The sequence below is a fragment of the Lissotriton vulgaris genome, chromosome 6, assembly GCF_964263255.1.
Source record: "Lissotriton vulgaris chromosome 6, aLisVul1.2, whole genome shotgun sequence".
NCBI classification, from domain to species: domain Eukaryota; kingdom Metazoa; phylum Chordata; class Amphibia; order Caudata; family Salamandridae; genus Lissotriton; species Lissotriton vulgaris.
The window spans coordinates 1,312,275,200-1,312,347,288 of record NC_141694.1 but is presented as its reverse complement, the minus strand read 5'-3'; the positions used below and the strand labels follow the sequence as shown (position 1 = coordinate 1,312,347,288).

The 72,089-nt window shown below is 42.9% G+C and overlaps 1 protein-coding gene across 1 annotated transcript; it reads right to left on the bottom strand.

The window, feature by feature from the left end:
* Nucleotides 1–45,090: 45,090 nt before the first annotated feature.
* On the bottom strand, nucleotides 45,091–47,382 carry LOC147708831 (E3 SUMO-protein ligase KIAA1586-like). Its single transcript, XM_086925782.1, has one exon. The coding sequence runs from the start codon at nucleotides 47,380–47,382 to the stop codon at nucleotides 45,091–45,093; it is 2,292 nt and encodes a 763-aa protein (XP_086781908.1).
* Nucleotides 47,383–72,089: the final 24,707 nt, after the last annotated feature.

Here is a 72,089-nt window from a genome sequence, read left to right as displayed (position 1 = left end):
GCTACATGAATTTACCATAAATATTTAAACTTTTTAAATATGGGGGTGGGAAAACTATTCAGCATGTTCCATAGATTGTGAAAAGAGAGGACATACATAATTGTCTACTGGTCCCAGTCTGTGACCTCTGGCCTTGTTCTGTGCCCACTACCACAGCCCAAAATACCTGCTGGGAATAGCCTGAAGTCACTTGCCCATCTGTGGTGGCTGCTCAGAAAGGCCTTTGGCCGTGCTTAGTGGGATCTGGGTGGAGAGAGTAGCCTTTGGCCACACCCCTTATAACACTTCCATGTAGGGTGACCAGGCATACCAGATTTGCCCGGACAGCCCAGAGTTTTCATCAGCTGTCCCAGCAGATTTCAGCAATGTTGGCTCATGACCCTGTTTTTTGAGTGGGTCGACTGAAACTAGTGAGAGGCACCTAATGGGTGTTCTAAAAGTTGTGCTAGTTAGCAGCTGTTATAAGTCAGCAATTCAATTAGCAGGTTTGATGCTGGTTTTAGAAATTACATTTTGATTTTCTTAGTGCTTCTTCTGTGTTCCTATGCTGATAAGAGTTGTCATTCTGTGCAGCACCGATGATGTCAAATTGTAGTCTTTCTTCTATTTTTGCAAAATGTCCTGGTTTTTGGTTCTCAAGATCTGGACACCCTACTTCCATGACAAGTACTACACATGACAAGGTCTTTCGTCATGCCCAGCGGCTAACAGGGTTTGGTTTTAGGGAGTGCTTCACTGGCTAGAGCCTGCTCCGTGCACAGCCTGTTCTAAGCGCAAGCAGTGCGCTGCTGCCAGAGTTCATTGCATATTATCTTCAGCAATGCCCAGTGGGCCCTGTCCTTTGGTTAATGCATGCAGCGCTTGTCATGACCATTAAGCTGTGTCCAACAGGCTCCAAGGACAGAACATGGAAATAGGACTTGTACTGTGAACAGTTGCTTTGTCCCCACAGCGTGCACAACATGGTGTTTGGCCCTTTCCAATGGGCACTAGGAACAAGGGTTGGCTGCTGGCCTGCCATTTGCAAAGTTTCCATGTCATATGTTTTTGGGCATTTGTTTCCCTTACGGGACCTCTTTATGTGTTTTTGGCACTCAAACTTTAAAAGAACTATACATTATTTTCAAATCGGTTCATGACCTTAGAAACCTGGCTCCCACACTGGAAACAGCTTCATTAACTGGTTCATGAATGCGATTTATTACTTTTGATGTTCATCCAAGGAATTCAGCATTTTACATCCCTCTATGTCAGGGTTCTTCAAACTGTGGGGCGCGCCCCCCTGGGGGGGCGCGGCACCATCCCAGGGCGGGTGCGCGCTCCACTCTGGTCTTCCCTTTGTGCCCGTTCCTTTGTCTTGGTGATTCTCCCAGGAGGGGGCCAATTCATGGAGGCTACAGCTTCGGCTGCAGTGCAGGCAAGGAGTCTCCTCTGCTAAAAACGAAAGCAAACAAACAGACACACTTTCAGCTTTAGCAGAGGAGACCCCTTGCCTTCCACTGCAGCTGAAGCTGTCGACTCCGTGACTTGGCCCCCTCCTGAGAGAGTTAGCTCTTCCCAGAAGGGAGAGAAGGTTTCCGGAGAGGGTTTGAGGCACGGGCGGGCTGGGCTCTGGCCCAGGGCCCCAGCCTTTCAAGGGGGGTGGGATTGAGGGGGGGGGGGTCGGGAGTCCTTCAGTTATTTTGGGAAGTGAGGGAGAGGTTGCAATCCGGGGTTGGGCCATGAATCGGGACGGTGGGCTCTGGTCTGCGGTCATCAACTCATGAGGATCTTTGTGTGGGGCACCGAAGTGTCTGTGTTCAGGGATGGTGGTCTGCAGATTCGAATTTGAATCATCAAATGTGTGAGGGATGTCGGTGGAGCCGGCCACCAGACGTCCGTTATGTTGCCATGTGGGTGAATAGATGTATGGGTGGAGTGGTGGAGTGGTGGATGTATGGGTGGAGTGATGGGTGGAATGGTGGATGTGTGGGTGGCATGGTGGATGTATAGGTGGGGGGTGGATGGATGAGTGAGGGGATGGATGGATGAGTGAGGGGGTGGATGGATGGTGGGAGAGATGATGGATGCATGAGTGGAGGGATGGATGGGAGTGGATGGATGTGTGTATGGTTGGAAGGGTAGATGGATGGGTGGAGGGATGGATGGATCAGTGAAATGGTGAATGGATCGATGGGGGGTGGATGGTGGACGAGTCGGTGGGTTGATGGATGAGAGAGGTGATGGATGTATTGATGGGTGAAGGGGTGAATGAATGAATGGATGGATGGATGAGTGAAGGGGTGAATGTGGGGATGGATGGGTGATTGAGGAGGATGGACGGGGGGATGCATGGAGGAGTGAAGGGGTGGGTGAGAGGTCAATGGATGGATTCATGAGTGGATGAGTGGATGGATGAGTAGGTGGATGGGTGAAGGGTGGATGGAGGGATGGGTGGCTGGGTGAGGGGGAATGGAGAGAGAGGGGGAGAATGGATGGATGGATGAGTGAGGACATGGATGAATGATTGGCAGAGTAGATGGGCAGGTGTGTGCATGGATGGGTGAGGAGAGGAGCATGGAGATGGATGGGTCAGAGAGTGCATGCATGAGTGGGGCTAAGGGTGGAGAGCGGGAGGGATGGATGGGTGGGTGGATGGATGAGTGGGGGGTTGAGTGGGTGGACGGATGAGTGACTGGGGGATTGACAAGTGGGTGGAGGGATGGCTGGATGGGTGAGAGGGTGGGTGGTTGGATTGATGAGTGAGTGGATGGATGGGTGGAGGAGTGAATGGGTGGGTGGAAGAGTGGATGGATGAATGGAGGAGTGGATGGATGAGTGGGAGGATAGCTTGGGTGAAGGGGTGAGTGGTTGGATGGATGAGTGGGTGGATGGATGGGTGGAATGGATGGATTGGTGAGGGGATGGATTGGGTGAAGGGATGGATGGATGATGGATGGATGGGTGAGGGGTGGATGGAGGGATGGATGGGTGAGATGATGGATGGAGGGATGGATGGTGGATGGGTTTGCAAGTGGGTGAAGGGGTTTGGATGTGGATGGGGCACAGATGGAGGGACGGAATGAATGGTGGGGGAGTTGGTGGATGACAAGGTGTACATGATGGATGGGGAGGGTTGTGATGACTTCCTTTGCCTTGGAGGATTGTGTTTTGAGCTGTGTGGTACGCCTCTGTCGTTTTGCCACACCCACTCACAGGCCTGCAGTTTGCTAGGCACTCTTGTTGTGTTGAGCATTGTTTGCCGGATATGGCCCGTGGTGTGCGCGTTGCAGTCGATCATGTGGTGTGCCGGATTCCAGAGGTTTCGGTCGGGGGTGGGGGGGGCCAACATCTGGGGGAATTCAGCTGGGGGGCTCAACCTGGAAAAGTTTGAATACCTCTGCTCTATGTTGAGCTTCATGCTCCCTAGAGTTGGGGTATCTTCAATGGTAATGCAAAAAAGGAAAGTTTCAGTTGGGTACTCCTTTTTATCATTAAATAACTCATTAAAAGCCAGTTTTAAACATGCTATCTGGATGTTTAATGTCCTCTGAATTTAAACCAACAATGCTTCTCGCTATTATTGTCTTTCAATTTTTCTCAGTAATCATTTCTTGATAATTCTATCATACTTATCAGATATAACAGTCACCTCAATACATTTCGGCCATGTGTCCTTCATCAGGGGTTAGCTTGGCCTCCCTTTAAATCCATTAGCTATGCTGAGGCTCAGACGTGCATGAAAGCCACTTGTGAATCCGCGGCACGTCAGCCTTAAATGCCGTGGAAAATGATGTAGACATGATTGCTGAGTAAAATGGAAGACGTCAATTAAAGCATGAAGCTTTGTTAACATTTTTAAAATGAAATAGTTTAAATGCAGAGGATATTAAACATCAGCATTGAAGTGATAAATATTATTAAAAAACAATCAAGGATCAATCGAAGTAACAGGATTCTGCCATGGAACTGTGTTATAGACGTGCATTTGTGGGACTATCTTTTTAGATAACGAGTGGCTTGTGTCTTCAGCTGGAATACACTGGACCCCTGTGTTTTATTTGGAATGAGATGTGTCAACGGGGAGAGTTTATCCACAAACCATAAATTGCAGCTTCTAAAAAAAAACTGGCGAGGCCGTTAATCAAACTTGCATTTTAAAATTCATTTTTTGGCAATGAACAAAAAAATCCCAGCATTTGAGATGTACCCGTTAGCCTATATTTAGTTTTTTTATAAAGATGTACATAAACTTGGAGAGCCAGTTTGTAAATTGTCAGATGGAAATATATTTTTCAGCAAAGAAGCTTTGAGCTCTGACCCAAATTATAACTCCTGTCTCTCATGAGGGGACATAGTGAATGTTACAAACATGCTGCATGGTTTAAGGACAAATATGAGGGGAAACACAGGATCACATTTCAGGCTAAGTAGTAAGCACTACCTTCTGATCAAATGTGGTTCATATGTTTGCAGGGCACTTCAGTAAACATTCATATTGGAATTTAAATAAACATCTCACCTGAGCTATGAGCACAAACATCTATCTACAGGGTCAATAGTGTGCTCACGCCTGTGTGTCACCCCAGCTTTAGCAAAGGCGTGTGTTATTTACTAAGTGGGGCCAAATTAATTAGCTATCAAATATGCCTTTTTTCTTAATCTTAACTAGACGCTTTTATTCCTACTCTTGTGTGTATATTTAGTAGGTGGGGCCAAATTAATTGGCTATCAAAAATGCACTTCTTTATAATCTTAACTTGACGCTCTTAATCCGACTCTTCAACAAACCATAATTGTACACTATCAGTTTTCTTTTGCTCTAGCTACTGTGGATCTCTGTTACATTACAGAAGCCAAAGCTGCAGGCACATTTTTGTTTAATGTCATAGATGTCTAGGCCATCCTTGAAGCCTAATATTGAAACCTTTTAGGGTAATTAACTCACAATAAACTCAGAAATCACCATAGTTTTCCTATGAAAGCAAATTTGAGCATGCATTTTTGTTCTGAAAAGTATTTCAACATGAACTGACTTTTCTTATTTTAGGAATGGAATTATTATGTTTGGCTCCCCAATCCAAAACTTTACTTCAAGAATTGGCAGACAATAATAAATGACAGGCCTATTTATATCAAAATGAATGTTGTAGTGAGTCGATCACTACAGCGTCACCAATAGTTTCTTTAGCCACAACTACGAAGAGTGATGGACAGCAGCTGTTTTTATTAGGAATCTGACTTCCATTTTGCTCTCATGATTTATAATTTAGGCTCCTCGTTTTCCGTTTTTACGGATTTATACAGATAAATACAGACAGAAAACAATGTGGAAAATTACAAAAAAGGATGAATTTCTTTAAATAATGGCATAAATCAACATACATTTATGGTATAATGCTAGTATTTACCAGTGGATGTACTGGTATGTAATATTTGACAGCTTAAACAGCTAAAACTCAGCGGACACCAAATTATGAGTGTGCGTCAATCAATTAAATAAATATGACAATATACAGTTTTTCATCTTCATTTATAAGCAGAACAGAAAACATATGGATGAATACATATGAAATTGGCAAAAAATAAATATGGATAAATACAGATGGAACTGTGAAAAAATAAATACCATAAAACCGGAAGTCCCATTTATAATACAGCTTTGCTTTGTGGCACACCTCTGATCATATTTTTAAAACAGAAGTCATTTCCCTTTTTTATTTAAAATAGGGACATGGCATTATACTCTATATGTTTCAGAATGTGTGTGCTCATAAATTCCAATAAAACAATTAAAAGTCCTTACTTTATTATTTTCCTGCTTTTAGTTTTAAAAACTGTGGCTAGAGTTCTTCCTCGACTCCCTACCCATTTACAAAATTTACAAAATGTAAACTTTTTTCTACGCTGAACAATAAGGTGCCATTACCCACAGGTCCCTCCTGCCCTCTTCTCATTAATTACAAATTAGATAACCCAATCTCACCAACAGAAAAAAAGGACGAAGGAATGCTGGACCCCTACCCCAAACTCTCCCACTGGGAGTACATAAGGGTACTTACCCAGCACTCCCCCTGTTCTTTTTTTTGTCTTCCGACAGAATGGGATGAGTCAGGAGCTGGGGCTTCTGGCAGGATGGTGTCTCCGCTGCCGGGCGGTGGGGGGATTGCTGGCTGGTCATATCTCCTTCTCTCCCGGTCTTGGAGGGAATTGTGCACAGTTCCTCTTTGGGCCGCTTGTTCTTTTTTGTTGTTTTCCCTGCTGTGGCGATGCGGGCCACGCTCCTTCGTAGGATGGACACGACGGGAAGCGGGTGGTTTCCATGGGGAATCTGGCTCTGTGCTCCCGGTGAGTGCGGTGCGCTTTCGCGTCTGCTTGCCTAGCTTCAAGCGATGGTTGCAGCCTAGGAAGTCAGGTGGGACGATGCCGGTCAGCTGCTTGGAGGGCAATTGGGGGTCAAAGGTCCCGGTTTCCTTTCATTTATCTGGCAGCCGATTGGTGAGCACCACATAGCGTTTTATGGTATATGCTGGACATTGCCTTTTTTAGCTGGGCTGTTCCTTGGATTATTGAGTGCCCCTGTTGCTGGAGAAAATTTTCTTGGCTGTCTCCTGGGTGTTGGTGTTTGTCAGGATGGGCAAACACTCTTGAAAGCACAAGCATGTGGAGGACTCTTCCTTTACCTTTTCTGGGTCCTCTTCTCCTTCTCCAGTGTGGTTCAAATGCTGTAGGGAGGGAGAGGATGCTCAGATCAATTGCCTAAAAAAGGAGACTTTGATGGAGATGGGCGGGGGTGCCCTGCCCAAGAGCTCTCTCCCGGTTCTGCCCTCTCATTCTTCAAGTTCTGATGAGGAGGGGATGGGGAGAGAGCACAAAGGAAAATATGTTGATAAGGACATATTGCCTGAGTTACTGAGTCATGTTATGTAACATGGGCATTCCTGAGGAGGAGGCTCCAACAGACGTGGCCGGCACAACTCAAGGGTGGGAGGACGGGGGTCAATTTAATAATATTAATTTAAAAGAAAATTAAACTTACCATTGCGCCGGCTGGGTCCTGCGCCTTCTCTGTTCCTGCTCTCCTGCCTCCTGCAGGAACAGGAAGCAGGCAACCAGCGTTGTGAATGGTGGGGACACCACCCAGCCATTGGCCTATGGGGAGGCCATGTTCTTCATGCAGGCTGCATTGCAGCCTGCATGGAGAAGGGCAGAAGGCGCATGACTGGTTTGGGCGGCCCCAGAGGGCCATCCAAACAGTCTTTGCGCACTCAGGAGTGGGCACACAACTCCTCCCTTGCCCTGCCTGCTCGCAGAGCAGCCCGCCCGCATCCAAACCTAAAATGGTAATAGCTGAAAATGATTACCATTTTATGTTTCTGCTTCTCGCACTGCGAGAAAGCATGAGGGCAACGCTCCTCCACCCTAGATTGGTGGTTTATTGCTTTGCCAGTTTCAGAGTGCTACCCCAGTGGATGTGCCTGTCCATCCCTACAACTTTGAGGTGTTGAAGAGAGAGTGAAGGGACCCTGATCGGATCAAGCTTCCCCGTTTCAAGGCCAAACTGTATCCTCTCCAGGACATGTCCAAGGACTTGCCAAACTTGAGTCCTATCAATTTGGGTGTCTATCTGGATCAGACTCGTCCCTTCCTGAAGTAGGACTCCCTGTTTATGGTTTCCTCTTGTGGGAGCAACGCTCTTCTTCATCCATTGGCCATTGGTTGAAGCAGGTCATTGAGTTGGCTTAGTCTCCCCCTTTCAGGTTCCCCTCCTCCGGCTGATGTGCATGGGCTTTCTACTTGTGGGATGGCGGACTCATGGCCTGAGGTGCAGGGGTTTCCCTGTCAGAGATCTGTAGGGCCGCTACTTGGGCATCCTGTAATACGTTTGTGAGACATTATCAGCTCCAGAATGTGCTTGGTAATGACGCTAATTTTGGGTTGGGATAGCTGCAGGCTATGAGCTCCTGACTTCTTGTTTCTGTTTCCCAATAAATTACTGGGTGTTGCTGTCTTCCTTGTGTCCTGGTGGGTTGTTGTTGATGAATGCCAGTGTGTTTCTTGGGTTTTGTCACTTGTAATGAATGGGACGAGGACAGGAGGGACCTGGGGTAATGCCCTATTACTTACCAGTATTTTTTCATGACTCCTGGGCCCGTTATCCTTGCCCTATTCATTACTCCCCTCCCTCCCTCCCAGACGGCCACCCTTCCTCTGGGGCTTGGTATTTCAGAGGGAATGCTGGGTAAGCACTCTTATGTACTCCCGGTGGGAGGGGTGGGTTGGTGGTCCAACAATCCTTCGTTCTTTTTTCTGTTGGTGAGATAGTGTTATCTTACTTGTAATTAATGGGACCAGGATAATGGGACCAGGAGTAATGAAGATTGACGGTAAGTAAGAGGGCACCTGGATGGCATTATGATGTCACAATGATTATTAAAGTGGTGAAGCTTTTATAACATAAATGTGATAAAAGTACCTCTGTGATTATATGCCAGTACTGTTATCATTTTATTACTGCTGAATAAATAACAAGATATTTCAGCATTTCTAATATTATACAAACACTAAAGCCTAGAAATTATACATTTCAATGGGTATCATATATCTGGTAATCTAATATTTTTAAAATATTCTATCCTGAGCAAACCCTTAATGAAGCTCCATAATTTCGGAGTTTAGTTTGTCGCACTATTTTAGGTTCCAACTGGCTTATTTCTTTTTCGGTCTCTGCTGCTGACAGTTTCCACTATTGTTTCCAATATATAACATACAGTTAGAATGACTTAGGGTCAGCCCTTGCTCATGATTGGATGAAATTGTTGTCAGTCTCAGGTGTCTGCTCTAGACTTGGATGACTTTCCTCGCTATTCATTTATTTGTTCCACCCAGGAGTATTTTGCTCTCACTGTACCCTTGCTGGACTCATTATATCCTTCCCCTGAACACTTGAGGTAACGTTTTTTAATTTGCTATTGAGAACTCCATGGTAGTGAATGCATTTCCTTGTTCTCCTCTATCTACTTTCCACAACAGCAAACTAACTTTTAACTTCTGCCTCTCCCAGATATCCCTCACCTCAATTCCCCATGTTACAATATTTGCGTTATTTATTTCTTGATTTATATATTGCAAGCTCGTAACATGCAAAGTACTGCCGGGTCACTCGCTTTCTTTTTTGTATCTGGTTTACACTTGTTTTTCACTTTTCAAACGTTTTAATTTTTTATTTTTATATACAGAATACAATCACAACCACTGTTGCAAGGTTAGCAGTGGGCTCAGGTTGTTCCAGATGGCGTTCTCTACCTGAAGCCATACTGGTATGTAGTCGGTTGCCGGGGGAACCTAGTAAGCTCCCTGTTTTGCTAGAAAGGCTAATTGGAACACCCTAAAGTCTGCTAGGTTTACCCCTCCTTGGTTTTTTTCTAATTTCAGTTTCCTAATGCTTATCCTTGCCTTCTTCCCGTGCCAGAGAATTTGGTGAGCTTCATATCGATTTTCATGTGGAAATCGTCTGTGAGTAGGAGTGGGAGCATGCTTATCAAGTAGTTAATCATAGCGAATACATATCCCCACTCATCACAATCTATCTTTAAAAACAAAAAAATCGCACTTCTAAAAGTAGACAAGAAGATGGAGGTTAGCATCAAAGGGTCTAAGACAGAATCACTGTGGGTGAATAGCAAGCGTTAGTACAAACGTTTTAATTTAGCATTCTAACATGGCCATCTGCACTGTAAAAATGGTAAATAAAAAAATTGGCCTGTAGGAGTCGCAAGGCATGCATGCATGCACACGCCTCATGACGTGCCTGCACGTGCCAAGATGCATGCAAGTGCATCGACAGCCATCTTGGAAATGATATATTTTTAATAGGAAAGCCATTTTAAGATTTCTTGTCATGCATGTACATGCTAATTACATAATATTCAGAGCAAATGGAACAGTAATCGGAAGTAGTATAAGACAATAATAAAAGAGACCATAAACTGGATTAGAGTTCAGGACACTACAGAGAACTTTGTGCTGAATAGCTATAGGCGTTGCTCACATCATTGCTTACAGTCTCTGGAGAAATAATGTTGTAACGATAAAAGAGTAGGCCTGGACATTTTTTTCAATGCAAACTTAATCCTGAATTAATCTAATTTTTGTAGTTCAGTGTATTCGTATAATTTTTTTTAATCTCCTGCTTATGTTTTATGTTTAAACCTTCCCCACATGACTTTAAAACCACATGAAAAAAATACATTAAGCAGGTTTCTCGCATATTTTTGTATGCGAGGACATATATTGCATTCAGTGTGCATACATATGACTGTAGTTACTGGCTCGATCATGTATTCACTGAAGATTTATGATTGCTTGGATTGTGCTTTTATGATTGCTATTGGACATCGAATATAGAAATTAGATGATGATGATGACTGCCCAAGTGTATTTTGCTTACATTTAGAGGTGGTTTAACTCTATCAAATGCTGACTCCAACTTGAGCTTCACAGACAGGAAGCAGCATCATCAAGATATATGCACCGCAATGTGAAAAGTCAATTAAATAAAGAAACTGATTTTTCAGCTATTAAGAGGAATGAGTTCAGTTATTCAGGGAAAAACGCAGAATCTCCTTTCTTATTCTTTTGACACACAACTCTCAGCTCCTTAAGGGTGCCCGTTAAAGGGTGCCCGTTAGCGTTGTCTGTGCTTGTTAGGTGAAGCGACTAAAACACGAGGCAGCGCACGCATTTGATATGACACCGCTAAATAAGAAGAAACAAAATCTTGATATGTGTGCAGCGCCTCCCGGAAGGTCATAATCAAAGGCAGAACACAGCATCTCCTTGTTTGCCACAACACCACAGGCATATTGTACTGCTGCTGAAAGGGAAGTGACATCAGAGCTGTGCCTACAAGGGCATGTAAAACAAAGTACAATTTTGATAAAACAGTGCCGCACTCCTATGGCAGGTCGAGCAACAAAGGGGAACTATTAGTTTCCAACAAAATTAAAAATTCGGGTGGGAGTTATATTTCCGCCTGAACTAACCTTTACTTCTGTTTTTCAGTTCACAATCAATCCCAGAAGTAAATCAGGAGTATTCGAACACTTCTGTGAAATCTCCGGCATGCTCCTAGTACCCCCTTGTAGACCTTTACTTGGCATGGATTCCAGCTCAGAGAGAAAGCAGTGCACTGGGCAAATGTATATTTATTGTCTGGTTCCCCTCAGCTAGAAAAACATTTTTCTATGTGATCAAAGCACTTCCTCGACACCTCACCATTGGGGTTAATCCATACTCTCCCATCCTGGAAGAGGTGTTATTTCAGCCATCAGGCGGCACTACATTTTCCTGGTGGGAAGGGCGGGTTCGCAGTTTGTCAATTACCACAAACGTACCTTCACCGGTTTTCACCAATTTAGAAGGCAACCCATGCCCTTGTGAGGTCCACGCCTCACTCCGTGCATGTGAGCTACTAGCTTAGATTTCTCTGCACTATTTGGCAAGAAATGTACACTAGTAAATCTATTTATGCCCCCACAGAAATCTTTTTATGAATTCCTGAGATGCATAAATGAGGTATTTTTGGTCACAAACGAAGCAGTTTTATGGCCGAAAACACTTTCTGTATTGGGCCCAATTTTTAGTTAATATTCATGTTAACTACCTCAGAGGAATGAAAGGCTTTGTCAGTCCTGCTGCGATTCGACCAACAAATGTGGTGTGAGAAATGTGTTGCCCAAAGAGCGCAGAAAGTAATTGTTATTCTTTAATTACATCCACTCGTGCAAGAATCTTACATTGTTTCTGTTCAGGTTGAAACTGAGAAAAATAATCGCAAAGATGCAACTTTAAAAATGACTGAACATTTGGTTAAAAGAAGACATATCAAACATGATAAAAGCAGCAATTCATTGTAATGTGTGGTAAGCGAAAAAATCTATAAAAATTGGAGAAAATGTAATGAAAAAAATCAGAACACATTCCTAATTCTCCGAACCTTTGTCTCAGTATCACCATCATCAAAGCTGTTCTTTCTGTACCAGCCTACCAAATATCTAAGAGCCTGATCACTAGTGTGGGAGTCTTCCGACCGCCGCACTCGGAGTGGCTCAGCAGAGGTGGTCTGCCGTATGATGACTCTCCCAATGGTATTAGCGGTGGAACGCTGCCTGTGCCAGGGAACCGCCATGCCCTTGCGCTAGTGCTGAGGAGGGGTAATGTAATGAACATATTAAGAGTTCCTTCACCACCAGCCATTTAATGGTGGTGAGCCTGCCACGAAAAGGCTGGTGGTGGTGGAGCAAAGTGGGTCCTACGGAGCCCCCATGCCCCCGCCATAGGTATGCATTCAAGGGGGCACAACAGGTGCCCCATCTCTGCTCTCTGAAAGCACCCCCAGTTGCAGCACAGCATGAACTTCACAGCTCATGCCATGCTGGAACATTTTTGCAGTTCCCATTGGAGTGCCCTTCTTCAGGGCACTGCCACGGGAATGGCAAAAAGACTGTCCACCTGCACGAGTTGAACTGTGCCAAAGTTGTAGTCCAGCCCTAAATTGAAATGCCCAAAATAGACAATCCCTCTGCAAGCACTGTTAAAGGTTCTTTGCATTGTTCACAGGGACTTCCAAGGAAAAGAACCACTATTTCTGCACCTTAAATGTAGGTAATGCAAACAGAGTAGGGCTAGCACCACCTTCAGTGAGAAATGCGTAGGAGGCTCCACTCCCTATGTACATGTCATCAAGCTTTAGAAATCTTTGCCAACGAAGAGTCAGAGCAATAAGGAGCACTTAAAATGAAAAGGAGAGATGAAAACATGGTTGTTCCTGCGTGCACTGCATCCCCAAATGCGAGGCAGTGGGCGCAACGAAATTCGTTTTATTTATTTATATGTTTACTTACCTGTAAAGCTCCGTAATCCATACATTACTACCCCCCACCCTGCCCCTCCCCCTCCCCACGTCACCGCCCTGCAGGTACTCCCACTACCGACCGCGGCTGCGCTCACAAATTTGCATACATCACACTACCAAGTGCTGTATTCCAGGACAAGATAACTGCATCTCAATAATCCTCATGGATAACATGGAAACACCAACCACAAAAGCTCAAAGACAACACGCTTACAACCACATACCCACATGATGCATGCTAACAGTATGGACAAGCACTTTCACACTAAACATAGGGATAGTAAGCGCTATACAAAAGCTTCGATATAATGCAAGATGTGCATTTAAAATGTAGGTTTGGATATCATATAATCTCTGTTACTGTGCCTTGAAGTTGGTTTTGTAAGGTATCGAAAAGGAGTGAAAATTTGCCTTTGCAGTCAAACATATGGATTTGGTTTTACATAAAAGGTTCCATCGTTATGCTTGTCATACCTTATTGTCATACAGATGTTAGCTCAACACCTCCCCGCCTTCCCAGTGCTGGCACTCTAATGGAGCTGAATGACTGTTTAAGTTATGTCTACAAAATTCGCAATAAAAATAAAAGATTAAGGGCCATATGTATCAAGATACCAATTAGCGATTCTGTAATAGCGATTTTTAAGAAATCGCTATTTCAGAATCGCTAATTGGTATATATCAAGAAAAGCGCATTTTTTTTGCGATTTCCTGATATTCCTTAATTGCAAATTCGCAAATTGCGAATTCGCAATTAAGGAATACTTTCCCAGTCATTTCTATGGGCCTCCTGGCCCATAGGAAGGAATGGGAATGTTTTCTCAATTTGCGATTCGCAATTCGCTAATCGCAAATTGAGAATAATTTCAAGGGTGCAGGGGTGTCCAAAGGACACCCTGTTGCACCCCTGAAATAAGTATGGGTGCACATGTGGTGCATATACATGCCCTAAGGGCATGTATTTGCGTCACATGGCACTTTGAAAAATGCTGAAATGTGCATTTTTCAAGGAAATCGCAACTTCCCACCAACTAGAAGTTGGTGGTAATTTGCGATTCATTAAGGGCATTTTGGAATTTTTTTTTGCTTCATACATTGCATTTGAGGAATCGCAAAATTTGCGATTCCTTACATGCAATCGCAAAATAAGGAATCGCAAATTTTGCGATTCCTTACGTTACACCCAAATTCCTTCATACATACCAGAAAATGAGTTCGCAAACGCCCCATTTGGCCTTGATACATATGGCCCCACATAGGGTAATAAAAAAAAACAAATTGAGCAAATATATTAAAATCCCAACAACAATTCAAGGATTGAAACATAACTACAAAACAAAGTAATACCATTGTTGTACATGCTCATTCATTCATCCTGTTTAGTTTGCTCCCAGAGTTTAAAGAGTGCCACTCAGTTCGCCTTCGGGCACCAAATTCATAGCGTGAGCCGTCACAATTGGACAGCCTGCACGTGTAACCAAAACACAGATTAGGATGTGCAAATACGTGATAACTTTTCAAAATCCGTGACAGTCGCCGAAAAGGCAGACGTGCACCTAGAAAGAACATAATTGACTGGAACCTACGAGGGTAATAGATCTGCTTTTCTTTCTAGCACTCACGTTTTGCTGGAGTCTTTAAAGCTTTTTGCAGACCTAAATACATGCTATGACAAATCATCATTTTCAGGAGAAAGAATCCATTTCTGATGCAAAAAAGATTAGTAATTATAGGATTTTGGCTTGCCAATGGGGTTTGCTAGCATCTCCAGCATGGGTAATTTCAAAATTAGATACACATATGTTTTATTTCCACCTAACCTATGAGGGAGTCCGGTACAGGTCTCATTCCACTTAAAAAGAAAAAATATTGAGGTCTGCTCTCCAGATTGAGAAAGTGGACCATGAGGACACATTAGGTTGCAAGTGTATTTTATTAGAGAGTTGTGCTCGTTTTCCATCCCAAGGGCCATCTCCTCTTTCTGCAAAATACCATAGCCTTCTAGTTCACTCAGCAGTATGTTTTGCCCATATGCCTGACCTGCTCGTCCACTCCACTACCTTCAATAACTTCCATAAGTTCTTCAGAGTATAATTTAGCCACATGTACCACCCCTCCTAGCTATGGTTTGGGCTCGGCCTATATCCTCAGTTCTTAGAAATGTTTCACAATATCATGCACATTAATTAATTTAAATGTATTCTGTACTTAATGCCTAGTTCTTGAAATGGGCACCTAAACATTCTGCTGTCTCACTGCTGTCTCTTAAAATTGTGGGCCTAACCATACATTCTACTACTAACATGGTCCCTGCTTATCCCTCTTTTTCAGCCCAGTTATAATGCTATGTTAAAGGTATTTGTAAGCACCAAGAGATGATGAACGGAGTGCTGAAAATTTTCAAACACTTACCCCCAGTCACTATTAGATCTGAGTTGAAATCAACATCGTTCTTTAGCTCACTTTGGTACCCCAGCCCAGACCCAGCCATACGAATCAGTCTTGACCCTGGGCCTTATGGGAACAGTCAAGTTCAAACTGCCAAGCAAGATCTTCCCTGGACTGAAAACAAGCATCATGGAACCGGTATCAGGGTAACACCCCATATCAGCTAGGCTAGATTGAATCCAGTGGCAAAGTGAACAAGGGACCCACATCTGGGCATACCCTGCCAACTTAGAAAGAACTAAGCAAACACAAAGAGATGATGCATGGAGCGCTGAAACATTTCAGACACTCACCCCCAGTCACTATTAGATCTGGGTTGAATCCAACATCGTTCTTTAGCTCACTTCACCACCCCAGTTCAGACCCAGCCATATGCAAATCAGTCTTGACCCTGTTCCTCATGGGAACAGTCAAGCCCAAACTGCCAAGCAAGGTCTTCTCTGGACCGGAAAGAAGCATTCTGGGACCAGTTTCAAGGTAACACCCCACATCAGCCAGGCTAGCTTGAATCCAGTCGCAAAGAGAGCAAGGGACCCACATCTGGGCATACACTGCCAACTTAGGGTGAACAAAGGAAACACAAGGAATTGATGGATAGAGCGCTGAAACTTTTCAGACACTCACCCCCAGTCACTATTAGATCTGGGTTGAATCCAACATCGTTCTTTAGCTTACTTCACCACCCCAGTTCAGACCCCCTCATATGCAAATCAGTCTTGATCCTGACTCTCATGAGAACAGTCAAGCCCGAACTGCCAAACCAGGTCTTCCCTGGCCCGAAAACAAGCATCCTGGGGCCATTTTCGGGGGAACACCCCTCGTCAGCCAGGCTAACTTGAATCCAGTGGCAAACTGAGCAAGGGACCCACGCCTCAGCATCTCCTTGTGTTTGCAATGATATTTGTATAGTATGTGCTGCCACTAGTCTATTTTCTTCTCACTTATGAGAAACACCCTAATGAGATATTCATAACTGCTATGGGTATACTGGGGTGGGATATGATGTGCACAAGGGTGCTCTAGATAGATCTGCAAGAGGGTCTCATGATGAAGTGAATGATGGGAAGTAAGGTTAGTACGGTCTCTAGTAAGCTCGATTTATCAGTGTTAAGAAATTACAGGACTCATCTTTAGAAAAACTTTGCTTGGTTAAGATTAGGGGAAGGCAGATGATGGATGATGGAACGTGAGTGGCTTAGTGAGGGAACTAGAAGGGAACGGAATGGAAAACTTTCACAGAATGGCAGAGTCTGGTCCATGTCACAACATGATATTACTCTAGACCATAGTTACCTGTGACAACGTTTGCGACTCCAAGCATCACTGGATGACCTAAAGATGCACAACTCAGAAATGTGCCCTACATCGTTTGGTATATGCAGCCACTGAAATAAATTGTGAGTGGGTGCCAGCAACTTTAGCCTTGTTTATCTGCCTCTTTGTAATTAAAAGGGGTCACTGAAGGTAATAGAGAAATAGGTGGAGATGACTGCTATCCTGACGTGAGTCACCTCATGCCTCAGGCATTCATATATTGGCTTGCCAGTGAATGATTGTGGTGGAGGCAGCCAAAATACTCCAGAGAGGGGACGGGGCAAGGGTAAGGGAGATACAATTAAAAAAACTTTCCTGTCATGCGACCACGGGTCAGTGCTCCTCTTATTTATTTATTTATTTTATTTTCTGAGTTTTATATAGCGCTAGCTGGACCTGAGGGTATCAGAGCGCTTTACAACATGTAAAGTCAGATGCAATTATGCGGTACAGATATTATGATAGTCCATGGAGGATTGAGCCGCGTATAGTTCAGATAGGAGCGCGGGCAGGGGAGGGGCGGGTAGGGTGACGATCCTTCTGGACGAGCGTCTAATTCGATTCTATACATAGCCAGGTCGGAGGGCCCGAGAGGTTTTCTGGGTCCAATTCAAAGTTCACCATCAGGAGAATATGGAGAGCTGGAGAGCCGTGACAGTTGCAACCTTGTAGCTTATCATTTCGCTCGGGAGCGGTCTAGGAAGAGGGCTTTGAGCAGGTCCTTCAATTTAGGGAATGAGGGGATCGTTCTGATGTGGGGAGGGTGGAGTTCCAGATTTTAGGGGCGTTACCAGCGAAAGATTTGGCTGCAGTATTCTGCTTGCGAGTTTTCAGGGGGATGAGCAGTAAAGTGTTGGAGGTCCTGAGGTTCCTGGACTGGCCGGCTCTTTTGAGTTTAGCGGGTAAGTATTCCGGTTTGCCTGTGTGTAGGGCTTTATGTGTGAGGCAAGCTGTTCTAAAGCTGGCTCGAAGATCCAATGGGAGCCATTTAAGTTCCTTGAGTGCAGGAGAAATGTGTTCGAATTTCTTAGTTCCTGTGACCATTCTTGCTACAGCATTGAAGGCTGTTTTTAGGGGTGCTAGGTGAGATTTTGCTGTTCCGGTCAGAGCTGCGATCCCATAGTCGATTCTGGAGAGCACCAGTGCTTGCGTGGCTTGTTTGAGATCTTCAGGAGGAAGGAAGGGTTTTATTTTATATAGTAGTTTCAGGTTGAGGAAGGCACTTTTGGCGGAACTCGAATTGTGTTTTTTCAAGTTCAGTTTTGGGTCTAGGGTAAAACCTAGAGATTTTACCGAATCCGCAGGGGAGAGGGTACCATTGAGGACATCAATGGCTTTCAGCCATTCTTCAATTTGGGGGTTTTCGTCTCTGTTGGAGATGAGGAGTACTTCAGTTTTCTCTTGGTTGAGTTTCAGGTGGCTGATTGTGTGCCAGTGTTGGACCTCCCTGAGCGTGGTGTTTAATCTTTGGATGTCGTCGATGGAGGTGGTTTCCAGATAAAGTTGCGTATCGTCTGCATATAGGTGAAAAGGTATGTTCGAATTCCAGAGCAGTGTTGTGAGTGGTTCCATGTAGATATTGAAAAGCTTGGGAGAGAGCACTGACCCTTGGGGAACACCGCTCTTAACTGGTTGGAGGTCAGACTCAAAGTTTTTCCTTGTGAGCGGTTGTGAAGAAAAGAGGAGAACCAATGAAGGACTGTCTCTTCAAGACCGGCTCTTTCTTGGAGGACCTTAAGGAGCAGAGAGTGATTAACTGTATTGAACGCGACCGATAGGTCTAGGAGGATGAGAAGGCAGCAATGATCCGAATCAAGTGACTTATGGAGATCGTCTAGGACATTGATGATTGCCGTTTCTGTGCTGCAGTCTTTTCTGAAGCCAGATTGATGGGGATCTAGGAGATTGATGTTGTCCAGGTGAAGAGTCAGCTGAGGGAGTACACATCTTTCTAGGATTTTGGACAGAAGGGGTAAGTTCGATACAGGTCTAAAGTTGTTCATATCTTCTGAGTCCAGTCTCGGTTTTTTCAGTAGTGGCGTGACTTGGCCAACTTTGAGACAGTCTGGTACAGATCCAGAGCTCAGAGAGCTGTTAATGATCTTGCACCATATTGGGGCTAAGGTGTGCTTCAGGTCCTTGGCCATTTGTGTGGGTATCTAGTCTTGAGCATGGGATGATGGTTTAGCCGTGGAGATTAGATTGACTATTTCCGCTTCCTGAATAGGGATGATGGAGGACCATCGTTTTGGAGTGTTCACGGCGGCCGCAACCTTAGTTTCGCGTACCTTGCTCTCGATGGCAGGGGGGAGTTTCGAGCCAAGTGAGAGGTCGATCTTGTCAATTTTGTCATTGAAGAAGACGGCTAAGTTAGCGCATTGTTCTTTGGATGCCAGTATTGAGGAAGTCGGAGGCTTGGATGTTTGATTCCCGATGATATTGAAGAGTTCTTTGGGATGGTTTTTTGCGGTGTTTAGCGCGGAACAGAAGAAAGCTGACTTTTTGATCTTAATCTGCTTTTTGTAGTTCCTGCGGGCTTCATTAGTTGGTTGCGGTGGAGGGTAGAGGGATTGTTCCTCCAGGTTCTTTCTGAATGTCCCAGCAGTCCCTGGGACACCAGCACCAACGCACCCAACCCAGGTGCTAGAGCAGCACCACAATTGGCCTGAGCAGCCTTGTTTGCCATTCAGAAGTGCCTTAGTGCCTACGACGTTTCTCCAACCCAGCTATGCAACACAGCTGGGTTAGAGAAACCAGAGTGTGCATGTCTGAGGCGGCCGGGCCAAACCGAAATTCACACTTTTCAGTGCACTCTACCCCTTCCTCCCTGCAATGCTCCTCTCGGCCCGGCCCGGCCCCACCCAAGACTCCTTAGTTTAGTCAGCCAGCGGGAGAAAAATTATAATATTGCTATATTATCATTTTATTTTTCACTGACTGACTCAGTGGGGCGATGCTCCTCTGCCAATAAGGATGAGCCGCCCCTGATGGATTGACATCTCTAAGAATCATTCCACAAAAGACCTTGTTTTTTTTTTTCTTTATTTAAAAATAAATACAGATGAAGTTAAAAAAATCTTTCTGTATGCATTTATCTTTATAAATCAGTAAGAACTGTAAAATGGGAGCATTACTTGTAAAACCACGGCACTGCCAATAATCCAAGAGATTAAATGGTATGCCAGTTTATGTTAGGGCAGTGTTATTGTCTAAATACAGTGGTAATGCTTGTATGAGAAAGGTGTGTAGGTGTGCAAACGATGTGCTCAATGTTTAGCTGTTCTGCTGCTTAGTGACACTCAAACATTGGTCGAATGGCTATTTCTACCATATTCCTTCGGCTCTGAGCCTTTTGTTGATTTGATGAGCATGTACAAGGTAAAGAAAAACCAATGGTGGTAATGGACAGAGCGTTGACGATACAAACACCCACCCCCAGTCAACTGATCTGGGTACAAGGTGCCACAGGCAGGTTTGGCCCTTTCGTCCCCCAACATCAAAATGTATACGCACCTGATGTTTGACGCTCTAGTTAACTTTTGGTCAACCTGGTTAAAAAAGGTAAGTTAATGGCTTTCTTTCAGGGTGCAAAGGTTACAAGGTGGCATTTAGTAACCCAATGGTATGGTCAAGCGGCGATAGTGGGCTTGATAATATGCTCTTGAGAATTCCAATAAAAGTCCATGTTCTGGTGTGAACCTGGGCTTCTAAGGGAATTCTCCTGGAGATATTATCAAGCCCATTATCGCTGCTTTAGCTGCAGTTTTCTGCTGCTAAACCAGCGATAATTTTAACGCCGCTCTTGATAATATGCCCCTTAATTCTCAGTGAGATCTCCTTTGCCAACGCTCACACTTTCAGCTTAGCTCTAGTTTCTTACATCCAGGACACACTCCTATTTACATACTAAAATTCCTTTGGATATCATTTGCTTTTGTTGAGAGCCAACAGTTGTATAGATGGGATTTGATGTGCCCCTTTAAGCTATATCCTCGATAATACTTCTTTTAGAGAGGTTTTTTTGTTAGCCATGGAGATGACAATAGGATATTCCACTAATAGAGAAAGGTTTTTGAACTGAATAGTGACAGAAATAAGTTCAACTATCTTATAAAAAGCTGCCTATTAATGTTAAGATCATTGATCTGGGGTGCATATTATAATTATCCAGATTTGTGTGTACACATTTGTATTCTATGAAACACCAATATGAATTTGTACTGTTAATGATGATATTTGCACATACATGTGTCACTGAGATGCATAACTTGCTTTCTGATTTGGGCTCCAATTGATATCTTGATTAACACAAATGTTTGATGTGATAAAAATGATTCTAAATATTGTTTCCATGTGCCATATAGTTTCTTCATCATGAAATGACAACCGTGAAATTATTTGTAAATTCTCAAATCTTGTTCTTTTTTTCAGACAAAGCTAAATGAATATTGATTGAATATACAACTGTCTGTTTTTGACATCAGCAAGACATTTGATTATTCTGCTAAATCAAATGCAACTTATTTGACATAGGTACTAGAAATTCTAATTCTTCGGGAGGTTTTGAGAGATTGATTCTATCCAATAATTGAATGATGGATTGTAACAATAATGATAAATTTATAATATAGAAATCTTAATAATGAAAAATATTCAATTTTCTCTAAATACATAAATTACATTATTTGAAACCCTTGTTGTGGCGTCTCTTTGTATTTTCTATGCCAAAGACTGGCAATAGTATAGTTTATCTGTTACATTGACTTGTACGTGTCTTTTACATATAACATTGTCTTGTGTAAACTTCGCAGAAAAATGTAAGCTCATACATAAAATCTGAAAAATGAAGCGTATCCTAAGGTATTAGAAATCCTCAAATTTGGCCCTTAACTTTTGATGCGCAAATGAGATGGTCAGTATCTTTGTTATCTTTATTGCCCTGTTACTTTGATATCTATTCAATATATATTGATTGTCAGTCGGTGTACTGCTTTATAAGACACAGTGGTAATCTTGAGCCAAATTCTAAATCTCGCTAAGGCCAGTGCAAACAGTTGACCCCATGCAGAATGACTTAGACTCTCTTTAAGTATACAGGTTGAATCTTTTCAGACAGGGGTCAATAGTCTGATTGTATGTTCTTTGGCAAACCATGTCTGTTTGCTCTTTATGGATTACCAACCATAGATCACCATAATTTCGCTATGAATTTGGCTAAGCTAATCCCTTTGATGAAAAAGAGAAGACAAAAGATTTTATGCCATTACTTATCAGAAGGAAAAGCATCTCTAAAAGATTTAAAGGAAATAAAACACTGTTCCCAACAGTCCCTCAACCTAGTCATGCATATTCAGACTATCATGAAACACAACACATAAACTAGAGTGAGGGTTGGGACCCGATTCTTTTAAAGGATAGCAGACTCTGATCTGATTTCAGACTTGGCTCACTTGACAAAGTTGTATTCAGCCACTTCTGAAAAACCCAACAGGCCACTTTAGTAAACTCTCAAAAATACCCACTCTCATAGTTTGAGAAATCGATATCTTCCGTTAGCAAGATGTATATGGGATATATGTGTTTTCCCCGCAGAATTGGTCCTACTTTGTTCAGTAGATGAAAGTGGAAAATTTGTTCTGATGTAAAATTATTCTCATTTATCAAAATATATTTTATGTGTGCAGGTCTTAGGTATATATGTGGAAAAGGCTATCCTTATTAAGTGCTAATGTGAAGCGATATGGTCATGGTATTACAAATCGTTGTAATTGACCATGCAGGTAGTACTGAATGAAAATATTTTTGGGGAAAATGAAGACCACTCTGACACTATGGAGAGTGACACATAGGTATTGTTACGAAAGATACTCATGTTTTCAAGTCTTCACCATAATAATAGTAGCACATCCTGCTTTGGGTGACATTATCCAGCAGCCTCAAATGTATTGTGCACAATAAAAGTGATAGAACAGAATACTTTGATACCTCTTATATAGCCAATCTAAGTGGCAATATATGGTTTCTCATGTGCACCTGCTAACTCCTATCCTGCACAAGGAAGGACACCCTCTTCAATTTAGTTGCTCTAACTCCCGTGAACCCACCTGATTAAATAGAGTAAATATTAGGGATGCTGATAAATACTATGTAACAAGGAACAATAGACGTACCTTCTCCAAGGCTAGTCATACAGATTATTGGTGTCTGTGTTCCATGTTGGTCACCAGTAGTTTACTGGGTGAAAGTAGTCTGGGTTTTGGAAATAAGCTCCTTATTGGCTTTGGACACTCATTTGAAACATTTCACTGAAATGATAGATTGGGCAGATAGTTACTGAAAGCCAAACAACTTCCAAATGTGCCTTCTTCTTCAGCAGAGATCTCATGGAGCATGTTTCAGACATGTGTGAATGACCCCTTCACTGAATAAAATGTTCCCCTTCTCAGTCACTGCAGGTTACTATGGCAACAACCTTCCGCGTCTAATGTGGCAAATATGATCTATGCTGTCAGACAGGGAAGGCTACATTTCAGATACTGCTCCTCAGAAAATAACATCTCAGTAAAGAAAAATATGCTAAATTACCTAGCATGTTTATGACAACTTCTCCAAAGATAAAGACCACGCTGGCAAAGCAGTCCTTGTCCACGATTGACACAAAAGCTATAGGCGGTGTTCAGGATTCCAGCCCAAAGATTGTACAAGTCAGAAGCATGTAGGCTGAAAGTGTCTGGATTGGTTCTTCTCCGCATTTCCGTGCTCATTCAGCTTCTGGAGACTTGACGTCAGGGGGCGAAATGACCAAACTGTATAACAGTACCTGCTCCACTGTTTCCCCTTCCCCATTCAGTAGTTACTCTCCCTCTAATCCAACCAGCTGTTCTTGCCCTCCCACTTCTCTCAGTACTTCCTGCTCCCTTCTATCTCATCTGGCTTACTTTCAAGGCCACACTAAAAATGATGCTCATAAAAAACATGTACCCCAGGCTGGTGCTGCTGCTTCCTACCACTTATAATATATCACAACCAAAATTCTTAGAAGACCAGGATACTCAATGGACACTCAACAAACCGCTGCCGGCTAATAGTTGCTCCTATTCAGGCAAGTGCTTTCTAACCTCATTGATACAAAGTACTCTGTGCACCTTCCAGGTCTCAGAATGTGCTATCACTGTGGTTGAGCAACCTCACATTTGGCCCTAGGTGCGCTCAAAGCGATTGAGTTCTTAGGCCCTCATTCTGGGTCTTGCAGTGCGTGACCTCCGGAAGAGATACCACCCCACACAACTTCGAGTTATACCAGGTGCAGGAATGCACCCAGTAAAAACTAAGCATTTCCACACACATTTTATATGTGCGGAAGAGGTTACGGAACATGGAACTGCATATGGTAACATGCCCACTAATTCCTGGACCAGGCTGTTGTTCACTATTCCAGGCCTGATAACTCATAATGGCTGGTATCTAGGATGGAGATACTAGACAGAATTGATGACTCTGGCCCATTGCCTCCCCTCCCAGTTACCAGCCAACTCGGAGTGGTCGGTAACTGAAAGGGCTACTGTTTGTTATGACCATCACTCACTCAAGAGTAGGTTGAGCTGGGTCAGGTTGCAAGAGGTCGGAGGGATTCCCTCTAGGTGTTGGATCTTTGGGTGTTTTAGGGATGGTTGACGCAGTCTTCAGAATTAAACTTTTAGGTGGGTTTTTCAGAAATGTAAATAAGATCATTCGTGCTGTCTGTGGAAAACAAGTATCCATAAAATCCATTCAATCTTTGGAATTCTCAAATAGCTAAACCTCCTGTTGTTGCCATGAATGTATCCTCAAGAACCCTTTCAGTTAAAACGCCAAGGGAAATAAATACAATGTGTGAAAGGTAAACGACTTCAGACAAGTCCTTAATACTGTTTAAAAAGCTAAACAATCCAGCAGTCACTCTTCAGGGTGTAGCGTGAAATGCATGCCTTTAAATGTTAGTTCTACTGCTTTTGAAGTCTTTGAAGCATGGATAATAGAAGCCAAACCTAAAAAAAACTCGTCTGTGCACCGACCTTGAAATTCCTATAAAAACATGGCAAGTAGATTTAAAAATCTCATATTTTTCGCCTCTGTCATGTTTTGGCCTCTTGGATTTTGCAGGTTTATTTTCCATTGAGCCTTCACCGCAGTTGTGTACATTGCAAAAAGGGTTCTCGTAATACCTGCGTTGGTAATTTGTTTCTGTTTGAAATTAAATGTAAGTTACCCTTTGCATGTTTATGTCTGGAAAGTTTCAAACGCAGCAGTGCACTTGTTTCTACGTCATTCTCTGTATTATATCAAGGGCTTGCTCAGTACAGTGGGAAGCATTAATATGAACAGGAAGAAAATGAAAATGATTTATAGCGAAAATGTGTGTTTCAGCCACGTGTTACAAAGAGGATCAGGCCTGCATTGAGATTCTCGGAAATTGCCTCTGTCGCAATGAGCAGTAAACGCCTCAAGAATCTGTATCATCTCATCATTTGTTTGATGACCCATGCAATCATCATCTGCTTGAGGAGGATATCCGCTCCTATCAAGAGATGGTCACCTCTCCCTGAGCACCCAATTCACAAAGGTAAACTTGGACCTGAAGTTTTAGTTTAGTCCTGAAGCCTAATGGCCAGATTCACAGTGGCAAACTTAGATTCCAGGTGGAGTCGCTTAGAGTAGAGTGACGTAGAGTGGCATAGAGTGGTGTGGTCGCGTAGAATTGCGTGACATAAAGTAGAGTGCCGTAGATTAGAGTGGCATGGAATGGAATACATTGGAGTAATGCAGAGTGGCATAGAGTGACTGGAATAGGGTAGAAGGGCGAAGAGTCTTTTGGGGCAGAATGGAGCAGTGTACAATTGCATAGAGTAGCCTAGAGTAGAGTGGCATGGAGCAAAATGGCATCGCTTATTGTGGAGAAGTGTGGTGTAGAGTAGAGAGGCACAGGCTGGAATAGAGTAGTGGAGTGATGTAGAGTGCCATAGAGTGGTATTGTGTGGAGTGGCTTAGACTATTGTGGAGTAGTGTGGAGTGGCGCAGAGCTGCATAGAGTAGAATGGCATCGAGCAGAGTAGCATGGAGAGGACCGGAGAAGAGTGGAGTGGTGTAGAGTAGAGTGGTGTTGGTCAGAGTAGCATGGAGTGGCAAAGAGTGGAGTAGCATAGGATAGAGTGTTGTAAAGTAGAGTGGCATAGAGTAGGGGGAGTGGAGTAGAGCAGTGTGGTGTAGAGTACAGAGGTGTAGAGTGGAGTGGCATAGAGTAGAGTGGAACAGAGTGGCATGGAGGTGCATAAAGTAGAGTGAAGTGATGTAGACCAGAGTGGCATAGAGTAGAGTGACGCAGAATAGTCTGGCATAGGATAGAGTCTTGTAGAGTAGAATTCATATGGAATGAGGTGGAATAGAGTGGTGAAGAGTGGAGTGGTGTAGAGTGGAGTGGTGCAGAGTGGTGTAGAGTGCAGTGGCATAGAGTAGAGTAGAGTGGTGTAGAGTTGAATTGAATGGCGTAGGATAGAGGGGCGTAGAGTAGAGTGGAGGAGTGAAATAGAGTGGTGTCATGTAGAGAGTGGCATAGAGTAGAGTGGCGTGGAGTGGCATAAACTGGCATAAAGTAGAGTAGAGTGGTGTAGAGTTGAGTGGTGTAGAGTGGCACAGACTGGCATAGAGTGGAAAGCCGTAGAGTGGCATTGTGTGAAGTAAAGTGGAGTGGTGAAGAGGAGAGTGGAGTAGCGTGGAGTGGCGTAGAGTAGAATGGTTTAGAGTACAGTGGCATGGCATACAGTATAGTAGCATACAGTATAGTGGTGTGGAGTAGAGTGACATAGAGAGGAGTGGTGTAAAGTAGAGTAGCTTAGAATGGAGTGGTGTAGACTGCCAGAGATGTGCGGAGTGGCGAAGAGTGGAGAGTTGTAGAGTGGAGTGGCTCAGAGTAGAATGGCATAGAGTGGTGTAGAGTGGCATAGAGTTGAGTGTCGTAGAGTACCGTAAAGTAGAGTAAATTGGAGTAGAGTGGCATAGAGTAGAGTGGAGAGATGCAGAGTAGAGTGGCTTAGAGTAGAGTGGCATGGAGTGGAGCGGCATGGAGTAGAATCAATTGATGTAGAGTGGAGTGGCATAACGAAGAGTGCCATAGAATAGAGTGTCATAGAGCACTGTAGAATAGAGTGTAGTGGCATAGAGTAGAGTGGTGTAGAGTGGTTTTGTATGAAGTGGAGTGGCTTAGAATGTAGTGGAGTAGAGTGGAGTGGCGCAGAGTGGGATAGAGTAGTGCTGCATAGAGTAGAGTGGCACGGCGAGGACCGCAGAAAAGTGGAGAGCGGTGTAGAGTGGAGTGGTGTAGAGTAGAGTGGTTTTGGGCAGAGTAGCGTGGAGTGGCATAGAGTGGAGAAGCGTAGAGTAGAGGAGAATGGTGTAGAGTACAGTGGCATGGCATACAGTATAGTAGCATAGAGTACAGTGGTGTGGAGTAGAGTGACATCGAGAGGAGTGGCGTAAAATAGAGTACCTGAGAATGGAGTGGTGTAGAGTGCCAGAGAGTGGCAATGTGTGGACTGGAGTGGCGCAGAGTAGATTGGCATAGTGTGGAGAGATGTAGACTAGATTGGCTCAGAGTAGAATGGCATGGAGCGGTGTAGAGTGGCATAGAGTGGGGTGTCGCATAGTACCATAGAGTAGAGTAAATTGGAGTAGAGTGGCTTAGAGTAGAGTGGCATGGAGTAGAATCAATTGCTGTAGAGTGCAGTGGCATAGAGAAGAGTTCCATTGAATAGAGTGTCATACAGCACTGTAGAGTAGAGTGTAGTGGCATAGAGTAGAGTGGGATAGAGTGGAGCGGTTTAGAGTGGCTTAGAGTGGAGTTGAGTGACACAGAGTAGAGTAAAGTACAGTGGTGTAAAGTAGTGCAGTTGTGGATGTAGTAACTGAAGTGTCAATAGAGAAAGCAGGTAGGTTAGAAGCAACAAAAATAAGAAGCTGAATGCATGTGTTAATAGTAGGAAAGCATATTGCATGTTTATACTGAAACGCTTAAACAAGAAAGAAAATAGTGTGTTGCAAAAAGACGAGAAGAACAAAGAAGAGGAAGGAAACATGTAATTGATTCATGCTCCATAGAGGAGCTATCACAAGAAGGAAATGGAAGCCCGAAGGAGCTGAGCAATTAAAAGATTGAAAATTAGAGTGATAACGGAAACAGCTAATGGAATGCAGTGGGCAGGTCGGAAGCCCACTAAATTATAAACAATAAGTCTTGCAGCACAGTGAATGTGCTGTGTACGCGACACCTAAAAACCTGAATCCTGCATGTTATTCACCAAACCCTCTAACCGGGAGCAATTCTGTACTCTGGAGTTACCAGTGCCTCTGGTATTGGTATTGCCTGCAGTCAGTCAGGTTGCATAAGCAGCTTTGGGGACCGATGGGCATTGTATTTATGAATACAAAGGGGAATTATGGATACAAGTATTACACAGAAATCTGCTGGGAAGCTATCTGTAATGGAAGATACCTTGTGTAGAGGTGAAGTAGTAGACGTAGCCGAGTAGTGTCTTTGTAAGTTATTTATTAAGTCCATAACATCAGTGGTGGCAGACCCACCCAGAGCAGCCTCCTTGCTGCTAAGCCCATCTTCAACTGTAAACACTCACACCAGGCACCCAAGTATTCCAATAATTTTATCACACCAACATTCCACACAGGGTAACTAGTCAAAATATCGAGTTTTTAATTTCGACTAGACGTAATATAGAGTCAAAAATGTAGAATAGACATAATATCGACTAGACATAATATAGACTACAAAAATATCGACTAGAAAAATGTAATATCGACTAGAATAGCAAAAATATCGATTCAAAAATATAGAATGGACATAATCTACTAGACAGAATATAGACAACAAAAATATCGAATTTAAGGTAAGTTAATATTAATATTTAATTTTTGTGTAATATAATTCTGTAGCGGGTTGTGGGTTTGTAGGGGAATAGGGTGGGAAGTAATTTAATTATAATTAATTAAATATGTTATTACTAAAACTGTTGAACTCAGGTATTTTACATCAAAGTTGCAATCTTGTACCTCTTACCACTGCTGTGGGTGTTACCCCCCCCTCTTGCCCTGGGTGTAGCTAGCAACTCCCACAACCTCTTCTGTTAAATCATTTAACCCTTAATAACACTCTGTCTCATGATATGGACAATACTTCCTTCCATGGCTGTCGAGCAGCGCTCATTAACACGCGCTCTCTTCCCTGCCACAGCCTCCAGATCTGCGAGTTTATCCTCGCCCATGACCTGGATTTACTTTTTGTCACTGAAACCTGGGGAGATGCCGGATCAGGACCGGATTTTTGTACTGCCACCCCAGAAGGCTATAGTGTAGCTAGACACGATAGACCTGTAGGAAGAGGTGGTGGACTCGCCATTATTTATAAGAACAAATATCGTACCACCTGTGAGCCCATAAACTCCGTCAATTGCGAAGCTGTAATCTTTGCTATCAACCTCAATCAGAAACAAGCCCTTAAAGGAATTTTGTTATATTGCCCTCCCGGCCCCCGAAGCCCCTTTCTTTCCACTCTTTTGGACCTTGCCGACCATATTATAAGTTCTGCTGAATACATTATATTGGGAGATTTTAACTTCCATTTGGAAGAGCAAGATAATTATGAAACCAGCCAACTCATTACTGATCTCTCAACCTTGGGACTGTATCAATTGGTCAAGGGAATCACACACCAGGCAGGACATACTCTAGACGGTCTGTTCACTAATAACCCCGATATTTTGGTATTGGATACTTTTCCCATCACGTGGTCAGATCACAGGGCTATTATCTTTGGGATACATACCCGGACTACAAACCCCCTTCCCCCCAGGCCACGAACCAGGATTGGGACTCGTGCCTGGAAGAATGCGGATATCCCTCAGATGCTAGATCTCTTGGCTTCTTCTTGTCCCAAGGGAGGAAGTAATCCTACATTACTAGCTTCCGATTTCCAAGACTGGATTCGGAATGCCGCTGATCAAGTAGCCCCGGAGAAGTTCATGAGACCTAATAGAACGTCTCCGTCGGCGGCCTGGTACACTGAAGCTCTCAGACTCCATCGGCAATATTGCAGGAGCCTGGAAAGGCGTTGGAGGAAAGCTTATTGCCCCATAGCCAAGCAAACCTATAAAGATGCCCTTATTATATACAAAAAGGCGATTATCGCTCGAAAAACTGTCTTTTTCTCGGCCCAAATAGAGAATGCCAAAAACTCTGTAAGAGAGCTGTTCTCTGTTGTCACCACCTTGTCCACTCCCGCTACGGGCCCCGGGGTTGAACCCTCACAGACCTTTTGTAATGATCTATCCACCTTCTTTACTACCAAGGTGGCAGACATATACTCATCCTTCGAAGGGGAGACAAGGACTAGACTTAGAGTTTGCAGTAAGGAAGAAGTAACCTCTGATCATGATCATGATCGCCTTCCCTGTTTTGCTTCCACTACGCAAGACCATATTAGCAGACTCATTTCCACCATTAAGTCTGGTTCCCCCCTGGACCCCTGTCCTCCATCTGTGATGGTAAACCTTACAGAAGTGATCTCACGGCCACTTATGGAAATCTGCAATACTGCATTCCAGACTGGTCATTATCCTAGGTCATGGAAGAAGGCTGTGATTAAACCACTTCTGAAAAAGCCCTCCTTGGATCCTACAGCTGTGGCCAGCTATAGACCCATTGCGTGTCTCCCCTTTCCTGCCAAAATATGCGAATCTCTGATGAACAAACAACTCTCAGAGTTCGTCGATACTCACCAACTTCTTGACGAAACGCAGTTTGGTTTCAGGAAAGGGCATGGAACGAAGACCGCATTAAAAAAGGCCTCAGACGAGATCACAGCTATTATGGACCAGGGAGGTGCGGCCGTCCTGATCCTTCTGGAACTGTCTGCAGCCTTTGACACGGTCGACCATGTTATTTTGGTCGACCGTGTCACAGCTCTGGGGATAAACGGTACGGCCAGGGATCTTATTTCATCTTTCCTGGAAAACCGTACCCAGACAGTGAGGCTGGGTGATTTCTACTCCCTTATCTCTGCACTCCCTTGTGGAGTCCCACAGGGCTCCTCGCTAAGTCCCACGTTATTTAACATCTACGTAGCGGACTTAGCGAGGGTAATAAAGGCCCATGGGGTACGGCTAACATCCTATGCAGACGATACCCAGCTGGTTCTGGCAATCCATAGAGACGGCCCAGCTGTGGCAGCCAACTTCCAAAAAGCCATGCTTGCGGTCAGTACTTGGATGGCCTCTAACTGTCTGAGGCTTAACTCGGACAAAACCGAGATTATGACTTTCGGCAGGCTCTCCCCGGAATGGTCTACTATCTGGTGGCCTGTACAGTTGGGCCCTCCTCCTGTCCCGGTAGTAAAGGCCAGAAATCTGGGAGTTATTTTTGACAGTAAACTATCTTTTGGCCTTCACGTCAACAAGGTTTTGTCATCAGCATTCATTATTTTAAAAAAGATCAAGAAGTTACTGCCTTATCTCCCTATTTCAGCTGGGAAGACTTTGGTCTCCACGTTAGTATTCTCAAAAATAGACTACGGGAATGCCCTCTTCTTAAACACTCAAAAGCGTGTTCTAACGAAGCTACAGTCTATTCAGAATGCGGCTGCAAGGATTCTGCTTGATATCCCCCGCCGCCAAAGCACCACTCCCGCCATTCGTCACCTCCACTGGCTGAGAGTAGAGAGCCGAATTAAATTTAAGGCCCTCTGTATTGCCTATAAGGCAGTGCATGGCGTCGGACCCAGGTTCCTTACAGAAGCGTTTCAACTGTATATCCCCAAGAGGCAACTTAGATCTGCTAATACCTGTCTCCTTTCAGTGCCGCGCACGAGAACTGCCACCTGGGGAGATAGGCGTTTTCTGGTGGCTACTCCGAAACTTTGGAATCTTCTGCCATTGGCGATTAAAACAGCCCCTAACCTGATGACTTTCCGCAGGCTCTTAAAAACGTGGTTGTTTAACCAGTAACTGCTGTTTGACATCCAATAAATTGATGACTGATCTCTATTAGCTCCTTATGCGCCGAGACACCCCAGGGTATTCGTTTGCGCAATAAAAATCTCGAAAATAAATAAATAAATAAATAAATAAATTATTTATTGGTATTTATTTAGAATTAATTGTTAAATTATTATTAATTGGTAATTAATTAAAATATAATTGCTAATTAATTTTAATTGATTAAATGATAAATATTTTATTTTCATTAATTATTTTTTGTAGCGGGTTGTGGGTTTATAGGGGAATAGGGTGGGAAGTAATTTAATTATAATTATTTAAATATGTTATTTTATTTATTGGTATTTATTTACAATTAATTGTTAAATTATTATTAATTGGTAATTAAATAAAATATAATTGCTAATTAATTTTAATTGATTAATTGATAAATATGTTAACGTTATTAATTTTTTTTTCTGTAGCGGGTTGTGGGTTTATAGGGGAATAGGGTGGGAAGTAATTTTATTATAATTAATTAAATATGGAATTTAATTTGTGGGTATTTATTTAGACTTAATTGATATTTAATATTTGATTAGCAATTAATTAGAAAATAATTGGTAATTAAATTTAATTGAATAATAGATAAATATGTTAATTTAGTATTTTTTATTTTCTGTAGCGGGTTGTGGGTTGGGAAGTAATTTCATTATATTTAAGTAAATATGTTATTTTAATTATCGGTATTTAATTAGAATTAATTGTAAATTAATTAATAATTTGTAATTAATTAAAATATATTTTGTAATCCATTGTAATTGATTAATTGATAATTATGTTATTTTTATTAAATTAATTTCTGTAGTGGGTTGTGTGTTTTTAGGGGAATAGCTTGTGAAGTAATGTATTTGTAAGTAATTATATTTTTGAATAAAAAATGTATTGAGTTAATTTTTCAAAATACTTTTAAATTGTTAAATATTTTATTATTAATAGGTAAATAATTATTATTAGTAGGTAATTTCTTATTATTAAATCGTTTTTATTTGTATTTTAAATTGATTATTTAATATATTTAACACAATTGTAAAATATTTTAATTAATTTGAAAATGGTGTTACTATTTGTATTATTTATATTTAAATAAGAAGTATTTACTTGCTCTACTATTGCACTCACTGTAGTTGGAATAGTAATTTTACGCCTACGCTTTACAACGCTTTCCCTACTGTTGCACTCACTGGAGTTGGAATAGTAATTTTTACCCCTACACTATCCAACGCTTTCCCTACTGTTGCACTCACTGGAGTGGGAATAGTAATTTTTACCCCTACGCTATCCAACGCTTTCCCTATTGTTGCACTCACTGGAGTTGGAATAGTAATTTAAACCCCTACACTATCCAATGCTTTCCCTACTGTTGCACTCACTGGAGTGGGAATAGTAATTTTTACCCCTACACTATCCAACGCTTTCCCTACTGTTGCACTTACTGGAGTTGGAATAGTAATTTTTACCCCTACGCTATCCAATGCTTTCCCTACTGTTCCACTCTCTGGAGTGGGAATAGTAATTTTTACCCCTACGCTATCCAACGCTTACCCTACTGTTACACTCACTGGAGTTGGAATAATAATTTTACAGTAAATTTAACCCTTTCGCTATCCTACGGTAAAAATATTGTATATGTTTTCTAAATAATATGTATATATATACATATGTATTTAAAATATATATATTTTTTAGTTACATTAATTATTTCTCAATTTTACGTTTATTTAGGTATTTTAAATATATTTAAATTATTTAATTTATTATTATATTACTTTTAATTTACTTTTAAGACATTTAAAAAAAACGATATTTTGACAGTCTATATTTTTTACACTCGATATTTTGGAGTCGATATTTGTGTACTTACCTGTTTGAAGATAGGAAGTCGATATTTTTGCAGTCGATATTTTTTATTCGATAAAAAATACTAGGCTGTAGACCTTTTTTCATGGAGACTGCCCGTGATAGTTAATTGTTAATTGTTTTTTCACACTTTGAGCCTCACAGTAGGGTGCGCCTTAGCGCGCGCATACCACTGGGGGTCTAATTTTAGGTCCTGACGAATGCTGAGCAAATCGCAGTCAAACAGCAGAAACATGTTGACCACAATTTTTCTATAACTATTAAGGACTCTGGTTTCCTAATATTGAACCTACCAGTCCGCTCACTTGTTTTTAATAAATACGGGTTGGTCATTACTAAAATAGGTATAAAGACTACAACCTAGTATTTTTTAATCTGCACATATTATCACTACATTTTGATTTGGGCACTGTTGCATTCACCACATCCTGCTCCGCTGTAAACAGGCGTTGTAGCACGCTGGGGGGGGGTATTAGACCACCCCAGCGGGGACCCTATGATGAAGCATGTCACCAGCTAGTGGTGAGTGAGGGTCCTTCTACAAAAGGGAGATCCCTGTCCTGTTTTACAATGTGGGATACAGGTGCCCAGTTGTAGTTACAACCCAACTGGGGTAGGTGTTTGCTATTCCTGTGAGATGTGGTTTTTTTGACACATCGTTTTGTAGCTTGACATTATATTTGAGCACTGTGCTATTCACTCCTCTGTTGTTACTACATGCAAGGAAAAAAACCACATCACAAGAAGGAATAAAGACTAAACAAAGGAGGAAAGAAGAATGAATAGATACACACAAAATATCAAACATCCTCCCCCTTTAATATTAAAAAAAAATGCAAAAGAAACAGTGACGCTAAGTATACGGAGCGTTAAACAAAGAAATAGTCGCAATGTGGAGACCTGCACTCTGCCCCAGTGTCTGAACTTGCGGGCAGCCTCCAAACCGAAGATGGCCGCACGCAGTGGGGACGCGCGCAGGGTGGCTTGTATAGCATCCATGCTGCAAAGTGTCCTACAGCAACTTGCCGAGGTGTATAGCAACAAAGATGTCAAAGAAATGTTACAGCACGACTGCATGATGGATGTAAGTGTGTGCACGCTACAAACGGCTTGTGCCTCCGTTTTGAACAGCACCACAGTGGTTTAACTGCCAATATCTAATTGAATGTAAAAACATGACCCTGGTGGCTTGTAAAGCAGGCACAGTACTCAAGAGTGTCACTAAAACGTCTCCACATACTGAGATGGCAAAAAGTTGAGAGAGGCACACCGCAGTATAGCGCAAGCAGGCAATAAGGAGATAACATTTGTTTGCTGCTTCTGCCAGTTGTGTAGGCGCTTCTTTCATAAAGTTTAGTGTCTTCCCAAGGCACAAGATAGTCAGCGCACTGCGCAGAACTGGCAGGCCAATTTTCCAAAACACACAGAAACGCTGTATAAGAGGCACGGGCAGAATTCTGTTGAGCTTGATGATGGGAGCATGACTTTTTACTTTAAAGTCCAAAATATGTGATGTTTGTGAGTGCAGCACGCCTGGGCTGGGGCTGTCCGATGTGAAGTACACTGATGAGGCTGTGAGGCGTGCTGCACCAGTTCATCTCGTTTCATGTGGATACACATTATTTTCTGTGAAATACTACCTCCTGGCAATTTACGTTGCTCTGTTTCTCTGGTCTCTTGTGAACCACTTCCGCCTGGAAATGTACTGTATGTTGTCAGGGACAGTTGTATCTGTAGATTCCTTCCACTTAAAAACGTCTTTGGCATGTTATCTTTAACTTCCTTAAGACAGCTTGTAGAGCATGATTTTGTCTCCAGATCATCGGCAAAATGTAATGGAAGGTACCTTGCGAGGTGAAGTAGGAGATGCAGCGAGTAGTGTCTTTGTAAGTTATTTATTAAATCCACAAAATCAGTGGTAGCAGGCCCACCAGGAGCAGCCTCCTTGCTGCTCAGCCCATCTTCAACTGTAAACACTCACACCAGGCACCCAAGCATTCCAGTCATGCCCATCACACCAACATTCCACACAGAACACTCACACTGCCTGAGCAGCTAGGAACCAGGTAACATGGTAACATTATAAACACAACAGGAAGATACCACACTATCAATGTAGGTGATACAACAGCAATTATTATTGGTTTGAAGGGGGTTGTGAGGGTGTGTCTCTTATGAAAGCAATGGACAGAGAGTCGTGGCAAAATGAATATTTTGAACTAACAATTGAGTCTTCAAATTCTTTATTTGTGCAGGGGCTTTAAGATGATGGGCACCCACATTGTTAGGGTCCTTTTTTTTTTTTTTTTTTATATTTTATTGGAGTTCATGGTGCAATGAAAAAGTACATAAATAACCACAAGCAAGGTATGATAACATCTGGTACAATTACATGATCACTCGAATAAAGCATCCAAAAACACGTTATTTGTCGTGGGGGGGGAAAAAAAAATAAATAAATAAAAAAAAAAAAAAAAAATAAAGAAGATCTATCAATAAATATAACAATATTACCATACAATGCCTTTCAAGTTCTTATTCTGTCCTCCAGCCATTTCTTAACCGGGGCCCATAATCGTCTTCCCATCTCTCGTTTTTTAACACCTTTAAATTCATAGAGACAAGACTCAATATTATAAATACCCAACAATCTAGACACCCACATTTGAAAAGAGGGGGCTGTAACATCCTTCCATCCGGCCGAGATTAAGATTCTAAGCACAGCGACCGACATAAAAATCAAAGCAGCCTCATCCTCTGTTAAAACCAGTTTTGAATCTGAGCCAAATAACATCAGTGTTGGGGATAGGTCGATCTTATGACCTAGCAGCCCCTCCCAAAATTTTGTTATTCCATCCAAGACAGGGGCCAATCGCACACAAGTGAAAAACATATGTAATAAGTCTGCTTGCCCCTTATTGCATCCCTTATAACATTGTTAGGGTCCAGGACACATTTTTCATCATCGGGCTGCGAATTAGAGGAAGAGAGTAAAAGGCAGAAAACAAAAAACAAATGCAAAAGTGAAACAAAATACAACAGTGAAAAAGAGAGAAAGGAGGGATGAAGTGGGACCTGAAAGAATAAGATAAAAAGAAAGAAAGTGAAGGTTGTTGGAAGAAAATGCAGCGAGGTGGAATCCAGGACAGACAGACTTAGGGCATATTCTCAAGGAGTTAATGCTGAGTTAACAGCATTTTATCGCAGCCAAAGTCGCGATAAATGTATCACCCCATTCACAAGCTGGTGCTAACAGCCCATAGCACCAGTTTACCTGCGATAGCAGCCGCAAAAAACATCGCCACAGATGACCCCACAACTATCGCTAATGAGATGCAGAGTAGGCGTTCCCGTGCCAAAATCCGCAACAACAAAACTCCGCAAAATCCTCTACGACCAGTCAAATCTACGATACAACCACAAAACATGCGATAAGGAACACTAGCAGCAGGAAATTAACACCTGCTCTGACCTGGTGTAAAGTCGGACCACAGCCTGCACCACAAAAGGGAGCCCAGCCCAGACCCACACCTGAAGGGCAACAGATGTCATGGAGCCCCTGATCATGCAGCCGGGAGCCCCAACAGGACCACAACACCCACCGCCACCACCCCCAGGACCCCCTTCCCTGGGCACCCCTCCCCTGGCCAAAGACATGCCACATCAACTACACAGAATCATGTACCAAAATATCCGCCTGATGTCGCACAATCACATCTGGTGACATGCATGTGCCGATACAAAACTGAGAAACAACACATTCACCTTCGAATTAACAAATGAAAACGTATTCGAATAAACACAGAACAGAAGTGAAGACACATGGCAGCTCCCCTAGGGACAATCGGTACCTCACAGCCTGCAAGTCAATAATCATGATAGGAAGGTGTGTCTTGCACACATCAAATGATAGAGAGAGAGATACAGAGAGAGAAAGAGAGGGAGCAAGAGAAAGACAGACAGAGAGGGGGAGAGAGAGATAGATGTACAGAGAGGGGGGAGAGAGATAGACGGACTGAGAGCGGGAGAGAGACACAGATGACAGAAGAGATGGACAGGGAGAGAGAGTGCCGACACTGCGCACCCAGGCCACACTGCTCACTTGCTGCCACCTGTGTGTCTCCAACCATGTGCAGGTATGTAGTGCAGTTTATCAGGTCCCACATCTGAAACAGATCCATTATCTGAAACAGAGTCCAAATACATGAATGTCAAAGTACATACAGTTGCACAAGACATCATCGCCTGTCTGCCCCTGCGCACCCAGGCAGAGGCATTCAGAGGCATTCACGCGTTATCTGGTGACTATCGCATGGTACCGCCGTGTTGTGAATACTTAGTTAACACAGCGTTATTTTCCCGCGATAGACTGCGATGTTGAGAGTTGTGTTAAGTTACTTTTGCGATGGTTATCACACGTTCTTGAGAATATGCCCCTTGGTGTTCTTGCATGCCCAGGAATCAGCAGTATTGCCAAAGGGTTTTTAAGAAAAACCTTGAACCTCTCTAATTATTTTCTTTTTCATATTAAGCACTGGAATCATTATGTGCTTTGTTAAAAAGAGTTACTCAAGTGGAAAATACAGCCGGTGACTCCTAAGAATGATTGACACATTGGTAAATTTAAGACAGCGGTGTAGTGTGGACGACAGTATATTAATTAATTTTAATTAATTGTGGGTTTCTAACGCGCTAGAATCAACTCCCGAAGGAGTATCTCTGCGCAATAGACCGCTGGGGAACCTGTCCTGGCTTTCCCTGTGAGATGGTCCCTACTGGGTATCTCCAAGGTAAAACCAGGCATCCCCTGTGTATGTGGGGGGCCGTTGTGGAGATGAGACAAGCTAATGCCCAGAGTTGCCGAGTGTGATCCCTGGTTAGAGTAGGCACCAAGGTGAGACTTATCGAGTCCGCTGACCCTGGTCCACGACCCCGCCGCGTCGGGAATTGAACCTTGGTCCCGGGCCATCCACTGCTCCCGGGTCTGCCGCCTCTAACCAGTGAGTCACACCACTCCACTATATCCTTACATTCTCAAGGTCTTATTTCAAAAGAGGTTCCTATGGACACTGGGGAAACAAAAGTAAATGAGAAACTTAATGATGTGTTTGAACTTTGGAAGTAGGGGTGCTCCAGTGACACAGTGGTCCTGAAGCACAGAGGGAGGCGTGATGGACGTAAAATGTCTTAATAAACATTCAGTTAATGATTATAATGAGAACTTTATGGTCATAGGAGTGATGGAAGAATGTGACATAGAAGACGGAGAAGCAATGAAAAGACTTAAATAGCTGTAAGAAGAGGCATTCATCAATATGCGTAAACATCCAGGTATTTCAAATATTTGGGAAAACACTGAAAAAGGAACCTATGCAGCGATGTGCCTGATACAGAGAATTTTACACCTGTAGGAGCAAGTACTGAAAAGCAGCGTGTGCATCTGCTTTTGCCCTGATTGACATGTCGCAAGTGAAATTTTTGTGGTATAATCATGCAGGAAAAGATTTTCCTTTTTGTGTACAATAGACAGTACTACAATTATTAGATACATCACAGATTCCTGCATTGTGTTACACGACACACATAGAACACTTACAAATTTCTAAAATAATACAATATTCATAGAAGTCAATATATATTACGTTCTAATAGATTATCTTGCCTTCTTCACCAGAACAAGTTATTGAGTCCGACCAATAATCTATACAAATGTCTCCAGTAAAATAAAACATTTGTGGTTTCAGGGGCAAGCAAGCTTTTCGTAATGAAGAGCCTGTCAATGAGACGAGCCTTGAACACCACTCTTCACACTTATGTGGTACCTCTACTTTATTTCCAAGCAGAATAGATTTTGACGAAAGAGCTAACCGAATTCCCAAAAATCGTAGGGGCATATTATCAAGAAAGGTGATAAAATTATCGCCGCATTAGCGGAAGGAAACTGCTGCTAAAGCGGCGTTAATAGGCTTGATAATATGTCCTTGTGAATTCCCATAGCAGCCAAGGTTCTGGTGTTTACCTGGGCTGCTATGGGAATTCTCAAGGGCATGTTATCAAGCCCATTATCGCTGCTTTAGAGGCAGTTTCTTGCCGCTAAAGCGGTGATAATTTTATCGCCTGTCTTGATAATGTGCCCCATAATTTCCTTGATAATCTGGTTCCTGTAATTTACAGCAGGTGCTTAATAAATAGGTTAAGATCATCTTCATTTCAACAACGAAAACCCTAAGGGGCAGATTTAATAACTAACCAAAGTTGCTCCGCTGTGTTGCATGAATTTTAGAGAGCAGAACAGTGCCAGACCTATCTAGCAAAATATGGTGCTGTTTTTCTCTCCCTCTGCACTGGCGCACTCTTGGTTGTCATGTGCCACACACACACCTTTTCACTATCTTGCAAAGATATGTGCATTTGATCAAGCATGTTTTTTTTTACTGAAAAGGAATCCTTTCAGTACAACAATTATACTTTAATATTTTCCCACTTTGTATTTGTGAGGCACAGCTCAGTACACATGCAAATTTGGAAAAATTTATGTGACCTTTAATAGTTGATCCACTCTTACATCTGCCTCGAGGATGCATACTTTTTTATGCAAATTCCTGTCTACCAATGTTAATAGATAGGGATTTGCATCAGAACCCACAGGAGGTTGTATGAGAGCACCTCTGTACTACTCATGGTTTGCCTGTTTGAGTGGAACTGCAAAGTAGCACCTAAACCTACTTTGCCTTACTTTAGGCAAACTTGCAGTGGAAATCATGATGTATTCCATCTCACTACTTTACTCCACCTCAATACTTTGGGGTTGATTACTATGTTGCGGTGGGACCACCGCAATCATGTTGGAAGAAGTCCGACGGCCGACAGCCCTTTGGTCCGACCATTGACAGCCCTTCTATCCGACCGCTGTATTACAATACTGGTGGCCGTACCGACACCAGCCTGACAAAAGACCGCCAACACCGCCAGGATACAGGATTTCAATGGTGTGGCGGTCTGAGGAGCATTCAGGAATGGCAGTGGTGTTGAGGCAGGCACAGCCATCGAGATTATGATATCCCTTTACGACAGCCTTTTCATGGTGGGAAGCCCGCCATGAAAAAGTTGTTGGAAAGGGATCGAGGGACCCAAAACAGGGCCCCCAGCCGTAGTAGCCCCTGGAAAAATTCCCTGGGGGCACCTGTAGTGCCCCCTTCCATGGCAACTACCTCCTTGCACGTGTGCCATGGACGATATAATGCATGGCACGTGGTGCACTGACGTGTTAAAGGTGCTGCAAGATGGTGGCATCTGCTGCAGCACGTTCCTGTGGCTGCGGCTTGCCCTCGCCGCGGTGTTGCAGAAGTTCTGACCACCAGCCCAGCAGTTCTATCCAAATACGGCAGTCACACCGCCTGCATGATTGTCGGGCATCTCCAGACCGCTGCAATGGCTGTCGGCGGACATCATCATCAGGCCCTTTGTGTCAGGCTTGATTCGCTTTTGAGATGCAAACCTGGTGCAAAGTATTAGTAAATCCAAACGGCAGCCTGATACTATAATTTTTGATGGGTTTAAGAAAAATCTTGAATCATTTTGAAGCGTTGAATTTTAGTATTTGCAATATTAATCAAAGGGTGACTCCATAGAATACTATCTCGCATTTCTTAAAAGAACCCATCTCCCTAATCTTTTATGATAAATGCTTACCAGATGCACCAAATTATTTTCATGTTCCTCCTTAAGCAAAATGTGTCTTTATTGTCACGCCTTTCTTATTTACCCAAATCAATGTTTTGATTAACACCATGCGCGCTAGCGCAATTCCGCTCCTGTGCTGAGTTTTTTAAAACCGCACTTTACGTGACGAGCTGGGCTCGTCATCAGCGTGCGAGGAGGCTACGTCATGACGAGCCCAGCTCGTCATCAGCGTGGAAGGGGTTAAGGGAATGGGTGTCATACGAATATTCTGGTTGAGAAATAACAAAACCATCCAGAGTGTCCTTAAAGGAACAAAATATATTGTTTTTAAAGAGTGGATCCAGGACAGGGTTGCTGCCGATTTGATGTACGAGGCTGGTCAGACAACTTAGAGTACCAATCAGGGCCCACACAGCCAATGAGTGCTGCGTGGTCAAGCCTCTTTTTTAGCAAAACATTTATTTTGAATTATAAAACAAATCTTCAAAGTTGATGAGAAAATGACGTACAAGGAAAACACACCGTCAGGACAGTTAAATCACAAAGCAAAAACAGGCAATTGTATACACCAAAATTGCTAAATATACAGACATGAAAAAATAAATAAATCTTTTTACATTAGATAGACACCAAAAGATGACTTGAACTTCCATACATACTATCCAACTCAATTGAAAAATCAAGAACATATAACATTAAGAATCAATACAAGACCAGTCCTTTAACTGCAATACCGGTGGACAGGCGGAATACGAGGTGGAAAACAACTGCCTGCCTATCCACAAGACCTGTGACTCTGTATTCTATCTAGTTGCACACTAGGGCCCACCACAGTGGGGTAAGTTGATCCCAAGTCGCACACTTCCTTCTTGTCACAGGCTGGGGGTCTACGCGTTTCGAACCAACATAGTTCTAGGTTCTCCTCAGGACAGGGACTGGATGGAGTATTCACTGTAGGGAAAATGTAAGGGATGGTGTCAAACTAGTGGTCTCACAATATACACACCCTCTCTATCTCGTCGTATGTACATGGACAGGAGATATTACCTGCACCGCGAGCAGAGGTGGCTGCACGGGTGACAGCAAAAACTGTGGAGCAGGACAGTGGCTCTCTATGAAAATAAAAATAAAAGGGAGGCAGTCAAGGTGGAAGATTCAGACACTATGGCATACTCACGGAGCTTGATTGTAAACAATAGGAGCTCAAATACCTGAGCCAATTCGGTCGGTGTCAGGAATTAATGGCGTCCGCCCAGCGGTACGCTGTTGTGAAGTGTGACAACACTCACATCCTTAATGTACTAGGGAGAGAAAAGTAAGGAGTCATGAGTGCCCGCAGGAATCGACAACCGCCAGATACATGCAGCGTGACCGCAAAACATCATGTTTAGAAGGCGGCGTCCAGCCTACCTGAGCGCCGTCTGGAAGCACGAACAGCTTCGGAGGTTCTTTAGTGGGTGGGGCGGGAATGAATCTGCCGCAGTTCAAAAAACCCTCAGAAGAGATGAGGCTGAGAAGAGGCTGTTCCTCTGTTAAGGCATGGTTGCTGATTGTCTGGTAATTGCACTTACCAGCAGAAAGCAAATGAATCCCCACATGATGAGAATACCAGGTCGCACTCGTATATTTAATGCTGCATAACAATGCAATTGATGTAAATCACAGGTTCCTGTGGTGCACATCAATTGCATCGCTATGCTGCATTAAATACGTGAGTGCGAGGACAACAATCTGATGCCTAGTGTGTGAGGGATGATCATCACAGGTTCTCTTTGGTGACGTCACATAACTCATCCATCAGGCCTGGTCGGGTAAGTGGGTCACGAGTTGTTGTTGTGGCCAGGTGCCAAAAGTGAAAGTGCCTGCCTGCCCAGTAATTTAATAGTGCTTGTGCGCAGGCAGCAGGGACTCCAGGGAGGTTGACTGTGGCCGCGCTCTAGGGAGGGGATGATCAGGGGTGGGGTGACCGTGTGCCAATGGACAGAACAGTGTATTGAAACTTCAGCCCCCCTCCTCCTCCCCTGCAAAGCACGTAGAGGGCCACCCCCACGTCCGGCCACATCGCTCCTCAGGCTCTCACTCACATTCACACACTGGCCTGGCAATTGGTCGTCTCGACAGCTGTGCAGTGCAGAACCGGGCCCGGGGTCTGTATTAATTTACAAATTGCCTTCTAGGCCCTAGAAGGTAATTTGTAAATGAATACAGACCCGGCCCCGGGCCGCAGTGGAGACGACGGTCTAGGATTCTACTACTTTAAACACGCCAAGGCTCGGTCCTTGAAGGCCTGGAGTGAGGCACATTCTGCACCTATGCCGGGTGACGTCACGGGCCAAGGGACCCGATTCAGGCAGGAGACTTCGGATTTCCGAGAGTTCAAATGTATTTGTTAAAGCTGCCTTTCGCCTGAAAGTTCCTCTCCATCAGTACTAATCAAAGGAGAAAATCCATTCTCCCAATTTATTTTTCTAAATCTCCCAGTTACCTGTTCTGAAATGTTGGCATGTAGATAAGGGGTGTTTGGTATAGGCTGCTGGAGGAGGTTGTTAGACCCAAACCAGTGCGCTTGTGAGCTCTTGCTCGCTGCAATGCAATCTAAAAATGCAAGGGGTGAAAAATACAAGGCCTCTATTTGTGAATCAGAGGGACGATGTACCTTGTAATGAGCAGGCAAAAAAAGTATGTTTCATAAGTGTACTAACATTAAACCTTGGGAGGTATGTAGTTAAAACAGCAAGCATATAGGGCCTATGAAAGGCACTGGCACAAAACAAGCTTAAAGTCCCCTAAAGCTTACAGATAACTGCTCCGGACGCGGCGCCAGCCAACCCCATCATGCAGGTGCGGCGCACCGTTGCGGTCGCCTGGCTGCAATAAATCAAACATTTTAATCATGATGATTGTCACAGTGACAATCATCATGATTAACATTTTGATGTATCATATGCGATGTGCAAGCCGCCTCGGTCCGCTGAGGACGATGTATATGTTGTGCTCCATGTAAATATATCTTTTTTTTCAATAAAAAATTACATAAATTAAAAAAAAAAAAAACTGGAAGAGCAATTCCAGGCTGAACCGGGTCAGGACCTTTACATTTGCTATTAATCCCGGTTCGGCCGCCTGCGCCCACCTGATTGTGCCAATGACTGCTGATTATACCACCCACCCCGAGTGGACCGTGACGGACGACACAACAGACACCAGGCCTGAGTGACAGACACTCACCTGCGGGCGGCAGTCTGGCAGAGGAGAGCAGAACTGAAGAAAGCACAGCCTGTGCAAGCCAAACACTCTTCACACTTTTAATCGTGCGAGCCTCGCCCTCAATGGGCATGACATAATTGGTCACCAGGCAGCCCAAGCCCCACCCTAAGGAAGACCGCGCGCACAGATGCGGAGACATCTGTGCGCTGCGCATCGGCAGTGGGCACCTGATTGATATCACTGACCTGCCTGCCTCTGCCTGCGACCAATGGCACAAAATCAATGCCATGATCAGGCCTGGCTAAAGAAATGCCACATGGATGCCAGTTGTGCTTTCCCGCCAGTGGTCGAAGTGGGGACAAAAAAGTAGGGGAACTGTGGGCGGAGACTCAGGGGGCGGGAATAAGCAGAGGATTGGATTAGTGGGCGGAGTTGGAGGTGTGGCTAAAAATAGCAAAACATACCAATTTTTTGTGCATTTGACATTTCACTGACCTGTTACAGCTTATAACGTTATTTAATTCAAACAATCGATACACATGTTTATTTGAGGTTTAATATATAAGTTGTTTATATTTAATTCATTTACAATGTGGGACATGTTTTCAATCACAGAATATTCCAAATACGCTTATAAGTGGAATCATAAGCCATTTGTCTCCGAGCCATGCAGTTTCTTTCGTTGGCACTTCTCCTCCCTTTTTCTAACCATTTCTGAACATAAAATTCAGGTTTAAATTCTATGACAGGAGGCCCCACGATGTTTATGAACATTATAGAAGACAGACGATTTATTGATATTCTGTTCCGCAGTGGTGTGAGCACATCGTTCATTACACTAAAGCCCCGTTCACATTCAGCAGTTGAGGTACAAAAGGTGTTTATAATGTGCACTAATGGTTTCAGGCTTTCAGGGATGCAATTTTTATTTTGTTTGTACTCTCTGAAACCAAGGATGTACTGCCTAGTATCAAATACATGCAACTTGCTACAAAGGTTTTGTAATTCTCCCTCACCGTATAAGATGTCTACTGGATCTGGCCAATAAACTGGTTGTAGGAGTTTCATTCTGTGTACTAACTCTTTGTATTCGATTTGGTCATTGTTTGTGGTTGTGCATCTCAAAACATTTGATGCATTAGACATTGTCATCCTTTTTCGCAGGTTATTTGCTAAGCTCCGAAAGAACTGTGCCCTATTGATGCTAACACAGCCTTTGTTCTGTTGCAGTCCTACACCATCAAACTGCATCCGTTCAGCAGCATTTAATGCAGTTGTAGCAAAGGGCCCAGGTGCATCAGCCATTGATTCAAACACTAAAATCTGCATCTGTATTGAGCGATCGGCCTCATATATGGTCATATCACGCCGCTGCAGCCTTCTGGATAGGTCACCCAATTCTGTGAGAGCATCATATAATATGCCCATATTTTCAACAAACACCAGGGAGGTTAATAAACGGTTTAAACCTGCATATTTCCGCTGCTCAATGTCACTCCTCGTTGAGTCTTTGGAAGATTCCATGAAATGTTTACTAAGTGCTCTGTAGTTATTCCAAACAGCTCTCACAGATCTTTCACTTGAGGACACCCAACGTACATCTAGCACCTTTCCAATTGCCAAAAGTCTTACTTCTACCTCCAGAGCACATTCCCCAAGCTCTCTCTGATTTTTCGGAGAGGCATGGTAGGTGGTATAAAGTTTATCAAAAAAAACTTTGAGCTGATTAATGCCTGTGACTTCTTTACAAACATCACCCACGGCAAGCTCCAGCTTGTGGTTAGCACAATGCCATACACTCAACTGTGGATATTTCAGTTTCAGAAGAGTTGCCACACCGGATTTTCTACCTATCATGTTGGAAGCCCCATCTGTTACAAGCTGAACCAAATGCATTTTTAAATACTCATCAGTAAAACCATGTCTCTGTAAGCATGCAAGTAAGGTATCTAAGATTATATCTGCTGCTGTGCTTGGCAGCTCAACAAGGTCTAAGAAAAAGGTCAGTGGCTCATCGTGTTTATCAATACACGCTCTTACACAGATAATTAGTGTGGTCAATTTACTAACTGTGGTAGATTCATCTATCATGAGGCTTATTTTTGATTCATTCTGCAAGATACAATCAATCAGCCTTGACCTCATTGTAGCAGCAATATGGTCTATTATGTCAGCACAGCTGTGATCTGAATGCAAGACTCTGCCCAAGTCTGCACCATTCATCTTTTGAACATCAATATCCAACGGCATATCAGAAAAAGGGCGCTCATGTTTGCCTATTTTGTATGCAGTTCTGAATACACGGCATGTCTCTTCCTGTACTTTCATTTGAATTTTCAAATTGTACTGTGGAATACTTTCACGGGCCCTCTGCTCTAAAATAGCTAATGCCTTAAGATGACAGGAGCTATTCTTATGACGAAATATTTTTTTCCGCAGAGAAATTTGCTGCTTGTCTTTAGAAGGGCCATATGGAATGACCAAGCAATCTACCCATTCCATGGGAAAATGCACACCTTGACTTGTTTCTGTTTTTAGATTTACCTTCTTGCACACTTTACATCCAAGCTTGCCTTTGGAAAATAAGAGCCATGGATACTCTGTACGTTTCATTTCAAGTTGTTCAGTAGACCAGCAGGCTGGGTGATCAATTTGATCCATACTCTCCACCATATTTCCTTGGAGGAGTATGTGACTGTCGTTAGTGCCACAGCCATCTATCAATACTTCGTCTTCAGAATCGACTCTTCTCCTCTTCTCGGGCATCCTGACACTTTCACTTGTTTGCCTTTCAAAACCATGATTTGCATTTGCCATTGGTCCTTCCGATCTGAAGCCTGGGGACTTCTGTGTTTCGCGAGATGTGGCTGGAGCATTTTTCTTCTGCAGCCACTGAAGCATCTGCATAAATAATTGTGTAAATTCATACATTTTAAAAGAAGCACTGTACCAAAACTCATGATTTATTTTAAATGTTGGCTGTCGGTACGAATTGGGATTTCCCATAAGACAATTTAAGAAAGAGTCCTTTTCATTTCATAATTCCACGGTAAGAACTATATTGAATATTAGCCGTTTGACAATGAAAACCAATATTTTTACATGCATTTATGCAATGGGATAATGGGGGAATTAAATGCTACTTTGTATCAATGAGCAGGTCCCAATAAATGTGAGGGAGTAAATTGGATTGTCTCAGAACCTGGCTGAGGGTCTTTACCTCTTTAAAACTTGATGTTGAATTGAAGATAGTCGAATACTGCGAAGCTTCTGGGTAAGCAGCAATTTATGCGGAAGGCGGAAGAGATTTTGGAAGCACCCCTACTTCCGAGATTCTGTGACAACTGTGCTTTGCGGCCTATGCAGTGACAGTGGTTTGCCTTCGATCTAGCAGTAAACCTGATCCCTCTCTGGCCTTGCAGTGCCGTGGTTTGATGATGACCCGTCTTTCTGGTTTGAGAACAGAAACACCCTGCTCCGGTTTCTGGTGTCTGTAACCGCACGATCTGAGAAATCTTTCAAATAAAGAAGGGAATGGTAAATAAAAGTTAACATGCTTTTGCTAGAAAATACTGATCATTTTGCACTGGTATCTACAGAATGGGAACTGATCAATTTTAAATTGTTCCATAACTAAGTTCAGGCACAAAAAAAACTGCAAGACACCAGTAAATCCTGGTTTAAAGACCACTATTCTAACTATTGAGCTCTGCACCCTCTAATAAAGCAGGGACTACTTGAATGGCCAAATAAACCCCCTAGATGTCATACTGCAGTACACATCTTATAGCAGCTGGGAAACCAGACATGGAACATAATAAGTTGATAAGTTCTGGCATAAAGCATTTTAGTTAGCCGAAGCAGTGTGTGCCCACTAGTTACATTTAATTAACACTTTCACCTCATTGTCAGTGTTTTCTGTGCTAGGAGCACTGTTGACTAGGTCATTCTGTGACACTCAAGCAAAGCAGAGTTGTAGTCCTATGCACAAGGCCAGCATTAGATGTTTAAACATGAATGGTAAAATATCCTAGTTTGTAGATGTTTTCCACATAATTATAGCTCTGCCATATTTTTCCACATGATACATCTGCCGCATAATCTTATGGTTTTATCAAAAAAATTGTTTGTAGCTCAAACGGATCAAAAGTTACTAAACAACGTGAATTGTGTTGCTGTGGAGTGGATGGCCGTGTGCAACGGTTGACTGGTCACCTTTCTCACCGCTGCATTGGCATGTTACACTGGGATTAATTAGGTGAAAGCTTTCCAGAGACTGTTAGTATGTGTAAAAATGTCAAATTAATAAAGTATCAGAAAATGTACTATATAACCCTGCAGTCTTTTTTTGCTTCATAATTTAGGCATACCTCCAACATTATGTTGTCCTCCTTTGCTGCATAATTGCAGTGGGTCCAATGCAGGCAGCACATGCTTAAAAGGATTGTGTATGAAGAAGAGATACCATGAAGTTTGGGACATATTCATGGGAATGGTGGCGCAGGGCAGCACAGCATGTTACTTTGCTGCACTGCCCTGTATCGCAGGGAAAGGGCAGGAATGCACGTTATTTATCCGTGGCTTTTAAAACATGACTTTGAGCTTTGCATTGTGCATGTACCACACTGCAAGCATAACTACACCCAGCACTCCCCTTGCTCCCCCTCAATTCCTAGCATATCATTACCCTGCTTCTAGCATACCCGGACCCAGCCCGCCCTCGCCACCCTCACTTCCTGGCAACGCTCATTACCCTGTTTCTAGCATACCCACATCCTGGCCTCCCCTCGCTCCCCCTCACTTCCTGGCAACACTCATTACCTTGTTTCTAGCATACCCACATCCTGGCCTCCCCTCGCTCCCCCTCACTTCCTGGCAACACCCATTACCCTGCTTCTAGCATACCCACATCCTGGTCTCCCCTAGCTCCCCCTCACTTCCTGGTATTTCTCATTACCCTGCTTCTAGTATACCCATAACCAGCCCTCCCTCACCACCCTCACCTCCTGGCATATCATTCAGATAGTGCTAATTAAATCATGACTAAGTGATGTTTTTGGTTATGGCTGTTAGCGGCACTATTATGGAGTCAAGATCCCTGTATTGAAGTAAAATAAGAATGAGAAATATGAATGTGCATGCATCAGGAGAGTTGGAGTGAGCTCTCTAGGTCTCATACGGGATGGAAGTGATGTGCGCTCTACAAATCCGGCTAACGTGTGCTCTACAAAAGAACGTATAGTGCTACAGGAGCCTGTAGATAGGGATAATAACAGAGAGTGATGTGAATGCTTCTTGTCACCGGCACACTACTTATCAGCGCATGGGCTTTGCTTTGACATGTGCTATCAATTGGGAACACAGAAAAGGCTAATTATGCAGCAAACAATGAGAGCAGGGTCGGCCCGTGCCTGAGGTTTTACCAATGCCAATGGTTATGACAGTGTGAGCCGGTTCAAGGAGTAAATAAAAGCCGACCTTGAGATGGATAGCCTGGAGAATGAGAGCCACCCTAATAGCAAAGCTGAGGAATGATCGCCATCCACACATCAGTCCAGGACCTGGCAACTCAAAACCCATAAATGTTTACACCCATTCCAGCGGCAGGCGGAACCTACAGCTTACACCCAGCACAGGCCCTACCACACTGGCCCTGGACCACGTCTCACCCTTCTCCGGACAGTCCAGGAATGACTGTAACCTTTGTGCTCCCCCACCCGTGGCACCTTTTAGAAGAGGAGAACATTTTGCAGTGCTCACATTTGAAAAGTCATTCCCTGCTAGTATTTGTTACACAACTGTGTTTGCCATGTCTCATGTTTGTAAACTGGATGTAATTTAAGAGGTGGCTTCATGTGGTGAAAACTTTTCTGCAGCTTTCAGGGGCGGCTGGTGACATTTGAAAGTGGTGTGGCGTGAACTAATTTGCATATTGCACCGCAGCGAGCGAGCGAGCCCGAACCACCTTGCATCCATCCATACATCATTCATGCATCCACCCATCCATCCACCCACCCACCCATCCTGCATCCATACATCATTCATTCATGCATCCACCCATCCACCATCCATTCATGCATCCACCCATCCATCCATCCATCCTGCATCCATCATTCATTCAAGCATCCACCCATCCATCCACCCATCCATCCTGCATCCCTCATTCATTCATGCATCCCCCCATCCATCCACCCATCCATCCTGCATCCATCCTGCATCCATCATTCATTCATCCACCCATACATCCACCAATTCTGCATCCATCCTGCATCCATCATTCATGCATCCACCATCCATCCATCCACCCATCCATCCACCCATCCATTCATCATCCACCCATCCATCCTGCATCCATCATTCATTCATGCATCCACCCATCCACCCATCCATCCACCCATCCATCCTGCATCCATCATTCATTCATGCACCCATCCATCCATCCATCCACCCTGCATCCATCCTGCATCCATCATTCATTCATGCATCAACCCATCCATCCACCCATCCACCCATCCACCATCCATTCATGCATCCACCCATCCATCCATCCATCCTGCATCCATCATTCATTCATGCATCCACCCATCCATCCACCCATCCATCCTGCATCCATCATTCATTCATGCATCCACCCATCCATCCACCCACCCATCCATCCTGCATCCATCCTGCATCCATCATTCATTCATGCATCCACCCGTCCATCCACCCATCCATCCTGCATCCATCATTCATTCATGCATCCACCCATCCATCCATCCACCCATACATCCACCAATTCTGCATCCATCCTGCATCCATCATTCATTCATGCATCCACCCATCCATCCATCCACCCATCCATCCACCCATCCATCATCCACCCATCCATCCTGCATCCATCCTGCATCCATCATTCATTCATGCATCCACCCATCCATCCATCCACCCATCCATCCATCCACCCATCCATCCTGCATCCATCATTCATTCATGCACCCATCCATCCATCCACCCTGCATCCATCCTGCATCCATGCATCCACCCATCCATCCACCCATCCATCCATCCATCCACCCATCCATCCTGCATCCATCATTCATTCATGCATCCACCCACCCATCCATCCTGCATTCATCCTGCATCCATCATTCATTCATGCATGAGGGCAAACCGATATGTTGTGGGTATTAAATTGCTTAATAAACGACAATATTGGAATTAGAATTAGTAGAGGGGATCTTATGTTATCATTACACCTGTCAAATGACTGCATTGTTACTTCATTCAGTGTGTTTAAGAGTTTAGTGAAAAACGTTTTCTGCACAGGAAAATGTATGTTTATTTCGGTTTTCATACTTTTACAGACTGTCTTCCTCTGTTCTAAGTGAAATCTTTTTGTCATCTGCCTGGGGCTTCTTATCTCTGTGTTCTGGGAAGTGCGGGCGGGTTTTCTACACAGTAATATAAGGCCAGCTTTACGTTAGATGCCAAGCCCCCCAAATAATTGAGAATAACACAATAAAAATGTTCATGCATGTAGATTGTTTTTTTTAAAGTAAGAATGCCGCCAATAAGTTAGGGGCACTGCCTTAGAGGAAGGCCAATTGTGTTTACAGTCTGCCTACTCCTGAAATACGTCCATTATTGCAGGCTGCCAGAGCACTGTCCCTACCAGCCAGGAGGCCAGTCCATCACAGGACCAGTGCCCAAGCCCAGTCGTGCACATTGAAGAAAGTAGGGCAGACCATAGCGACAGTTCAAGCACCCCACAGCCAGTCAGCATGGCGGTAAGCAAAGCAAGCCACATTGATCCCCAGCAACTCCTGCATACCACCCAACACTTCTGCGCATCCTTGCTTCAGAATGCTGCACACCCCACCATAGAGCCTCTATAAGTACGAGCACACCTGGGTACTTATAATGAATCTGGGTCAGAGCTTATAGAGGTACCAGCACCAAACGTCACTACTAAGTGGGCCTTATCAGTAGATTCTCTAACCTCGGTGCAAACGGTTTGAGATGTGACCCGTATACATCACACTTTCACAGGATGGCAGAAAAATACAAGCGAGTAAGAAGCAGGTGATGGAGTGAAGAAAAGAGAATAGTTTGGAGATAAAATACGAGGAAAGGCAGAGAGAAAGAAGACATAAGCAGCAAAGAAAAGGGATAAGGAGAATTATGCACCAAGTGTTTTATTCCCCCCACTTACTTACTTGATGTTTGGGGAGTTCGGCTTCAGAGGCAGTCCAGGCTCCTCGTGCAGGCCCGGTTCAGCGAAAGGGTAGAGCTGTAAAGGAGGGGTCAGGGACCTCTGGGCAGGCACGGGTCGGAGAGTAATTTACAGGAGAGGCTGGTGGGGCTGGGTCAGCTTTTCAGTGGCTGGCTGGCGAGCAGATATATAGCCAGTCAAGAAGTCCCCCAGGTGGCGTCCCTCAGTCTGATTGACACCAAAAGAATCATTGGTCACAGTGGGGGGTGGCAGCGTTGCGAGGTGCGAGGTGTGAATCACAGGCTCACAGTAGCCACAGGGCCATCAGAGTAGCCGTTTTCGCACCATGCTACACTGATGGCCCTTTCACTCTCGCTTTGCAGGCCCATTAGAAACAGCAGGGAAGGGGAGGAGGTCGGGCGCCGTGCAGAGGCCTTCTGAATATTCACGGAGCACCACTCGTGCGGTGAAAAAAAAGTGTACTTTTAAAGTATGGCAACTTTACAGTCCCCGGTACGCTCTATCAAATGTAAGAAGTAGGGGAACGGACTAACACAATTTTTAGAAGTAGGGGCACGCCGTGCCCTTCCGTCCCCGCCCACTTCTAACGCTGTTTCCCGCCTGCCGCAGTAAGGTCAGGGACAGACAGACTATAAAGTCTGACTCAGAGTCACAGGCGGCTCGAAAATCAGATCGGCACCAGCAAAACCGGCCCCTTCGGAAGAAACCCACCCCCACACCATCAGGCCTCCCAGGGGATTGCCCGGTGCCCGGAATCACCAGTCCGGCCCTGCACGTAACAAACATAAAGCCAAATTCCCTATTAGCGAATATTGAATTAGTTGATTCAGAAACACTTTTAAACAATAACATCTAAAGTTTATCGACTTTGTACCTGTAGCTTTCCCAGTCAGAAGAATTATAATTGCACCAGCAACTAACTCTGTCATGATATGGGACATAGAGGTAACCCTACAGTCAGAATATAAGGCCACCTGTAGCATTGCCCCTCAGTTGTTTAAAACAGAGCGTAAGGTAACATCAAAAAGCAAGTGGTGTTTATGTGACTTGGGGTAAAGTATACAGCATGATTTATTGCTGTTAATTCTGGGCCAACAGATACTTAAGCCAAGGAATTCTAAAGTATGGGTGACGGCTACTTGAATTTTGTGCATCAGCACACTCCATTTCCCGCATGAGTTGTCAGCAGTGTTGCAGGGATTCTGCAGAGTCACCGAACTATGCCAGGGATCATAGAACCTTTGTAGGCAGGGACTGAGTCATCCTACCATCTGAGTACCCATGAGACTGCGACCAACTAGCTATAGTGTCTCCTTTGCCCTCCTACTCACTAACAGAGGAACAAGTGATTAGATACCCCAGAACACAACACTCCTCACCCTCTTAGGAATCGCGGCTGCAGGACACACCCTTTCCCTTTTACACTCATACTAGTCCACAATAAGATCTGACAGGGACACGAGAAAGGTTTAAAATGTTTATTTAAACTATTATGCTCTAGAATGCAGTTTATGTGCCCCAATAAGTAAGAAAATGCCTAACACAAATACGGCCAGCATAGTAAGTAGTCCATAACTCATAAAAGGCGCTGTCATTATAGAAGACATGGTAGCCTAACCACCCTCCCCTTCTACAGAAGTAAAATGATTATATATCAGAAGATCTTTGGGTGTTTGCAGCAGACCACGTACCTTACATTGCACAGATTAAATTTCTACATCCAAGATGCTGTCACAATCTCATCCCTGAAAAGATCCCTCTGCAAGTGTGTTGTTAGCTATTCTGTGCATAGCTATATAACAAAGTACATGTTTCCTAGCAACACCTGAATTTGTGTGCTTTGTCTAGGTGCTGAGGCCTGACCAGCACAAAATAACAAGGGGTATTGTTGTTCGACCTTGTCTATAGTGTGCAGACTAAATCCCAGGAAAGAACAGAAGCCAAAACAACAGCAGATTCTGTGTTAAAGTACAGTGTGGCACAAAGCAAAATATGTTTGTATTGCAACGTGCACAAAGAAGAGGGCAGTCTGCAACATGGTCATGCTAACATAGGGAAAAGGACAATGAACCTGCAAGGGGCATATGACAACAGGTAGGATTTAACTGAACAATGATATCTCCACAAATGATTAAGTGAGTGTTGGAACTGGCCCTTTTTGCAGGGTCATCCCCAAACCTTTTGCCTCCCTCCTGTATTTTTTTTTAAATCTTTTTTTTGGTTTTATGACTCTGGGCACTTTACCACTGCTGATCAGTGCTGAAGTGCATGCACTCTCTCTTGTAAACTAAACTTGGTATGATTGGTCTACACCTGTATGGCATATTTAATTTAACTGTAAGTCCCTTATATGGTAGTATCCCATACACCCCGGGTCTTTAAATTAAATGCTACTAGTGGGCCTGCAGCGCTGCTTGTGCCACTCACAGAAGTAGCCTTTCAAATCTGTTTCAGGCCCCTACTGCTTCAGGGCCTGCATACACAGTTTACTGCCACAGTGACGTGGCATTTAAAGTGTTTGCTCCTTCTGAAACTCCCCCTTTACTACATATAAGTCACCCTAAGGTAGGCCTTAGCTAGCCCTCTGGGCAGGGTGCTGTGTATGTAAAAGATAGGACATGTGTCTTAAATGTGTGATGTCCTGGTAGTGACAAACAGCCTATTTTGTTTCTCACTACTGCATTGCTGACCTCTCATAGGTTTGCATTGGATATTCCCTGGTATATGTTTCAGTGGCAATTTCTAATATGAGCGGGGTAGCTTCGCCATGTTTGGTATGTTCGGAATAGTAGTGATACATCCTGCTTATTGGTGAAAGGGGATTTATTATTACTATTTGAGAAATGTCACTTTTAGGAAAAGGCATTTCTGTGTGCTTATGATTCTTTTTGCCCTGACTGTTTGTGTATTCAACATCAGGTTTAGACTGACAAGAGAAGGGGACGTGTATTCATTTTAGACAGTCACAAGGGCGGTTGAGGTGTGTCCTGCCTTTCCTGAGTGACACAGCGCTGGGCTGAATAGACCTTGGCTGCATTTAGAGTGGTGGCAGGAGTTTCCCTTGCACCTGAATAGGCCTGGTCTGCATTTAGAGTGGTGGGAGGAGTTGCACCTGCACCTGAATAGGGCTGTGCCTGACTTTCACAATGCTGTCTCTGCCCCCCCTTTAGTGTGTCTGGAGCCAGGTTTTGGGAGTGAATGGGGGCGTTGTGCACTTGTGAAATTTAAGTGCCCCCAGAACAAAGACTTTTACGGTACACAGTCAAAATATCGAATTTTTAATTTCGACTTACACTTATATCGAGTTGCTAATATCGATGGGACAGAATATCGATGTCCAGAATATCGATGGCCAGAATATCGACCCTAAGGTAAGTAATATCGAAATTACTTATATCGATAGCATATATATCGATGTAAGTAATTTCGATTTACTAATATGTGTTAGAAATTTTAGTTAAGTATTTAAATTAATTGTTATAATATGTGTTTAATATGTTTTTATAAATAAAAAATATATAAAAGTAAATAATATGTTTTACTACCAGAGCGGATTGTGGGTTTTTAGGGGAATAGGGTGGGAAGTAATTTATTTGTAATTAAATAATTATTTTTTAATGATTCATTTATTTTGCAATTACATATTAATTGGCAATGAATTATTTTAATTGATTAATTGATTAATTAATTGATAATTTATGTATATTTTTAAGTAAATTATATGTTTTACTACTGGAGCGGGTTGTGGGTTTATAGGGGAATAGTGTGGGAAGTAATTTATTTGTAATTAAATAATTATTTTTTAATGATTCATTTATTTTGCAATTAAATATTAATTGGCAATGAATTATTTTAATTGATTAATTGATTAATTAATTGATAATTTATGTATATTTTTAAGTAAATTATATGTTTTACTACTGGAGCAGGTTGTGGGTTTATAGGGGAATAGGGTGGGAAGTAATTTATTTGTAATTAAATAATTATTTTTTAATGAATAATTTATTTTGCTATTAAATATTAATTGGCAATGATTTATTTTAATTGATTAATTGAATAATTAATTGATAATTTATGTATATTTGTAACTAAATTATATGTTTTACTACTGGAGCGGGTTGTGGGTTTATAGGGGAATAGGGTGGGAAGTAATTTAATGGTAATATTAATTAATTTTGGGTAAAGGAGTATTTTTAGGGTTCAGGGTCAGTTTTGGGTTTTTGGGTAAAGGGGTATTTTTAGGGTTCTGGGTCAGATTTGGTTTTTGTAGTAAAGGGGTATTTTTAGGATTCAGGGTCAGTTTTCAGTTTTTGGGTAAAGGGGTATTTTTTGTGTTCAGGGTCAGTTTTCAGTTTTTGGGTAAAGGGGTATTTTTAGGGTTCAGGGTCAGTTTTTAGTTTTTGGGTAAAGGGGTATTTTTAGGGTTCAGGGTCAGTTTTCAGTTTTTGGGTAAAGGGGTATTTTTAGGGTTCAGGGTCAGTTTTCAGTTTTTGGGTAAAGGGGTATTTTTAGGGTTCAGGGTCAGTTTTCAGTTTTTGGGTAAAGGGGTATTTTTTGGGTTCAGGGTCAGTTTTCAGTTCTTGGGTAAAGGAGTATTTTTTGGGTTCAGGGTCAGTTTTCAGTTTTTGGGTAAAGGGGTATTTTTAGGGTTCAGGGTCAGTTTTAGGTTTTTGGGTAAAGGGGTATTTTTAGGGTTTAGGGTCAGTTTTCCCTACTGTTGCACCCACTGGAGTGGGAATAGTAATTATTGTTAAGTAAGTATATATTATATATGATTTTGAAATATTATTTTTTTTATTAAATATGTATTATTATTTTTTACCATTATTACATATATTTAAAAATGTTTAAGTAATTAATAAGTATTATTTACAGTATTTTTTATGTTATTTTAAATCCCAAAAAAATCGATATATTTGACAACGATATTTTTAACATCGATATTATTTTTTCGATATTTTGGTACTTACCATGTTGTACATAGGACGTCGATATTTTTGCTATCGATATAATTACGCCGATATTTGTGTAGGTCGAAATTCTGTCTGTCGAAATTCTGTCATAGATCCGACTTTTACACTATAAGTACAGGGAATGGGACTCCATGATTTTAGACATCCCACGGACTTGTAACCAGCTGCTGCTGACACTACATATTGCACCAGAGGAGAAGCTTTTACGCTGTCCAATAGAAACCACCAATTGAGCTTTGTTTTGTTGTGCTGACCTGTTGGAACGACCGCCTCTTGGCTTGCAAGAACCCTGTGTGCTGGCCTATTGCCTGCTCCCTGCCTGGGCACCGCAGTGATCTCCCAGGGATGGGTGACCAGCCCAGTGTATTGGAAAATGTAGTGCCTGGTGAGCACTTTATTCCTTGGTCTCTTGGCCCTAAACCTAAGCGTTGTGAAGTGCTTTTATTTCTGCTGATAAGTAGCAGGGCGTGTTCTGCAAGCTGCCAGGGGAGAGCTTGAGCATGGAAGAACTCGCCTCCCCCTCCGTAGCCAATAATGTGTACGCCCGCTGGGGGCCAAGAAGCTGTAGAGAGGAGACGCCAAGTGCAGCCGCTCATCAAGCATTGAGCCCCGCAGGAGTGTCAGGCATTGCCTAGCAGCCATCTGAAGACTGTTTTGAACTAGGTAGGAAGCTGCAGCCCTGCCCCACAAGACACTGTGTCAAGCACCGAGAGCAGCGAGGATCCTCTTGCACAACCCGGAGATGTGCAGCTGTGGTCCAGGAAGGAAAGCTCTTCCGCCTCCTGCTTTGGGTAGCTGGAGAGACGCTGACCTTGGAAGCCAGTCGGTCCAAACAAAAAACTGGTGCGCACCCTTCCCCACCTCTTTCTGGCAGCCCACGCTGTTGAACCAAGCAGGCAGCTGTGTGTCTTATCTCCTGTTGGAGGTATTTTGATTACTGCCATTTCTGGAGGACAGGGAGGGCCTCGTTGGCCTGAGTAGAGAGACCGAGCCCTGCCCACCCTACCTTTGTTTCTGCAGCTACACCACATGTCTGTGGGTAGCTACCCTTCACTGTCGGAGGCACTTGCTCTTAGGTGGCATTGCAGGGTGAGCCCAGGACGGACCCCCGTTGAGGAACTTGATGTCTAGGGAACAACACCACTGGGAGTAAACAGATAAACACTCCTTACAAAGGCAAATTAATCCCTCTCTATACAAATCAAGAGACCTGTGCATCAGCTTCCGGCACTTGCCGCAGTTAAGCGCCACTGTTATCCGGAGTAAACACATTTTTTAGAAGTAGAAGGTGCACCAGGACTGGAGTCTGAGTTGTATGCTTTACTCCAGGGGTTCCCAAACTTTGACTCCTGAGGACCCCCAGTAAGTCACTACTGGAAGCCGGGGACCCCCAAGCAATTTGTACTATTTAAATTTCAAACATTAAAACAGAAGTCTGTGAAAAATACACAAACAAGTGCATACCAAACAAATACTCAAATAGCTAAAGATTTGACTATTTTATATTGAAAACATTTGCAAACATCTAAAGATTTTAATGGGAAGGTTGGTACTGCACCTCAGCGACTAACTTTTCAATATTTCCTTTTATTTTGCGGAATGAGATTCCTGTTTCTGCTAGGGCCGTATTGGAAACCCAAGGCAGCCATGGTAAATGTTGTCAGAACAGTCCCTCCACTGTGCCCACCAAGTGTAGTGAGTTAGCCTGAGCACTACAAAGGAAGCTTTGGGGGGCAGTCCCCCCAATAAAATTTTGAACAAATTGTGCATTTCACATACATTTGTCATTATATATTGAATTGTATTAGCTTTTTAAGCATAGTAAATGATTACCTTACTGTGTAGCAGGATACAACGATCTTTTGTTGGGGCTCCTCAAGGATTCCCTCACTATCGCCCTCCACCAGTGCCTCTTATCTATCCATAGCTCCTCTGTCACATGAATTGCATTTGTTTCATAGCATCTCTCAAACCTGTGTAGGGCAGAGACAATGAATCATACATGTGCAAATCAGTGTATAGAAAATGCTACATAAGACAAAGGGGATTTCAAGGTCTTGGATTTATGTCAGCTATACCTGTAGGCGTTTTTTTAAGAGTGCTTGGTCTGGAGAAGCACAAACTTAGGATTCAGAACATAACAGTGGTTAGCACTGATGTTAATTATAAGAATTTATTTCTACTCAAATAAACCTTTATTAGCAGCATCAGGATAATGAAAGACTGAGAGAAAACATAACTTACTACCTTGTACCATGCAGTTTGAATGCAGCTCTTTGATGGCAGTTCGTAGCTCACTGTGCTAGTTTACAATTGTAACTTATGAACTGCACAGTAACAACAGAAGCTCTGTGACAAAAGCTGTAACCCACTGAGCTATACACATAACATGTAGATGTTTTAAATGCATGGTACATGTTCTTTGCAGCAGGCATATTACATCTCTGCCCTTCCTTAGAGGAGTCATAGCTGCCAATAGACAAAACTCCCATCTCTCTCTCCAACAGGTTCATTAATCCCCGGAGTTATCTTGACGCTTTTATTGTTGCTTTGAAAACTGCTGATTATACTAGGAACTTTGCAGTGCTTTTAAAACTGCTGCCTGGAGACTCCCTAGGAATGTGTCACGGACCCCTAGGGGTCCAGGGACCCAGTTTGGGAACCACTGCTTTAGTTCATTAGATTGTTTTATTGGTATTAGGAGCAGAAATGGCCAGCCAACGCCTTTCGTTCCTTTGACCAAGTGAACTTCATCAGGGCTCAATATGTCTAGTGAAATATTCAACACTTTCTTTAGTGATTGCAACAATGGTGTGGTAGCTCAGTGCAGGAATGCTGTCAGAGGTTTCTTCTGCATTTACATGCCCTACTGTTGGAGGATGTATCGTTCTGCTCACAAACCTGCATTTTATGCCCTGATCTAATGTTGCATGCTGTAATGGTATTTTGCAGGGACGGTAACATTGATATAACATGTGTTTCTACCTTACATGCTGCATATATGTGTCCTGATATGGATGTATGATATTTTTTGATGCCTTGCATTTGATAGGATTACGAGTATTATTTTAGGACCTGCATTATATGTATAGTGATGTGATGGTGGATTTATAACGTATGCAACCTATGAGTATTTACTTGATTGCACTACCTTGTGAAGTTATGACAATTGCCCGGTTGGCAAAGGGATTTTATGATCTATGTGACAAGTGCCTAGTGCCACAGTGATTTATGTGATTGATTATGTTCTAATGTGTTTTATGTGCAATACAAAGGATATTTTTATGTAACCTTGTGTGGAGTCTCTTTTTGTGGTATGCCTATGTGCCACTGGTGTGTGTTGCAAAAACGATTTACACATTGCCTCTGGGATAAGCCTGACTGCTCTGTCAAGCTACCAAGGAGGTGAGCAGGGGTTTTCTTGGGTGTGTAACTCCATTACCCTGACTAGAGTGGTAGGTTCTGCCTGACTTAGGTGCATACCCTAGCCATTCACAAACCCCATTTCTAACAGTGGGCTACTCATTCTGATAGTTTAAAAAGCAGTTGTTTATATATTCTGATGGATCATCGGCATTTAGACCACACACTGAAAATATTGATAATTGCCTCTTATCCTGTACCTCACTTACCTCAACTGAGTGACTCATGTTATCTAATCTTAAAAAAAGAGTATGTTATGTACCCTATTTGCATTATATAAATGCATGCATAGAGACAATCTAGGCAGTATTACAAGGACTCTATAACATAACTATCAAAGAACAAGAACATCACAGACCTATGGGTTTCCTGTTAAAGGCCAATGCCTGGTTTTAATTGAGCTAGCTCTTTTTCAACCTCAAGCCATTAAGAGCCACAGTTAAACTGCTTAACATTCTAAGTAAGAAACCTGACAAGGCATGTGTCATGTAAGAAACATCCCTTGCAATGTAACAGATGTTTAGCTTCAACAGTTGGCCATAAAGACAACCAAAAAGTATGGTGTACCATTCTTTTCAATTATGTTCACTACTTAATATTTCCCCTCCCTCTGCTTTGCCACCTTCCCCTAGAGATCTCCACCTTCTGACTCACCCACCCATGCCCTCTATTGGAGAAATCAATACAACCTGGCTGTCTGGTGGACTGCCATCAGTGAAGGGACGCTCATTCTACTACTACAACCAAACTTACAGTTGCCAAGTTCATCATGATTCAGATATTATGTTTTAAGTTTTAGTATATTTAGCAATAAGCAAAACAATTCAAGGAATAACAGCAAGTACAAACAAAGTACATTACATTAAGATAAGAATGTATATCAAGAAAACATTCTATGTAAAATTGAAAAAGGAAAAATACAAAAAGGGGAGGGAGGTAGGGAGGGAAAGAAGCAAGGGATAGGAAAATATATATACTATTATCATCTAAAACACTATTATAGTCTTAAAAGAAAAATAACACATGGAGTTAAATTCTGTATGCATAAAAGGCAATTGAAAATGTAAAACCACAAGTTGTAATAAGAAAAAACCTTGAAGGGAATATCAATGAGAGCTTTTTAAATGGACAAAAGACAACAAGTGTATCAAGGAGGTTTCCGAACTTCATCAGAAGTTTTTACTGGAGGATCACTATGTGAGGCAATAGAAGTTAAATATGTGGAAATATGGAGCCATAAAAGATCTCTTTCAATGGAGACAGAAATAGGGGTAATATAATTGGTATCAAGTCTGTGATGAAAACAAACAGCATTCCACCACGCTGTAGAAGTGACTTTGTCGGCGTGTTTCCAATTAGAGGTTATTAAGTGAAGAGCTATCGCCAATAACAAATCTACTAGTTTAAAGTTCGTTGGAGACTGGGGCCAGACAGGCAATAGAGAGCCTAGAAAAATGCTAGTAGGGGAGAAGAGAATTTTTGTGTTAAAAATGTTGTTAATCTGAGACCAAACTAATTGCCAAAAGTGGTGTATGGGAGGACAACATTCCATTAGATCTATAACCCAAGTCAATTCAGCCTTTGTTTTGTTTCTCTCTGAAGAAAGAGATAAGCACTTATATAAAGATGCAGCTGAGGGAGAAGTGGATAATAAAGGAAATATCATGGAGCAGCTGGAGGAAGGAGAAGGTGCAGAGGGTAAGGATCTAAGATACTGGGAAAGAGAATCATATTGAGATTTACAAGAAGATGGTAAGGAAAATTGTTTTTGAAGATCAGAAAAACATAAAGAAGTATTACTGAGTAATAGTTGTGAAATTTAGCAGTCCCTTAACTCTCCAGGATTTCCAGTAAATGGTATGATTTTTAATGCGTAATAAAGTATTATGCCAAATGGGCTGTTGATCTAGCGAAGAAAACGAAGGATATGAAGAGGGTAATAGAGAAGTAAGAGTTTTACAAGTATGAGAGATAACTGGAGTTTGAAAGGAAGAAATCTTATTGGTAAAGGCAAGAGATTCTTTAAAATTAAAAGGTGAGATAAAACATTTTTTTATTTTCAACCAGATGGGAGGATGTATAAACTGATCAAGAGAGAGCCAATGGGAAGATTGTTTTACAGAGAATGAAATGATGAATATATTTCATTAATCAAGTGTGAAAAAATTGGATTAACAATAAGGAAACGTTTTGAGCAACTACATACAACTTTTGGAGTCCATGGTCTAGATGTAGGGAAATTGAATTTACAGACTCTAAAATACCGAATTTTATCGATTCGGTATTTTAGAATCGGTAAATGCAATGTAGATAAAAATTCGGTATGTTTTACCGATTCGGTAAAATTCGGAATCTGCCATTCAGTATTTACCAAATCGGTATATCCCATTCATTCCTATGGGCCAAAAGGCCAATAGGAATGAATGTGAAAATACCGATTCGGTAAAGACTGATTCGGTAAATACCAAATCGGAAAGCAAAGAAAAGTGAAACTGAATCAGGCAGCCAATCAGGTGCTACCACCCTCCCCCTCCCTACCAGGAAGTGGCTACACAGGCAGCTGCAAGTAATTAGAAGCTTCTCGAGAGGCAGTTGGAGCTGAGCTGAGTCCCTGAGCCACAGAAAAGATTTTGCACTTTTAAACTGTGAAAATGGCAAGCAGCACTAAAAAGGAACAGCCAGAGAGGAAGAGGAAAATAAAATTTAGCAACATGGAGCTGCAGGTCCTTGTGGAGGAGGTGGTGAAGGAACACCAGAAATTGTTTGGCAAGCTGCCCCTGACTGTGGCTGAATCAGCCAAAAGGAAGATTTGGCTGGACATTCAAACAAAGGTGAATGCAGTAGGAGTGACTCCAAGGGACGTAGATGACCTGAAAAAGAGGTGGTATGACATCAGGAGCCTGACAAAGAAAAAAATTGCTGAGCTCCACAAACAGGCAAACAAAACTGGAGGAGGGAAAACCCGTGCACCCCCCTGACTGACCTGGAGGAGCTGGTGGGGTCCACCATTGAACCAGAGAGCGTCTGTGGAGTGGGAGATGCAGACAGCTCAACCAGAGCTGCCACCAGAAAAGGTAAGACGCATGCACAGCAATCACCCCCACCCCATCAACCTTCCCTTTACCCTATGTGGCAAAGTCAACCACTGTCCAGTAGAGGTAGCACTATACAGGAGCATTATGGCACTTGTAGTCAGTAAATGAAGGACCATGTCATACAGCACAGCAAGCAACAAGTTAGGCTAATCATTTCAGACATAGTGAAGCGCAGGCAACATGTACATTGTACAAGTGAAAATTATTTAATTGTAGTGGCTGTGAGGCAGTTGCACCAAGCTAATGTACGCTTATATGTCCACAGGCGAGACATCACGCATGCGTACCAGAGAGACAGAAGGCACGGCACCAGAGAGGGATGACAGCCAGGAACCAGGGCCAAGTGCAGAGAATGTCACAGAGGACATAGTTGCACCAACTACACAGCCACCATCACAAGACCCAGAAATGTCTCCACATCTGCAGGCGTCCCCAGAACGTTCAGGTTCCCCTCTGCTACTGTCCTCACCTGAACTGCCTGCATCACTGCTTCTGACAACTCCTGCATCACAAAAGAGCAGGAGGCATGTAGTTGCCCCACTTGTCCAAATGGATTCACCAGCGGGTGACATGGAGGGGGATGCCACACCAACCTTGCCTGGGGAAGGTAGCCCTGCCACACAGCAGTCCAGTGCAGAGGTTGTCCGTACAGGTAGCAGACGCCGCAGTCACAGAGAAAGCATTGTAGCAGCTCATGTGGAGGGTCCCAGTGTCTTCCGTGGCCTTGAGGGTAGCATGGTGAAAATCCAAAGGATGCAGGGGAAGGCCATCCTGTCTGTGCAACGCCAGATGAGGAACCTGAACACAAGTGTGGAAGATATAGGGAAGGGCATTAGAGAACTGGTCGATGTGAACAAGGAGATGGCTGCAGGGATGCGGACATGACACAATCAGTGCAGCTCCTGTGCAGCAAACTGGACCAGGACATGTTAGCAAGGCGCAAGGAGAGGCAGCGTGCGCAGCAGCAAAGTAAAGCAATAAACCGCCTGTCCACAGCCACTTCCCTGCTACGTAGACGTTGCATTAACATGCAAGAGGGACTCACACACAACAGCAATGAGGTGTCTAGGGGCATTGCTAGTCTGACCGGTGCTGTAAAGCTGATGATGAATTCACAGACAGCACAAACTGCTTCCCTGGACGTCCCAGAAAGTGAGGAAAGCACCAGTAGGAGCAGCATGACAAGCCCCCTTGTTGTGGAGACACGGAGGAACAGCAGGTGCCATGGTGAGCCAACAGCCCAAACGCACAGTGAAGAAAGCCAGCCAAACTTACATCTGGCACTGGTAGGCGTGGGCGAAAATGACTTTTTCAGTTAATGGGGAATTAACCCAGGACTACCATTATTACATGGATGACATTTGTGTTGCACATTTGTGCTTTTGAATACCTGCGTAGTGCCAAATATTAAACTACGTTGGGTTCATACTCCACCTGTCTGGGTCTCTTTACTTACATAAAAGTAGTTGCGTGTGATCTCTGTCCGTCTGTGTCTGCCATCTGTTGGTGTAGCAACTCCTGCTGTGTTGGGTTCAGGCAGTGCATGTTCATCATCATGGTCCGCATAGTCGCTCAAATCCACCTCTGTGCCCTTCTTAGTCGCAATGTTGTGCAACATTGCACAAGTGGCAATCATCTTACAGCAGGTGATAGGTGTATACTGGCGTGCCCCTCCACTTTTGTCGAGGCAGCGGAACCTGCTTTTCAAGAGGCCAAAGGTGCGCTCCATAATGTTCCTGGTTGATTTGTATGCCCTGTTGTATCGCCTCTGGCTAGTGGTTGAAGGGTTGAGGTAGGGTGTCAGGATGAACGAGCGGACGGCATATGCACTATCCCCTATTTGAAAATAGAAAAGACATTACTCACATGCACACATACACATACATCTGCAATATCTATCAGGGTGTGCCACAGTATTTTACCTGTATTGATAACAACAAGGGGCCCCAATTCAGTCAGCAGGGGACCTCGGGGAACATACTCTTTCAAACAACAGTTGTCCCATGCACATTCCAGTATAAAACCAATAAATATAGACGGGATTAAATCTATATTTAGAATGACATGTCCAGCCGGACAGAGGTCCTTCAAGTTTACTTGATAAACCATGTTTCAGAATAAAACAAAGATACCTTCCACTAGACCCCTGAGTGGTACACAAGCCTGTGCCCAACACTTGCGGGGTGTTTACAGTTGGTGGAAAATTAGAAAGGTTTTTAAGGCAAACAAGCGTTCTTCTGTTCACATGTCAATTATACAGAAAATGTCAAGCAGCACCATTACATCAATTTAGCAATCAAATATTCGTATAAGGTGCTTAAGCAAGTCAACGGCGTTTCGGTCCCCCTAAAGGGTCATGGGGACCATCATCAGGACAAAACAATAATTGCCTTTATCGCTAAACCTCAAAAATGCCAAGGCAACGTATGAATAATGTCTAGCCGTGTGGATAAACAGTATGGCCCGGACCAGCAGCCCCAATTAGGACGTGGGTTGCCGTGTTACTCAATCGTAACTGGGCGACGCCAGGGTAAGCCGTTATGGACGGTCATGGAGATCTTCCCTGGCCATGACCGTCCATAACGGCTTACCCTGGCGTCGCCCGGTTACGATTGAGTAACACGGCAACCCACGTCCTAATTGGGGCTGCTGGTCCGGGCCATACTGTTTATCCACACGGCTAAACATTATTCATACGTTGCCTCGGCATTTTTGAGGTTTAGCGATAAAGGCAATTATTGCTTTGTCCTGATGATGGTCCCCATGACCCTTTAGGGGGACCGAAACGCCGTCGACTTGATTAAGCACCTTATACGAATATTTGATTGCTAAATTGATGTAATGGTGCTGCTTGACATTTTCTGTATAATTGACATGTGAACAGAAGAACGCTTGTTTGCCTTATAAACCTTTCTAATTTTCCACCAACTGTAAACACCCCACAAGTGTTGGGCACAGGCTTGTGTACCACACAGGGGTCTTGTGGAAGGTATCTTTGTTTTATTCTGAAACATTGTTTATCAAGTAAACTTGAAAGACCTCTGTCCGGCTGGACATGTCATTCTAAATATAGATTTGATCCCGTCTATATTTATTGGTTTTATACTGGAATGTGCATGGGACCACTGTTGTTTGAAAGAGACAGTGTTTTACCTAGCAGGTATCCTTCGCCAAATTCCCCCGCTGTCAGGCGTGTGTAGATCCCACTGTTCTGAAAGATGTAGGAGTCGTGGGTACTTCCTGGATACTTGGCCACTATGTCCATGATAATGTAGTTTGCATCACAGATTACCTGTACATTTATTGTGTGGGTTGACTTTCTGTTTCTGTAAAAGTACTCTGTGGCAGCAGGTGGGCAAATTGGGATGTGGGTGCCAACAAAACAGTCGATGATGTTGGGGAAATGTGCTATTTAATAGAAGTCTGTCTTGGTCCTGAGTAGTTCTGCGTGCGTTTCAGGGAAGCTGATGTAATGATGCATTCTCTGCATCATGGCCTCTAGGAACTTCCTAAAGAAACGGGACAGGCAGCTCTGGGACACCCCACCTACCGCAGCAATCACACTCTGGTAACTCCCAGAGGCAAGCAGGTGTATGCTACACAGCACCTGCACATGGGGTGGGATGGCGTGCCCCCTTGGGGTTGGGTGCTCCAAAAGTGGGTGCAGGTCCCTGATCAAGTCCAGGATAGTTTGGGGGTGTAGCCTGTACCTTTGTAGAATCTCTGCCTCAGTTAGTTGGAATAGGGTGATCCTCTGCCTGTAAACCTGCTCCTCCCTTCTCCAGACCCTCTCTCCTTCTGCCTGTAGCCGTAGGCTCCTCGCTATGACGTAGAATGCCACCATTCTGGTCAAAGTGTTGCATTTTGGGGCCTTTTTTATAGCTTGCACCTGGTAACTACCTGCTTTCAATGCATGCTAAATACAGACTCTTAAATACCAAATTTCATGGAAATTCGGTATTTTAGAGGTTACCTACCTCTCAAAAGTCATTTTTTCCATTTCTTATTTACCGAATCGGTATATTTACCGATTCGGTAAATTTACAGAATCAGTAAATGTTCCGAATCGGTAAATCTACCGGTTCAGTAAATTTACCGAATCTGTAAATTTACTGATTCTGACTTTTTTTTTACCCCTACATCTCAATATCCAAATACTGGTCGGTAACGGCCGAAATTCGGTATTTTCGGCCGTTACCGACCGGTATTTGGTTACTTACATCTGGCCCCTCGTTCTTTATAGGGAACCAGAAGGAGTGTCCAGGGGGATGCGACTAATGGTCCACTAGTAGCACTTTTCACAGTTTTAAGCAGACATCTAGGACGGAAGACGCCACCCGTGGGGCACCCAAAAAACAGATGAAAAAATATTTCAAACTTATATTAAATAATACTTAGGCTGTGCACCTGCATCAAAAAGTTTGCATGTTTTACAGAGAAGGCATAATGATATAGTTTTTGAAATCAGGAAATTTAAGACCACCAGAAGGTTTGTCTGCCTTCAGAGAGGACAGGGCTATTCGAGGAGATTTGTTTTTCCAAAGAAATTTGTTAATATAGAGTCAATTGTTTTGAAATTTTTATTTAATATAGAGTCAATTGTTTTGAAGTAAAATCCAGGAATATGTACAGGAATCATAGAAAGAATATATAGAATTAAAGGAGAAAGCATCATCTTAACGGAGTCTAGTTGTCCCCACCAAGAAAGAAAGAGCGGATGCCAACGGTCAATAGAGTCAGATAAAATTTTAGTAATGTGATCAAAATTTAGTTTTAGCATATGCAGAATGTTTGGGAAAAACCACAGTCCTAGATATTTTATCTTAGAAGTTTGCCAAGAAAAACCAGTAGAAATGAAATCTTGTTTAAGGCATAGCACATTGAGGGGAAGAACTTAACATTTGTCTGAATTGAGACAATAGCTGGATAATTGGGAAAATGTATTGACTTGTTTCATTAGAGAGGGGATGGCCGTAGAAGGATTAGAACAATATAAAATAATGTCATCTGCATATACAGACATTTTGACATGGGAATTATCAGGTTGGAAACCTGTAATCTGAGCATTGTGCCTGATTTTAGTTAAAAAGAGTTCTAATGCTATTATAAATAAAAGAGGAGAAAGGGGGCAACCTTGATGTACTCCCCTAAGAAGAGGAAAATAGTCAGAACTTTTCCCATTACCAAAAATAGAATATTTAGGACCTGAATACAATAATGAAATAAGGGATATTAATTTAGGAGGAAACCCTATCCACCTTAACGCTTGAAACATGAAATCTCATCCAATCCTATCAAATGCTTTCTCTGCGTCCAACACTATAGCTGCAATAGGATAATCAAGAGAGGAAGCTCTACTAAGAATATTAAAAAAGACTCTGGAATTATTGGATGATAAACAACCTTTTACAAATCCCAATTGTTCGGGGCCAATGAAATTAGGCAAAACTGGATCGATACGAAGAGGAAGAATTTTTGCAAATATCTTATAGTCAAGATTGACTACGAAAAGTGGGTGGTAATTTTTGCAAAAAGAAGGGTCTTTGTTGTCTTTGGGTATTAAACAGATCATGGCTTCCTGAAATGTTCCAGAAGAGACGCCTGCTGTAATAAAAGAATTAAAAAGTAATAAAAGACGTGGGAGAAGTAGATTAGCAAATTGGCCATACAATTCAATAGTGAATCCGTCCGGACCTGGAGCTTTCCCCTTTTTGGAACTGAAACTGCATGAGTAATTTCAGAGAGGGTGTTATCAGTTTCTAAAGAAGTAAAGTCAGTATTATGAGGTAAAAGGTGATCAATCGATTGAAAATAAGTAGAAAGATTAGTTGGAGTCGGTTGTTGTTCGGCAGTATATACATTGTTATAAAAGGAAACAAATTTGTTCAAAATATCGTTATCTTTAAATAAGGAAATACCGGCATTGTTCCATATAGATTCTATTTTAGTCCGTTCACATCGTACTTTCAAGTAATTTGCTAATAATTTCCTCATTTTACTTTGACCTGCATAATAACGAACACTGCTCCTTAAAAGATACGAAGAAACAGCTTCAGTAGATGTTTTATTAAACTTAAATTTTGCATCAATAATTTTTTTTAATGACGATTCAGAGTTCGATTTATAGTAAATATATTACAGTTGTTTGATCTCAGAAAGCATTTGGGAATTTTTAGCTTCAAAAGATTTCTTCTTCTGATAGAGCGCCATGTTGTTTGAAAAATTGTAGGGGTGCATCATAATCGCCTGTAGTCAGCACCCGCATATTTAGAGGACCTTACTAATGTTTGGTTTAGAAATGTAGGACTAATCTAGAGTGTTGCAACATATAGAATTATGCTCATATCATTTATTGATTCATGTAGTGCTTAATCGAAAGAATAATGCTTTAAGTAATTTAGGATTAATTGCTTTGTGTATGTAATGTGCTTCGAGATTAAACGTGCCATATCAAAATTGCACGTGTAAGTTTGCTTAGTGAGAAATTAAATGTTTTAATATGAGGATAATGTTCGTTAACATAGAGAGTAATGTTAGGATCTATTAATGAAATGTTTATGATGTTGTATTAGAAATGCATTTAAAGGAGTAAAGGCCTGAGAGAAGAAACACTAGCAAAGGCCTAATTGTGGTTTTCTTAGCATGACTGGAAATGGTGGGATGACAAATGTGCTTTGAGAAAAGCTTGTGTTTGCAGTTGAATTTCAAATTGTAACTTGGGGCGTACAGAGGGATCGTTCTCATGCATTTCTTTTGCAGGTGCAAGGTTGAGTAGCTTGTTAGGTAGAATAAGTCATTGTTTAGAAGTTTGGTTAGTAGGAGTGAAGATAAAAAGAATGTGCTGGCAGGTGCGTTTGCAACATTAGGCAGAGATGGTGCCTGGGATCCAAGGTCACAGCAACGGTTTTGGAAGAAGAAGGTTCAACACTGGAAAAGTATGAGGGGTTGTACCTGCTGAAGGAGGAGTGTCATGGGCGTACTCATTGTTTTGGGATTTTGTATTAGGGAAAAAGCCCTGAGGGTGGAGAGTTAGTTCAGTCTTAGTGAAGCCAGGGTTAGGGTCAGTTGGGTTTAGACAAGGTCCTGTCTAAGGCAGTCCAGTTGGATGTGCAGTTAGACATGGTCTTAGTTTTGACTAGGCAGGAGAATTTAAGAAGCATCTTAGAACGAGCTCGGTATTTTAGGCTACTTACCTGGAAAGTGAATGCGCTTCATAGGGAGCCTTCACAGCTGACACGTTTTTCTCTTGCCTGGGAGGTATTTTAAGTAGGGATATCACTTTAGAATTAGTGTAGGGACAAGTAAATCTCTTCTTTCCCATCGGAACAGATGCAGTCCAGCTTTCCAGTAGGCACGGTGATGGCGTGTCTAATGCTTCTTGAATTGACTTTACTTTTCATTTTGAGTCGTCTGAGACTCTTGCTTAGGATTATGTTTGTATTAGTGCCAGTTTATTTTTTTAACCTCTTGCTGAGGTGCTTGTATGTTCAGTTATTTTTGGCTTTGTAATACATTTTCAAACTTTCCTTTGGAGTTTGTGGCCCTTCAGACTAAAATGTATTGATTTGGGAATCTGTCAAAGTATATTGAATTTAAAGAACTTCCTTCACACTTCCATACAGACTAAAGAGACCCGTCGACCTGGGGATTCCTCGTAGTGGTAAGGTAAAAATCAAGGTGGGAATCCCAGCGTCATCACTTCTGAGAAACAAAATTTATAATAAAGCCTCTGGCCGCAGCTTTAAAGGAGTCCCAAATCATAACAGGAGAAGAAGTCGGGGTAGAATTGAAGATAAAGAATTCGGAAGCAAAGGAGGTAAATTGCCTTGTAGAATTAGTATGAGATAATAAGGTATTATTGAAAAGCCATCTACGGGCATGAGGAGTAAAAGATAACAAATC

Excerpts from the sequence above, each read along its gene's own strand:
- LOC147708831 (XM_086925782.1), bottom strand. The coding sequence starts at position 47,382 with ATGCTTCAGTGGCTGCAGAAGAAAAATGCTCCAGCCACATCTCGCGAA.